Source organism: Melospiza georgiana, chromosome 4, assembly GCF_028018845.1.
Source record: "Melospiza georgiana isolate bMelGeo1 chromosome 4, bMelGeo1.pri, whole genome shotgun sequence".
Classification (NCBI taxonomy): domain Eukaryota; kingdom Metazoa; phylum Chordata; class Aves; order Passeriformes; family Passerellidae; genus Melospiza; species Melospiza georgiana.
Window position 1 is genome coordinate 4,148,090 of NC_080433.1, and position 72,089 is coordinate 4,220,178.

The following is a 72,089-nucleotide window of genomic DNA, read 5'->3' on the forward strand; positions in this document are numbered from 1 at the left end:
ATTTCAGAGAGTGCCTCCACAGCAACCACTCTTTATTATTTCTTTATACCAAGAAAAAAATGCACATTTTCTCCTGCTGTGGCCCTCTGCAGCCCCAGCCTTGAATTTTCCTTGTCACCTTCTCAGCTATGTCTAGACATAACATTTTGGAAGACTTTGGAAGTGTGAGATCTTAATCTGCCATCTGCTCCTGTGCTGATAAAGAACCACATCACAGCTCCCCAGAGCTCCACTGGAGACCCTCCATTTGGAACATGGGAAGTGCTGCAAGGTAAATCTGCTGCTAAAAGCAGAGGTTTGAGCTGTTACAGCTGCCTCTCTTCAGTGGTGATTCCACATAAGTCTGTGAAAGTGTTGCTGATTCTCAACAAGGAATTTAATTGGAATATTAAGGCACTTAGTCCTCATTGCAGAAGGTTCAAGCCAAAGCTGCTGTGGTCTTTTGTGGAGGCTTTCTATTTATTCCTTTCTTTTCAGTATACCCAAAGAGAAAGAAGCAAGTTTGAGATTTGGTGCAGAGACAGCCCAGCACAAAGGAAAACCAGCATTCCTCTTTCCACCTGAATTCCAGTGTCGGTGGATCTCCTGAAGACCCAAACCACACTGTTGTGCTTTAACATCTTTATGAGAAAGGTGGCTCAGAGGCACTGCTGACCTCTCCCTCACTACTCAAAAACTGTGCCCAGGCATTTATTATCCCTATGATGATTGTGTGCTCCATTTCCCACATTTTCTCAGTTTTTTTTCACTCTTTTCATCCTGCCCAGAATGACCAGAACTGAGTTGATTTGCTGGGTGGATTATTGTTCCTTTTCAATGAGCATTGCTATTTTGTTCCTTTTTCTCCACTGCTTTGGCCTCATGACATTTTTTGGGCAGGAAGAGGGGCGGCAATGGGAGGTTATATCTTGAACAATTTCACCCTGGTGGAAAATACCAATAACTTAAAATAAATATGCTCACTGAGATATCACATTATCCTGCTGAGCTCATGTACAGCAGAGATAAAACGGCTTTTTTAGAACTGATTTTTCTTTCTCCACCAGCTGAATGGAATATCAAAATACACAATTTAAAGTAACTGTTAGAAAAAAGGTTACACACGATGCTATCAACAGAAGGGAGCTGAAAATTAAATGGAAATGATTACCAAAGAACTCATTTCCTTTGCTACTGGGAGGCTAACAGCAATAATAAAATAGAATTTAGAAGTGAAAGCTGAGAGTCTTCCTTTGATGTCTGAATATTTTCAGTTTATGTTCCTTTAAAATAAAAGGCCACATCATAAATTAAATGTAATACTTAATTTTTATTTTGTCTCCACTCAAGCAGCATGTTTTCCTCTAGGTGATTATTAAAATAATGATTCACCTCCCCAGCTGCTGTGCACTGGCAGGTTTTTGTTTAGGCAGAGGAGCAGCATGAGTTGGGAAATTGCTGGGTCCCAGACAGGCAGAATCCAGTTGACTCTTGGAAGAGAGATTAAGGGTTGTTTTTTTTTTTTTTTGTTTTTTTTTTTTTTTTAATTCAACATGTGAAAATGCAGAATGAGAAAGAACTGATGCCCTTGAGCTTAATTGTAACTGAGCACCCCCTGTGATGTATCTCCTGTGATTGAATCACAGAATGGTTTGGGTTGGAAAGGACCTTAAAGCCCATTTCATTCCACCCCCTGCCATGGGCAGGGACACCCTCCACTGTCCCAGGCTGCTCCAAGCCCCATCCAGCCTGGCCTTGGGCACTTCCAGGGATCCAGGGGCAGCCACAGCTTCTCTGGGTAACCTGTGCCAGGGCCTCACCACCATCTTAAAAAAAAATAAAAAAAAATTCTTACCATCTGATCTAAACCTACCCTCTTTCAGCTTAAAAGTGTTCCCCTTCAAGAGCAAAGAGTTCTCAAAAAACCATAACTACTGAGCTTGGTGTCTCTCTCATTATCACTGCTTTAGTGTGGGAGCAGGGAACATGCTTGGCAGTGAAAATGGGAATGCAGTGCCCTCTGGTCCTCTTAATGAGGATGTACCAGGAGGATGGAGGATTTCCTTCATGAAGTTTCTTTAGCAACTGCAGAAAACAAGTTGATAACTAATTTTTGATGTTTCTTCTGACAAGACTTGCCTGGATGAGCGCAGGTGCCTGCTGGAGGGTGAACTCCAGGCCTGACTCTGCTCACAGAGAGGTGTCCATGGCTGTGGGGATATTTGGGGGAAATAGGGCTGTGGGGTAAGTCACAGGTTGTAGGGCAGACCCATATTTAGGAAAAGTCCTCCAGGATAACCCAGGGTGTCTCAGACTAAAAGCAAACAGTCAAACTGCATTCCTCTGCTATAGACAGCCTAATTAAAATACTTGAATTGGGACCTGAATCCAGATTCAAAGCAGAAATATCTGGATTTCTAGGGGAGATGTCAGAGCAGGAGTGGCAGCTCTGTGCTGCCTGGGAGGCCAGAGCAGAGCCATTCTGGTCTCAGGCTGTCCCATCCTCTGAAATCTCCAAAAGTTCTGTGCTTTGGCAACAAAAGCAACTCTAGGATGGTGCTGATGGCTTTGAAGGAAAACAGCAGAGTTCTAATTGAGACCAATGGATGAGGGAAGTGTTACATAACATTACACCAACCTGTATCCCTCTTTTCTTCCTTACTTGCCTTTTCTGTGCTTGCTTCACCTTCCATAGCTCGATGCTGTTTTCTCCTTTGTTTCACATCTCATCTATTTTCCAATTCTATCTTTGTCTACATAAATATTGAGATGATGTGGAAGATAAAGGACTCCAAATTTCCTGTTACCAACAGTGGAATGGACCCCACTACAGCAGGTACAGTCACTGGGCTGCACTCAGTGCCAGTTACAGAAGAGCTAAAATTACATTTACTTCCTGTATTTCACCAGCTCTGCTTGTGCTGTGATGGAGCAGAGATAAAATTTCTGTGTAAGCAAGGAAGGTAGAAAAGCTTCCTGAGCTCTGCACTGAGACCTCTGCTGGCCTCACACCACAAGACACACTTTGAGCCACACACTGATGATGATGTGGTGGCTGCAGGTGATGTGGCATCCCTGGAGTGCGGGAGCAGGTAAGGTCCCAGCTGGGATCTCTAATGTGGGTTTTATATGTCCAAGGTACAAATATAACTACAAAAGGAAGAGCATTTCAACTGCCAGGACCCCCTCTTTGGAGTTGTGTTGTCTGACAGGGAATTCTGGTGACGCCTTTGTACTGCAAGAGTGTCTTGTAGTAACTGGGCAAAGTTGTCTTTCCTTTCAGCACAGGCTGCAAAGAGCGTGGTGGGGTGCAGAACAGAGCTTGGTTTTCTCTTCTGAGTGCTGAGGAGCTGTGAGACCAACCCAGCTCCTCTTGGAGGTCTTTGCAGGAGTGCAGGAATCAGGGCTGTCATTGACAGGTGACTCCCACTCATCCTGATCTGGTGGATGCCAACAAGTAGGAATCCATACATCCACCAGGTGAGGCAGCAAGACTGAGAAAGGAGCACTTGGGACTCCCAAAACCTGAGCTGAAGCAGGTGGTGCTGGAGGTCAGGCCCAGATGTTTGCTGGTGCCATGGTCCTGCAGCAGTGCTGTGATCCCACAGGGCTCCAGAACAGAATGGAGCCTTCAGCAAACAAATAACCAAACCTGTCAGGCCCCATCTACTGTGATGGTGTTCACAGGGGTCCGAGGATGAGGAAAGAGAGGAGGATCTGACTCCATGTTTCAGAAGGCTGATTTATTATTTTATGATATATATTATATTAAAACTATACTAAAAGAATAGAAGAAAGGATTTCATCAGAAGGCTAGCTATGCTAAGAATAGGAAAAGAAGGAATGATAACAAAAGCTTGTGGGTCGGACAGAGAGTCTGAGCCAGCTGACTGTGATTGGCCATTAATTAGAAACAACCACATGAGACCAATCCCAGATGCACCTGTTGCATTCCACAGCAGCAGATAACTATTGTTTACATTTTGTTCCTGAGGTCTCAGCTTCTCGGGAGAAAAAATCCTAAAGAAAGGATTTTTCATAAAACATGTCTGTGACAATCTACTATGCCATAAAATGAATATTTCATGGAGGAGGGGAGAGAAAGAAAGAGAAATAAGGTGGAAATGGAGGTGCCAGGTTCAGCTAAGGCAGAGGAGCATCTCTGTGGGTACCTGGGCTCATTTCTGTGTGGGTGCTTTCAGCCCTCCCAGGCTGATATCTCTCAATCACTGTCACCACAGGAAAGCGTTTGCTGCTTCCCACGTCACCCTTCACACCCCCAGGCACAGCTGGGACACACAGTGAGCACGTTTGTGGTGCCTTGTACCCACCTCCCCCTCTCCCTGCCCCCCTCCCCAGTGGGTTTGTGGGGTTTTCAAGCTGGAGGTGCCTCACAGAGAGAAGCAGGTGCTGCTTCTTGTGGTTTGCATCAAAAGCTTCACACTAATCCTCACGCTGTGCCTGCTCTAGCAGCTACTCAGGCAGCTCCTTCACAAGTCATGCTTGTGGTTCTATGGGACCACAGCTGGAGTGCAGAGAGCCCTCCTTCTGATCACAGAGGTGTTAAAACCTATTTCTCTTCAGTGACTTAACCACAAGAGGTGAGCCAGCACCCTCCTCCCTTGGTCTGTGCTCTTGGGTTGTCCCTGAATTGGAGTCAGGACCAAAATGCTCTTCCACTGCAAAGGGAACATCCCTAAAAGTCCTCCAAGGATACTGCCAGTCTTCAAATGCTTAGAAATGCAGTTTCTAGTCTGGATGAGGCTGGCCAGACTCCATCAGAGTCATGGACACACTCAGGCCCTCATGTGACTTGGCTCACCCTCATCTGGGTGTCAAAGGACCATGTCCTAAGTCACCCTCTTTTAATAAATACCTCTGCACATCTCCTTTGCAACCCCTCAGAGATACCAGACCCCACTGAGCGCTGTGTCACCTTCTGGTAGTGAAAAGGAACATTTCACTCTCTTCCTGGGTACCTTTGCACAGCACCAAATCCTTGGTCTAGATGTTGCCCTGTGGAGTAGTAGTTGTTCAAGTGCTTGCTGCTGCTGTGTATTTATGGGTCAAAATTCCCCTGGAGAATGTTCCCCAGACAGCACAGAGCCATTTTAATAGCTTTTCTAAACACCTCTGTTCTTTGTCCCTATTGAATCACTTCAATGCCCATTTCCCAATTATACACAACATTTTATTAAACTGTACAAACAGCACTGGCATTTAAAAAATTCATGTCAACTGTTCTAATTAAACATGATGACCAGCTCCACAAACTGTGAGAACAGCTGCCCCCTCCTGCATTTCACACATCACAAACAAGGATTTCATCAGAATCACTGAACTGAAACCTCTCTCAGGGTGTTCTGCTCTTCTTGTTGACTTCAAGCCTTGCTCCTGCTGGATTCTGTGCCTGCAGCCACTGCCAGTGATATCCCAGCACTGCCTGCAAGGCTGCACTCATCCTGTTGGGAGCTCCAAATTGACAGCCTGGACCAGCAGAACCAGGAAGGCACTGAAAGGGAACCAGATTTTGGGATAACTCACCTGCCAGAGCTTTTCTTCTCCATGGACTGGAGGCTGATGCAACAAAGCTCCAAATGTATGTTCTTCAAATAAATCCCAACACCAGCCTGAGAGACTGGCTAAGCCCAAGTTGTTACAAAACCTTCTTTTTAGACTCTGACTTGATTTTGACGCAGCTTTTCATGGGTATCTCAGTGACAAGTGGTTTCACGCATCTCCAACCTCAGAAAACAGTGCACCTTTATTTAAAAGGATCCCATGATGAAAGGATCATGGAAAAGACATTTTTTTAAACCCACCCACATTCCCACAGACTGGATAGAACACACTGCAAAATGTCACAAGGTGGGGGTGAGGGCCACCCTCACCTGAGGCGCCTCCTGCCCTGTGACCATTGTGTGCAGCTCATTGACCTGTGAGCTGGGACATCATTTACAGAAATAAGTAAATCAGCCTTTGCAGGACCAGTTAGCACCTTTAAACTTAAATACCCCAATTCTGTGAGTGCAAGGCCACTTTTGCAATGCTTAAACAATGGTTTGAGGAAATGTTGCCTTTTTCTCATGTGGTTTTAGGGTAAAATGTCAGAAAGCCCCATTAAGATCTTGCCCTGAGTCTGGTGTTTCAGAAGACACTTAAAGCTTTAGAACAGGGTTCTTGAAACATTCTGCAACTTCCCATCCTTCCTGCTCAGGCACTAAGTGTAAACCTCTGGTTTTCTGTACCAATCTTGGCACTCTCTTTGGTAATGATCCATTGAGATGTGGAATGGACACATGAAAAAAGTCTCTTTGTCCCGTGGAGAAAAACTGAATCCTAACGTGTGAACAACATTTCTAAAGGATGTAGGGAGCAAATTTCTTTCTTCAAAGCTGTGCACACTTTGGCAATTCTGCACATGTACATGTGGAGGTTACCAAAGCATCCAACCTGAGTCTTCCCTGATACCCTCAGGCCTTGAGCAAACCACTTTTCCTTCAGAAGAAGGTGGGTCTGAGTCAGAGTTGCAGAAATGGGCACTGACATCACCAGAATGCTCAAATATATTAATATTTTCTTACAGAGAAACCTGTTGGCTGAGTGTACAATAGTGGGGAACAGGTTTTGGCACCTGCTCATTTTCAGACGCTTTCTACTTCAAGAACATTGGGAAGAGAGAGAAGAGAGACCAAAAGATACCACAAAGAAACTTTATCATCAATGAAGAGTGGGCTGGCATCTGCCATGGACTGGAGAAAGTCAGAAGCCTCCAGGCATGGTACAAACTTTCTCTGAGGTGCTTTCTTTCTGGAGGGTTCTTGATAAAAACAACCATGCACAGTCTTCAGCTGACAAAGTGCTACTCAAATCATTACAGAGAATTCCTTCAGTAAGGCAGATCTCAGGAAAATATTTTCTCCATTTTAGGGTTCACAAAAGAGAAGTTGCTGAACATATTTTGGTCCATGCTGTTAATCAGTGCTCTGTCAGCACAGGACAGTCTGGGTTTTTCATTTAGGAATTCCTTGTCGAAGTTGCTACAGTCACTTGGAGATTTCTTCAAGAAAAGAAAAAAAAAAAAAAGTTAAGCCATTAATAGTCAGATCTTTATTACCATGGTACTGGCTCTGTCAGGCTCCTTCCTATGGGCTCAGCTCAACCTTCAGCTGGGAGCCAGTAAATATAAATATTGTAAAGGAGGCACTGAGCCTGTGATCCAGGAATTCTGCCAGGCAGGGATGTTACAGCTTTGTAACATGGCAGACTGAACTCACCAATTGCATAACAGTTGTGGAAGACTGTAAAATGAAAATATGATGTGCTTGTCAAATTAAATTCTATTATTGTTATTAACAGGACTTTAATAATTTAACAAGACTGTTATTAATAGTCAGGATTATTCTGATGTAGCCAAACACTTGGTTTCTGAGTTGTTTTACCTTCAGCAGTGCAATGAAAGGCAATCCCTTCAGAATGGGCTGCAGTTCTGAGGTGAAGGGAAGGTGTTACCCTGCTGCAGTAACTGGGAAAGCAGTGAGTAATTTATGGTTTCCCAGGTGTGGGTGTGCCAGACCTGGGCTCGCAGCCACCACCAAGCAGTGCTGTGAGGAGCAGACAGTAGAAATGCATGGTTTAGAAGACCTGAGATGGGTGGAAGTGAAAGAAGATCCATCCTTACCACTCTTGGTTTGAAAGGAGGCTCCATCCTTCTCTCTTCCAAAGCCTCCCAGTTGATTTCCCTGAAGAAGGCGTGCTGGCGGATGTTCCCTCTCGCCCCCAGCCTCCTCTCGGGCTCTCTTACAAAAAGCTGGAATGTTGATCCCATAGGTTAAATTCTCTGATGATAACACAGGCATAAAGCAGGGTGGAATGTGTAATTATCCAGAGAGGAGGCCATAATCGAGAAAATGTTAGGATTTTCTTTTCCTAAACAAGGAAGTTTACTGATTGGTATTTAGATGACTCTTACCTCTAATCCTGACAGATTACACCAGTACAGGGTGTTTGGGCAGAAAGATGGAAGCATGTGCCCCCAAAAGAGATGTTCAACATCTCAGACTCATGTAACCCTTAGTTTGAAGTATTTTTCCCAGGAGTTAATGAGCTTTGCTCATTAAAACCTTAGGGATTGCTCTGCAAATAAACTGATCTCTGCTGGTGTCTGTGAGGAGATATCAGGAGAAGGAATACACCCAAATCTCCTTGTGGGAGAGGTGTGGTACAGGAAAGACAATGACTAAACTACATCTGTTCCTCTCTACAACAGCCGAGGATAAACAAATTGAAGACAAAGCAATAATTCTGGCAGAAAGGCTTTCATTTGATGGGTGTTGACTCTTACCTTCACCAAAATGTCCTTTGCATCCTTGTCCAGCCAGCGAGGGTAGAAGGGGTTGTCCATGCGGATGGACTGGAAAAGCTCCTCCTCATCTTGGCCATGGAAAGGGGATTGGCCAATGAGCATCTCATACAGGAGGACACCAAAGGACCACCAGTCCACAGAGGTGTTGTACTTCTGCCCCAGCAGTATCTGCCCAGAAAGGGGAGTCACAAAGGCAGAAATCAAATGTCTGACATGAGTTTTTCAACTTCAGGAGGGCGGGCAGACCATGGCCTTGCAACAGCTGCTCTGTCAGAGGTGCTTCCCCCTGCCTGCAGCAGGAGCCAGAATTCTGCCACTGGAAACTTGGAGCCACACCTGGGTGCCAAAACAGTCCCCGGCACTACAGACAACAAGCTGCATGTAATTCTTACATTACTTGAACAAATCCTTGGCTACCAATGAGATCTCAATTGTAAAAGATGAGACGAGTCATCTTTAGCCTGCTCTCCAAGGGTTCAAATCAGGCTTGTGAAGTCCAAGAGGACAAAATGGTCAGGAATCAGCATCTTGGGATTGATTCCAGTGACACAAGCTGAGTTTTAAATTACAAATGTGGCAGCTTAAAGGTACTTGGGGACTATCAGTCACTTAAAAGGGTGTGACTCTACCCCAGCAACATCCTCCCCAGGAAAAACATGAAAGGTGTTGGTGATCTGTCCTCTTGAGACGTCTTTAAATGGAGGAATGGGAATTTGTCCTCAGTCAGTCCCTTGGTTTGTGCATTTCAGTGTCACCTATAAAGTGACATCCAGCTGGAATGATGACCTCCCCAGGGTCTAAAGGACCATCACCAAGTTCTCAAACTTCCTCCCTGGAGAAGCAAAATTAATCTCACCTGCTTTTAGGTATCTGTTGTGGAGATATCTAGAGCTGGACCACTTATCACTAGCTCCTTTTATAGCAAAGGAAGGGAATTCATCCAGTTTTAAGCATCTAATTAAATAGCTACCTGCTGTAAAATACAACCCCTGTGTGTCTCCTTTGGTTCTCAAAGAGCCTCAAAAACCTGCTCATATATAGATTTTACATTGCAGATATCTAAAGGTTCACGTGATGATTGTGGTGCATAGGATTCTTATCAGAATTTTAGAGCTGTAGAGGGGAAAATTTAATTTTGGGCCACAATTTTTACTCTTGAGCCCACATCTTGGTTGCAGTGGGATGCTCTACGCTCCATCTGTCTCCAGAAGAGGAGAGGCCAAAGGTACAAAAAATAGATTTGAATATATGCTGTAATATATACAATGAGCTGTACTATATACAATATGCTGTAATATATACAATTCTACTCAGAGCAAAAAAAAATAAAAATCACCACGACCCCTTAATATATTTTTTTCTGGATCACTTACAAACAAAATCATCCCAACCTTTCCTTCTGAAAAGAGAAATTATTTTTATAAGGCTTTATCTTTAAAAGTCTTAAGTATCTGGAAATTGAAATTGAAGTGTTTTATGGCACTCAGAAATAAAAGGGTTTATTTTGTTTGAAATTCTCTGGGACAAAAATAAACTCATTAATTTAATTTCAGGCTGTCTTTTTTTCTGGTCAGATTTTTTTGAAAAGAAAAAAAATTGCTTGTCTACTGACCCATACCCCCCTTATTTGCATGGCTGTGGCCAAGGTGCTGGGTCTGTAAAAATTTACAGTGGCAGCAGCTGCAGTGAAATACTGACAGAGTCCAGTGCTCCTGCCTGTGGCAGGAGAGATGATCCATAAACTCCAGAAGTGCTTTCAATTTGGAGATAAAATGTTTTATAGGCACTCATTGAATCCCTAAAATAAACATAGCGTAGAAATAAAACCCTGAGCTATTTCAGTTTTTCTCTTTTCTATAAAATAAAATCACATATAATGGATCAACTCTTGGCTTTTTTTTTTTTTAGGAGCAAAAAATAGCATTTTTTTTCTTAAATAAAGGCATACTGAAGTGGAATAAAAGACAATTGCAGCTTGATTGCAGAGCACACTTACACCCATTCTTAGGCAATAGAAATCCAATTGATTTGAAGAGACCCTTGAGCCAGCAGTGGTGTAACCTCAGCCAGACTTGAGCCCTTAGTGCACAGTGAAGGACCAATGAATTACAGCAGAGGGGAAAAAAACCCTAAAGGTTTTGACAACTCTTTGGAAAATACCAATATCCATCATGAAAACACGAAAATTACAAAATGGGATCTTGAAAGGTAAATAAATGGATTTCAGACCAACGTCAGACATGATGCATGGATGACTTGTAGGTTTTTCTCTGAGCTAAAAAAATATTTTCTGTGGCCACCTAATTAGTCAAAGCCTCTCTATAGTAGGATCAATCATTGTGTGAAGCCATCAAGTTAAGGAAACTTTCTCTTTTCTGGGGAGATCTAGTCTAAAACACCTAAATTTTCTAGCTTAAATAAAGAACAAGTTTATGTCTGGGTAAAAATTGAAATAAGGGAAAGGGCACAGTCAGCATTCCTCAGGCTGTGTCTGTCCCTCAATTTCAGGACCTCTTGGAGTTTCTTCTGCCATGGTCCAAAAAGAATTTCCATTGAGCATTCTCTTCCTTGGTTTAAGCCTAGTTCCACTTGCATCAAAAAATGAATTAGCCACAAAAAAATAAGCAATGCCAAACAGTAACACAGATTGAGCCATGCTGAAATCCAGTTTCTGGCCTGGAACTGCTCCTAACCAGGTTATTGCTTGTTGTAACCTCCACCACTGCACAGCAGTCATGTCTGGAGATGTTCCCTGTCCCACAGCACTCCCTGTGCCCCACACCTACCTCAGGGGCAATATAGTCGGGAGTGCCACAGAAAGTGCTTGTCTTTGCATCTCCAAACATGTTCTCCTTGCACATCCCAAAGTCGGCAATTTTGATGTGCCCCTCGTTGTCCAGGAGGACATTGTCCAGCTTCAAGTCTCTGTGGAGGAAGAGAAGAAAACAATTTCTTCAAAGTGTGAAGCACACAAGTTATTTCAGCAGGTTACACTTATTACACTCATTCTCTGCCTCTGTGTATTGCCTCCATGCTGGAAATACAAAGGAAGGCTGAGGGACAAACGAGGAACTGCTCTCTTGGGCTTCAGCATTCCCCTCCTGCATTTCTCTTGTTGCAGCACTGATTTATCTGATTTATCTGCTGGAGAGGACACAGAATCATGGAATCACAGAGTGGTTTGACTTGGAAGGGACCTTAAAGATTCCCCAGTTCCAATTGCTTCCACTATCCCATATTGCTCCAAACCTCATCCAACCTGGCCTTGGATACTTCCAAGGATCACATCACCCAAGACATCTTCTAAAAGCTGTTTCCTTCAAGGATGCACAATAATGAAGCTAAGAAGGGTTTTGTGCCAGCTGGTGCTTCTTCCCTAACACAGTTTGGAGAATGAGAGCAGGTAATTCTCACTCTCTCCTCCCCTGGGAATCTCAATATTTTCTCTGAAGCTGCTGCCAGATCTCCCTTGTAGTGCAGACTCTAAAAATGCCACAAGAGGTAAGGACTCATAAATCCTGCAGAGGGTCAGAATAACCCCAGAATAATCCCAGAATAACCTCAGAATAATCCCAGAATAATCTTAGAGTTCCCACCACTGCTGGGCTGCACCGTCTGAACCCCAGGATTTAGAAAGCCTTTCACGCTCAGCTGCCAGGCTGCTGTCTCAGTTTTCAGGCTCTCAGCTACTCTGGGAAACAAAGAGCCCAGAGAGAGGAAGAAAACAGAAATGGACAGAGAAGGAAATAAAAGCAAACGAGCTGATGAATCATGACCATTGGTGGAGAACAAAGAGGTCCTCAAGTGGGAACTAACTGTGAAAGGAGAGAAAAACTTGTAAAGTAGAAAAAGCAGAAAGAAAGGAAGAGTGGCATGGATTCCATGTTAATTTTCTTAGATCTTTCCTAAAGGTTTTGTTTTGATTTGAGATAGTGACCCAGGTAAAATGTTTGTATCAGTGATGCTGCACTCAGCTGGGGATGTGGGTAGAATTTGGTTCACTTGGTCTTTGAGCACAGACATTCCTGCACTGCCTGGTTTGTGCTGGCAATCACTGCTCCTTCTCCCAAAGCACCCAGACACATTTGTGTGTCTTAATATATATATTTAAAAAATTATTATATATTAATATAATATATAAAAATAATAAATAAAAATAACAATTACACCCACAGCTGAGGGTGCAATTGTTATTATTCACACTAATTCAGGGCCTACACATATTTTGGCCAACAGGCCAAGTTGGATGGGAGCTGATACTGTGGATGTCATCCCTGCCCATGGTGAGGGGGCTGGTGATCTTCAGGGCTCCTTCCAACCCAAACCACTCTGTGAATCTGTGATTCTGTGATTTTCCACATTTCAGGCAAGAGGCCCAACAACGAGGCTACTGCAGGGACGCCCTCCCTCTGACAACTGCTTTACAATGTGGGGTTTTTTTCAGAAATGTTCCTCAAGGAAGGTATTTCTAGTGCTTGATGCTCTTGGGATAATGGCCTGCAATTGCAGGGAAGGTGATTCTTCAGAATCTCTCTGTGCAAAGCTCCTTGTCCTGCTTGGGCCAGGTCCCCATCAGGGTGGGGGACACTGCAGTGTTTACACACTAAATTGTTGTGTGCTGCAAGAATATGGCCCCAGACAAAATGGGAGTCATCAATCAAAGAGAAATACAGAGAAAACTGAGAAACATTTGCCTTCCAAGTGGCAGACACTCGTGTTGTCACAATTTCCAACTGGAATGACTTATTTTAGTTACAACGTTGAGATCAATCTCGGGCTGCCAGCACTGCTTTTATTCATCTGGTAGATCGAAGCAAAACAAAAAAACCCATCGCCTACAGTTCCCTTTCATTATTTTGATGAGTCTCAAACTCATTGGCTCCAGGGACTGGAGTTTCTGCCAAAAAACACCTCGGCTCATTCGTTAAAATTTAAGGCAATGTTTCCAAATGTGGGTGCATGAGACAGAACAGCTGGATTCATTATTCTTACAACATCACAAGAGATGCAGCTTCAAAAATTATTTCTATTCACTTTCCTAAGTGCTTAGTTTGCTCTGACAGAGATACTGATGACTCTGTGTTCTCAGCTGACCTTGTTGTCATTGTTTTCAGTGAAAAAGGGAAAAGAGAGTAGGACTGGTTAAATCTTTTCTCTCAATGCTTGATACCCAAAGCAACATCACCAACTTCTGGGAATGAGATATTTCTTCCTATCCACATGGTACCCAGTGCCCAGATGTGCCAATTTTTCCTCAATTCCCAAGGTTCCAGACTCTAAGCACCCCTCTCCTTTCAGGAGGAAATGGGTCCCAAACCCCAGCACAGCACTGGCACAGCGATTCCAAGTAAAAATGTGAATTATAAATAAAATGTCAGCGTTAGGAGCTCTGCCATAAAGTCACCATGTCCTGCAGATATTTTTAATCAGATTTTCTGAGAAGACTGACTAAAAATAACAGACATGGCCAAGTGATTTGTGCACTTCAGAAAATTTTTCCCTTCACTCATGGAGAATAAGAATTAGAGACAGAAAAGTTGCTGAGGCCCCAGAGATCATCTTAGCTTAATGCCACTGATATTGATCTCATGTTTATGCAATCACCATCACTGGTCAATAAAGACTATAAATGGCTCCCACATGAGTACTAATAAGAATCAAAACTCGTGTTTCAAAGGGAGAATGGATTGTGAGCAAGTCATCCACTTTCAGCATTTGCTCTAATGTTCATGCTACATGACAAACACTAAAATAAGCTCATTTTGGGCTCTGCAAACATCATTGCTGTAGGGAGCTTGCTCATTTATTTGTGACAAGTTATTTGTTTTCTGCTTTTAAAGAGGGCTGCAATGTAATAACTGAATTTTGCCATGAGGTTGAGCTTAACCAGAGCTCCCCAGAAATTTAGATCCTCCTTTTGGCCCTGGGAAATCAGACTGTGGCCTAATTTCTGGTAGAACTGGACATTTCCCATGCACATTTTAACACAGGCTTGATGAACCTAAAAATGCCCTCTACTCTCTGCTTATTACAAGAAGAACTTAACAGACAACTCAGAATCATGATGATGAGATGAATCCCATCTCCCCACTGTGCACAAAATTAATCCAAAATTAAGATATATCACTGTCTCACTGTTTTTGTTACTAGGGTTGAGCTTGTCACCACTGTCCCAAGGTAACCAGCACAGCAGATGTACCAAATTTCTTGTTTCTGACTCGACCCTAATATACCTTGATATGTTGAAAGCTTAAACCAGGTGCCTGCACTGGGTGCTGTGTGAATGGCTCTGTGTAAATGCAAAATGTAAAAACCACATCCCAATAAATCCATTTGTTTTACTGTTAACTGAAATAGAAGTGGGTTCTGAAAGAAGGATCAAAACTGCCTTTTCTACAGTCTCTCTTCAAAATAAAGCACCCAAACTATGTAAAAGGGAAATGTGCAGGGAATTGCAATGCCAGTAAGTACAGCCAAGGAACAACCTCTCTGCTGCCATTGCAGGAAAAAGCAAAAAAGGTTTAGCATTTAGCATATTAATTACACTAAAGAGTAAAATTACCTGTATATGATGCCCTTGGAGTGGAGGAACTGGAGCCCACAAATGATTTCAGCAGCATAAAACCTGAATGACAGAAGGCACAGGTCAGAACAGGAGCTTCTTCCCAAAGGTTTTTTCAACTAGACCCAAAAAGAGAAAAAACCTTGTCCCCACAAGAGCCAAAATTTCTTTAGGTTCCAGAAGGTTTGGAGTGTCTCCAGAAGGCTTGGGGTGACTGTGTTTTCCTGATGGGTGATGTGAGATTCCCAAAAGCAGGGGGAATCTGAGATGAGGAGCACAGACAGACTCCCTGCCCAGATTTACAACCTGCTTTTCAAAGAATCCTGGAATTCTGGAATTATTTAGGCTGGAAAACCCCTCTAGCATCGAGTCCAGCCATTAACCCAGCACTGCCAAAACCACCACTAAAAATCCACATCCCCAAGTGCCACATCCACATTTTTTGAACACTTCCAGGGACAGTGATCCCACCACTTCCCTGGACAGCCTGTTCCAATGACTGAGTACACTTTCAGTAAAGAAATTGTTTTCTGGTTTTGAAAGCTTATCCATAATATGGGCTATCCAGCAGGCTGGTGGCCTTTCTCTGGAGTTTTTTTTTGAGCTTGAAGTCATTGTTCTCAGCACATTTTGACCCAAAGGTCAAAGAGGCCATCATTGTGAAGAATGAAAGTGCTGTCCCAGAAGTGAATGAAACCACAGGATCATATCCCACTCCAGTGTGGCACAGCTCTGCTCCCTCAGTCTTCAATGCATTGGCCCTTAACTCTGGATGTTCAAATTCATTTGAAAAATATCACCAAACACTGATTTAAAAGATGGTGTGGGTTTTTTATTATTAAATTATTAAATAAACGTAATTCCTATAGTGGTTTCAATGTTGACTTTCAAAATACCTTTTGCTTGCAGAAGGATCAAAAGCACCTTTCATTTATTCTAATTCTTCTATTTGCTTTAATCAAAGCTAAATACATATTTAATTCTCTGCTGGTATATTAATTTTTTGTTTAAATTTACCTTTTGTGCTTTTGATAGGTTTTCACCCCACCCCCTTGAACTTTAAGTGGGGAAAAAAGGGAAAATCCCATTACTTCTGACAAACAACAGCTTCACCTCTGACCACTGGGCTGGGAACCTCAGCTTAAGCAGGTCCTGCAGCTTGGCTACAGGGTGTTGAAAAGAAGCAAGGTCATGTCTGAGTGAAACCAAGACTAAAAGTCTTGTGTGGGAGGGGGAAGAGGATGGGAAGTGACTCACTCCAGTCCCTCCCTGAGCTGGGAGAATGTCCTGCATGGTTCTGTTGAGTTTGGGGACAGCTGGGACAGAGAGGCTTCCAGCACAAGCATCATCCCCACTTTTCAGCTGGGCAAGGTGGAGAGAGGTGAAATAATCTGCCCAAGATCTCCTCTGCAGGGCAGGGGCAGAGCAGGGAATAAAATCAGGCCCAAAGGCAATGGTAAATGTCTTACGTTGCTCTGGGGAGGTCGAACTTGTGGCAGCTCTGGATGTGGAACATGAGGTCTCCTCCATTGAGGTATTCCATCACAAAAAAGAGGTTTTCCTAGAGAATGAGACAAGGAGATAATAAATAATAAATAATAAAATCAAACTGCTCAGAAAGCACTCAAAAAGAGGAAGGAAAGTGTTACTGTGAGGGTTTTGGAAAGAAAACAGCTTTTTTTTTTTAGATTCCTCATTTCTCCTCTTGGTTCCCTAAGCCCAAACTCACATTCCCTGCTCTGATTTCTATAAACACCACTAGCAAACACTGCAAAGCCCCTTCATAACCAGCTGGGGCCGTGGATTTTTACCAGCAGAGCTCCAGGCTCACAGAAAGGGGTCAGTGACTTTACAGTGCCCGTACAGCAGAAGGACAGATGGACAAGCTTCTAGTGGAAAAGGCAAAAATCACTCCCAGCTCTCCTCTGGTCCCCATCCCAGTTCAGTACCCATCCAGTGGAGTCACTTCAAGCTGGTGTCACCTGCATTGCTGCACAGCTTCCGTGGAGGCACCTGGGGTTGACTCTCTCAAGTCATCAGAGACACCAGCCAGACACAGCCATTTGTTCCAAGCACATGCTTGATTTTAAGCCTGAAAGCCGCTCTATGTAACTTGCTGGTGGGGGAAAGTAATGAATTAATCATGTTTCTAGATACCCATTGAGCACCTGCATGGTCGAGCTGTTGTCCCCAGTTACAAGGAACCATCAGTTGTTCAACCAGGGCAGTGAAAAACTCTCCTCCTGGCACACAGAAATGATGGAATCTCTCTATATATAATGAGCAGAGCTGATCACTGAGGTTTCTTTTCCAATCCTTGATACAGAATCATGGAATCACTGCATGGTTTGGGTGGGAAGGGACCTTAAAGACCCCTAAGGTTCCAACACCTCCCACTAGACCAGGTTGCTCATGTCCATGACACTGATCCACTCACAGCTGCAAGAGCCAAAACTCACCACCAGAACCCTGCAGAAGCTGGTTTGGATTGATGCCTTCCACTCTGAATTGTCTCTACAAAGCAGAAAGGGCACCTTTTTCTGAAGGAACGGATCTGCACACTGAGCTATGGTCCCAGTTTAAACTTCTGTTTTGGGAATCTCACCTTTTGTGCATAAGTGCAGGAATAAAACAAAATGGATGTGGTATTTTTCCCCCTCAAAGCCTCTCTCTGTTCTGTACACACCTGAAGTCAGTCATCTCTAGGCTATGCTATAAAGTTTATGAATATCTTCCTTGTGTTGCCTATTGCCCATTGCATTTTTTCTGGGGGGGAAATAGAGTTATTTTCACTTATATTTTTAACAGTTGAAGGTTTTTATCCATAAAATCTAATGTAAGTATCTCTGGCAGCAAGCCAAGAGCTGGCTATGTTCAAAAACCACAAAAGTGCTTGTTCCTTTCAAACAACAGCTGTCTGCTCTAATTTGTGCAATTTCTTTAGCCAGATCCTCTTAATTACAGCACTCTAATTTAAATGGACTCACTGGAAACCCCACCTGTTATCCAACAAGCTCAAAGCCAGATCTGGCCTCCTGGGGAAAGAATACAAATTCCATCACTCAACCAAATGGGTGCAGGTTTTCAGTGTTTCTTGCACCTGCAGGGGGCTGTGCACATAAATGAGTTTCAGCAAGCAAAAAAGGCCAGAGGAAGGTGGGAAATTTAGTGAAGAAATGTATAAATGCTGGAAGCAATGTGAGCTCAGGAAAATACGTGAACAGATGCTCTTTGGGAAGGTGCACAGGGAGGTGATGGGGTTTAGCCAACAACACACCAGCAACCATGTGTGTCCTGCTGGAACTGAAGAAACCTCATGGGGCTTGAAATGGGCCAGACTCAGCTTTAGGGGGCTGGGAAGGAAAAAACCCCCTCAGTTCCCCTGTAAAGCCCACTGATTTTGGCTACACCTCATCACACATCTCTAATTGTAGCCTGAAATCCTTGTTTATCCAGTAGAATGAGCAGTCATGCTCTGCTTGTTCATGGATTGAGCAACATCTGATGTACTTGTATAAATGAACCCAGGGACTCTGACTTGAAACTGGGGACTCTGGCAGCATCCTTGAGGGAAGAAAAGGTGGAGCGACCCCTCAGAATAATTTACATCCACATATACAAACCCTGTTGCTCCTTAAGTCATGGAGCTGGAGAATACAAACTTTACTCAGGAATGTTTAGTACTGAAGTTTATGATATATCAGGTGCTATAGAAAACTCTATTGAAAAGACAGACAGGGTCACTCTGACTTTCCTGCTCTTGGAAGGGGTTTGGAAGTTCCCCTTGCTTCTTAAGAAGTGCAGATTCCTGGAACAGCTCGTGGAAGAGAACTGGTTGAGATCAGCCCTACGTCATTGTGAGTGGTGAGGTGTAACCAAGAAAGGCCAAGTGCAACAACTTGCTGCAGTCAGCTTCCTAGGTCTGAGATCTGCAGAGCCACAGAGCACATTAAATATGGGAAGTGGCAAAACCCGTTCTAGAAACCACCAAAAATTCAAGAGAGAGCTGAGGTCAAAGGGTCGGAGTGGCGGGGGGGACGTTCTTGCACACAGGCTCCACTTCACTTCCCCTTGTCCTGGGAAAGTTGGCTGATGGCTCCTGCCTGTCCTGGGAGGCTCTGGAGCCTGTCAGCACTTGGAGCAGCCAGGGGGGTTTTATCTGGTTGAAAATGTCCCTGCTCACTGCAGGGCAGCTGGACTAGATGACCTTTAAAGGTCCTTTCTAGCCCAAACCACTCCCTGATTCTCAAGGTTCTGCCATGCCCTTATCCCCTGCAGCGGTCCTGTGTCACAGACATGTTTTATGAAAAATCCTTTTGTTAGGATCCTTTCTCCTGAGAAGCTGAGAAGCCTCAGAAACGAAATGTAAACAATGGTTATCTGCTGCTGTGGAATGCAACAGGTGCATCTGTGATTGGTCTCATGTGGTTGTTTCTAATTAATGGCCACAGTCCAGCTGTCTCAGACTCTGGTCAGTCACAAGATCTTATTATCATTCCATTCCATTCCATTCCATTCCATTCCATTCCATTCCATTCCATTCCATTCCTTTCTAGCTTTCTGATTAAATCCTTTCTTCTATTCTTTTAGTATAGTTTTAATGTCTCATTTGCTTTTAACATTAATATATATCATAAAATAATAAATCAGCCTTCTGAAACATGAAAGATTCTCATCTCTTCCCATGTTGGAGTTGCCTGCAAATTCAGCAGTCCTGCCTGTGGATGTTGAGCAAACAACAGGAATGTTGTTGCTCAATGTGAGACCCACACAGCTCTGCAGAAGGCTTGGAAAGAGTGTCCTGTCCCTCTGTCCTGCAGGCAGGTGACAGACAGAGTGCTGACCACCTGTGGGAGCATCCCTGGGTAGCAAATGCTCAAGCTAAACTTCTGGTCATGGTTCTGGACTCACACAACAGAAAAAGTTTGGTGCCATGACAGACCTCATGACCATCTTTTGTGACCACAGAGCTCAAGGAGGATTGTAAAGGCCCTTCCTGCACTCAGAGATGGACACTGCACCAGGGTAGTTATAAAATCATAGAAATTCTGAGCTGGAAGGGACCAACAAGGATCATCACAGTCCAACTCCTGGCCACAGGACACCCCTGAGAATCACACCAGGTGCCTGGGAGCATTGTCCAAACACTTCCTGATGTATTTAACACCAATTGACTTAAGAATATCTGTAGGGGGATAGAATATAAGAAAATAAAGATAGTGTAGAAAGTAATCTCACCCCTAAGGAGCTGCAGCTGGGCCAATTATCAAAGATCAGGAACAGGCCTGACTTTAACAGGCCACAGCTGTAAGCAATGAGCAGAAGATGCTATAAAAGAGTGGGGTGGCTGGGTAAGAAGGGAACTGGAGTCAGTTGGGGGCTTTGTGAAGGAGAAAGAGTCAGTGCTAGGAGGAGGTGCCCATGAGAAACACCAAGAAGGTGTGACACTTTTGTGATAGGAGATGACAGTACGGAACCCCTGCAGTAAGATGACAACAAATATCCATATATCAGTGTTCCAGATTGCAATGCAAGATGTATTCTATTGCCATCTGTATGACAGATTACCTTTGTCAAGTGGCCATTTTGCCTTATCTCTCTCTCTCTCTGAGTGCTCACAATCACTCCTCCCTTGGGAAGGGACATCTGCTGATAACAGCTATTGAATGTCACTGCATGGCTGATAAGAACTACAGCATCCCATTGGCAGATGTGAGCCCACAGGGAGGAGCCAAGCTTTCCTACCCGGATATAATCTGGAGATTCTGGAACACCAGCGCAGCTTCTCCACTGGATTCCCCAGAGGAACAGCAGCTGCCTCTTCTTCCCCTGGATCTTCAGAGGAAGAATAAATCCTTCTCTACAGGATCCCCTTGCTCCAACAGAACCACCCCTGACACTGCAGGAGGGCTGAGCCACAATTCCAATGGCACTGCCACCAACACCCTGACCCACAGGGTGTCAGGTTGGGTTCTGACTCTGTCAGTGTTGTTCTAGTGTACTGCATTGTTTATTTTATCCTTTATTTTTCCTTTCCTATTAAAGAACTGTTATTTCCTGCTTCCATATTTTTGCCTGAGAGCCCTTTAAATTAAAATTTATAGCAATTCAGAGGGGTGGGGAGGGTTTACGTTCTCAACTTCAATCAGGGGAGGCTTCTGCCTTCCTTAGCAGACTCCTGTCTTTCCAAACCAAGACAATCAGCCATTCTCTACTTCTAGACCATCTCCCAAGGGCTTTCTCCATTGCAGCACTGGGAACAGGACAAACCCTTCTGTGGGAGGGTGAAGTGCTGCTCCTGCAGCAGACAGAGCCCTACAACATGAGGTTGTACAACACACAGACATGGCAGCAGTGTCCTGCACAGCATAACACAGCTCCTGCACACAAAATAACACTGCTCCCCAGTCCTGCCAGTGCTGAAAGCCTGGATTGCTGCAGGAACTCACTTCCCTGCCCTTTCAATCCCTCAGTGCCTGTGCTGAGCTCCTCCACACAGAGCCACCTGCTCCCTCTCCAGGACATGGCAGGGATGGGGTTAAACCAACCTGCTCTGCTGCACTGCTGGGAGAATGAATAGGCACTATCAGAGATGCTTTCAACTTTATAAACAATGAGTATAAAGCAGGCAGCATTTAAATGGATCTTTTGAAGGTACATCCTTTAATAGGCTCTTAAAGTCCTTTAACCAGCTGGAAGCCCTCCAGAGCACTTTTCTGCAGAGATTTTCAGATTTTTGTTTTCTTTGCATTTTGAAAGCACTTGCATACATACAAATACACAATTTAACACCATTTACTGAGGAGCAAAAATTCTTCTTCCCAGGGATTCCAGGAGGATGGATGTCAGAATAATTAATGCTGCAGGACAGTGTGGATTTACCTGTGTTTAGATCAGTTACCCTAACAAATGTCTCCATGTGGAGAGGGCTCTAGATCAATCCTGCTGCATTCCCATTGAACTAGGCTGTCCCTAGATAAGGGAAAGGCTGGACATGATGCAATTCCTGCAGCTGGCTCTGCTCTCACCTTTTCATGCAGCTCAGCACAGCCTGGATGCTGATGCTGATCCACACCTTGGATCTGTTTTATTTCATGGGATAACTGGCAGCCAAAAACTTCTCCAGCCTTTTCCACCACATCACTGAGTGCTGCAATCCCATCAGAGCATCCCAGTGGGAAAGAGGGCAATGCAGTCCTCTCTGTGTCCACTGTCACAAGGAACAGTTAACACACGCTTACTCCTTCACCTCCACTGGAATTTGCACCAGAGCAATCCAAGCTTTAATTCTGTTTTTTGGTTTAAATACTTTTCCCCACCCTCTTGTGTAATATCAGCCAGTCTTCTGGAGATGGCAGCATTTCTTACAGCTGCCCAATAATCCAGCCCAGCCTTTTCTCTCAGTGTTTATTCCTTGTTCTAATCCTTGCACTCTCAGCATTCCTGGCTCTTTGAGCTGCTCATTTGGGATGCTCAGCATGATGTGCCCATCTGCTTGGTACAAAGCACAGGAATATATTTATACATATAAATATATATTTATACACATAAATAAAATGCATTTGCAGAGAGGAAGGTGCAGACTTGGCTTCCACTCGAGCTCTGAGATCCCAAGACCTTTCCTCACACTCAGAGCAGACAGAGCCCATCACTCACTGATAAACTGAGGCACCATCAGCCCAGGTCTTGCAAGAGAAGTGGTTCTCCCTATCAGTGTCCAGCAGAATCTTGGAGAGAGACTGATTTCCTCAAGGCTAGAGAAAGATTTGTCTGAAGTTTTGTGGATTTAAAAAAAAAAAATAAAATCACTACACCAAAAACGAAACAAAAACTAGCCAAATCCATGAAACGTAAATATTTTAGCCGTTGAAAAACAGAAAAAAAATTAAATGTTTTTATTTTAGGAAGTAATTTTTTTTTCAGTATAAAGTGCAGCTAGACTACAGATTTTTAGAAATCTCAGGCAAAGCTGACTGCATTTTGGGCTGATTTTCCTCAGGCTGGACAATGGGGAGGCAATGACAATATGTGTATTGAATATGGCAATCATCTTTTACTTTAAAAATCCCCACTTCTGAGCTATCCTCCTCTTTTCCTGGCCAATTCCTTCCCCCAGTTCACATCACATGGGCTGACATCACCTAGAAGTGTCTTACAAAAACTTCACATATTTGATATTTTAATTACAGCTGCTCACACCTCCTCTGGCACAACCCTGTAGAAATCCCAAAGCTCTGCTGAGGCGTTGCTATTTCTGCTAAACCACGTTGAAATTTTGGCCAGGATCCAACAAGACCTTGCCAGCCTTCCTGCCTGTTGCTTGCAAGAGACAAAATCCTCAGAGCTTTCCTAAAATTTCCCATCAGCCGCTTCAAATTTGGCCTTGAATCAGATTTTTTTTCCAAGCACAAAGTACTCAGAATACTACAGGGATGGACAGATATTTCCAAGAAAAAGTAGGAGGATGGAGCTAGGGATGTTCAGGAGGTCCCTGGCACCACCAGGCAGAGGAGCTGAACATGCCAAGGGTGTGAAATGCCCCCATGCCAACCCCATGCTCTGATTCAGGGCAAAGAAATCAGCCCTGCCCCTCAAGAGGCAGTCAGAGAGAGAAGAAAACTGAAATCATGCTTGGAAAAAAAAAAAATAATTTCAGGAATTTAAGTAACCTCTGAGGAGATATTCTAATGAAAAATCTGAAAATACCCATGGAAAACAAAGAATTTTCAAATTACGACCACACTTCTTTTACAATTCTTTTCTCCTTCTTGCCGGTGTAAGAGATTTTCCAGTCAGTATTAAGCACACAAGGGCAACAGAGGATGAGAAAAAGGCCCACCACCAGAAAAAAACACGTAGTTCAACACTAAGCAGAAAATAAACATTTCTGTAATATTTTCTTTTAAATTGCAGTAACCATTACTTCTCTTTTGGGTTGAGATAATCTTCTCTGATGCTGTTTTGTGCTGCAAGTCAAAATGCCTCAAGATTTAATTTGCATTTAGGTAAAGGGTGTTAATAAAACTTGGTCAATGAGGTAAAGAAACAGAAATAAAAGTGACTTTCAAAAAGGGGAAGCCTATTTTTATGGCAGAAGATCAGTGTAATGCAAAAAAGAATAAAACATAAGCTCTGGGCTGCCTAGTCACTCTTTTGGCATTACTGATTTTGGGATTCCACAGAATTATAAGCATATTTTTCCTCCTCTTTAACATAACAGCATCCCTTTAAATCTAATACAGCAGAATAGCAGAATAGCTCTTTGAGCTTATTGTTAAAATTCAGAGTATGTAATTATGCCAGCTGAATATCTGGATACAAAGATGACTGCAGTAAAATAAAACAGAAAAATTCAAAAAAAGATTGGACAAAAAAAAAAAAACCCACACAAACACTGTGGGCTTGTATTTATTCTCATGCAATAAAACAAGAAAAGTATTCAGAGTTTTGAAAGCATCGATCATTCAGACTCCAAAAACCTGTCTGAAGGGCCATCCAGATTTATGTAATTGAGCAGTCACTCATTACCTGGGTGGAGGTGAGGAAGAAACTCATCCCAGAGCTCAGAGAGCTGCCAACAGATTAAAGGACTTTTTCCCCCTCTGGAAACATGTGGACTATTGAGGTCCTTGCTTTGGTGCAGGAATATTGCTGTTTTTATTGTCCTTTGCAGAGACACAGCACCTGGAGCAGCTCAGGAAGCCAAAGCATGAGGCATTCAGAAAGGCATTGGCGCATGTGTTTCTGTTTACTTATCTATCCAGTGAAACTCCAAGAAACAAAAAAAATGTCATATTTTCAATATTAAAATCCATAGAGGGACTCTACACAGCAGTGCTGTGGCTTCTGCCCATGGCAGGGGGATGGGAATAGGTGATTTTTAAGGTCCCTTCCAACCCAAACCGTTCCATGATCCTAAAACTATTGCCATAAAAGACATTCTGACAGCCACAGTGCTTTGAGCCCTGGAGGACCATCCAAGGTTGTCACAGCTCCCAGCTCCGGGTGACTTTCCTGCCCTGAGTGATCTCTGCTGGCTTGCAAAGGTCAGGGGAGAAAATACAGGGGAGAAAATCAACCAGAGCCCAGAGCAGCTTTGGCCTGGGCAGCCCCATCTCAGCTCCTCTCTGTGGAGCCAAGATGGGGAGATCACACAGATTTAAAGAGGCAGGGATGGCTTGGGATGAGATGGATGGGAATTCTTTCTCCATGACAGGAGGGCAATTCTGTGCTGCTGCCCTGAAGTGCTGAAAAAAAAAAATCATCTGGCTTTTTGAGCCTGGCACCCATGAATTTTTCAGGCACGCATTGCTTTTCCATCCTTCAGTTTTTCCCCTTAAACAGTCAGTAAATCCCACCTGGATCCTGACACCACCCCATTTGGCCTCTCCTCTTTTTGCTGTGGTCTCATGAGGGAAGGGGACACTTGCATGCCTGCACTGCCTGAACCCAGACTCCAGAATGTCCCTGCTGCACCATCCTGACCCTGACCTACTGTCACAGACACGTTTTATGAAAAATCCTTTCCTTAGGGTTTTTTCTTCTGAGAAGCTGGGAGGCCTCAGGAACAAAATGTAAACAATGGTTATCTGCTGCTGTGGAATGCAACAGGTGCATCTGGGATTGGTCTCATGTGGTTGTTTCTAATTAATGGCCAATCACAGCCCAGCGGTCCGGACTTTCTTGGACAGTCACACGCCTTTGTCATCGTTCTTTTTCTATTCTTAGCTAGCCTTCTGATGAAATCTTTTCTTCTATTCTTTTAGTATAGTTTTAATATAATATATATCATAAAATATTAAATCAGCCTTCTGAAACATGGAGTTTTTTAGTATAGTTTTAATATAATATATTCTTTTATATAGTTTTAGTATACTACTATTCTTTTAGTATAGTTTTATACTATATAGTATATATATATAGTATATATATATAGTATATATATATACTATTATAAAAGTATATAGTATAGTATATATATAATATATATAATATTTTAATATATATAGTACTAGTATATATATAGTATATAGTATATAGTACATAGTATATAGTATATAGTATATAGTATATAGTATATAGTATATAGTACTAGTATATATATATATACTCTTATATATATACTATATATATAGTATATAACTATTCTTTTAGTATAGTTTTAATATAATATATATAATAAAATAACAAATCAGCCTTCTGAAACATTATCATATCTTCCCCCATCCTAAGACTTTTATGAACATCATCACAACCTACAGCTCCCAGACCAGGCTGGAGCACAGACAGCATGGCTCTGCTGCTGGCTTCAGTCAGCATCCCTCTGGAGATACAGGCAGCAATCCCTGGAGTAAAATCTCCCTCATAGAGCTGTGACTGCTGTCAATTTTTTATCTCTTCAATTAAATCTTGATCTTCTTTGCTTTTGGAGTTGTGGCATTTATATTTTCCTCTGAAAACCAGCCCTCCTCAAGTAGGGAGTTAAAAGGATTCATTCCCAGCACACATTATCCCCACTGTCAGTCCCAAAGGGGTTAAACATGAATGCCTGGGCTCAATGCCACATCACCTACAGCAGTTCCCAGATGTTCCCTGTTATAAATTTAACCTGTCTTTAAACAGGTGCCACATCCACAGATGACTGGGATGTAGCACAGAGGTTGTATTTGTTTCTCCTGAGCCTGCAGAAGAACCTCCCACTGGTCAGATCCTAACCTTACACTGAGCAAGGCCTTGTGCCACCAAACCCTGGGGCTGAGCAGGGACTGGGAGCATCCAAACAAACCCCTGAACAAGCAGCCATGAGACAGTGCTGCTCTGAAATTGAGCTAAGAGATATCAACCATCCCTCAGGAATGGTTTGAGTAGGTTGGACAAAGACAAACCCTCAAACTTCCGTGGTTTCTTTCTGTGCCTTGTGTGTGCTTTGGTGTTAAGGCTGTAGGTGGTGGCTCTGGGAAGCTGAGCAGTTGTTGGCATGTAGGACCATGGAAATATGTGGATTACTTAAATGTCACTTCAGTTTTGGTTTGGAGTCACAAGCAAGGTTTCAGGAGCTCTGAGCTGCAGAACCACCAGTGTCTGATGCCATTTAACAATAACTGGAGGCAAAGAAGTGAATGACAGCATGTTTATCCTCCAAAACCAGGGTTTCTTGAGTTGGCTTTGATCCAGGCTAGCTGCAGCACAATGCTCCATGGTCCAAGAGGTTCAGATAACTCCATGAGGAGTCAGTGTCATCCTTACCCTGGCTGTGGCCTTGGCACATCCTTGGCCCAGGGTACCAGATGCAGATTTTAACAGCAGATTTTACCTCAATGACTCTTGGATGCCATAATCCTCAAATACACCACCCCATCCCCAGATTGATGTGGGGAAAGTAGATTAAATTTCTGGAGCTTAATTTTAATTTTCTGAGTGCTTAATCTGAAGAACCCTTTCACGTCCCAAGAAGACCCCAGCAGGCTGAAGCCCTTCACCAAGCATCTGTATTTCAGTAAAGCCTTCTCAGCCTGTGGAAGAAGGTGGCAGATGCTTGTCTCACCTTGGTCTGGAACGTGCAGAAGACATGAGTGAGGAACGGGTGCTCCCAAGCCAAGGAGAGGACTCTCTTCTCCACCATCGTGCACTCAACGTCATCGTCCATCAGCACCACGTCCTTCTTCAGGGCTTTCACAGCAAAATACTGGTCTGTGCTCTTCAGCTCGGCCAGGAACACCTGGAATGGAAACAGCTGCTCAGAGAGAGGGATTATCTTCTCTCAGAACAGCCATGTGAGGGTGGGAGCTGAGCTCCTGGGAATTCATTGGGGTACACCTTAAAAACCTCGATGCTTAAGGCCCCATTCTGCCATTAAGGACTTTGAGTTTGCTCCCCACACCCGGAATAGTTTTATGAAGTTGAGCCCTGGAGAAGGATGTGAAAATCTTGGCAATTACAGGAGAAGGGTACATGCCTGGATGGAAAGGACATGCCAGAGAGCCAAACACCTCTGATAACAGAAACCATCCCCATGCAAATGCTCCTCAGATACATTTCCTGTTTTCTGACTTCAAATAATAAAACACAGAATAATGCTTTGTCAGCATTTGAAATGCAAATATCCTGCACCAGCTCTTCAGCAGGTGGAAAATGATGTCCACCAGTAGCTGGACTGGTTTTATATCAGATGTCTTTCCCTCCTTCCTCTCAGTTTTCAGGTCTGAGCACACAGGCTGGGTCCCTGGCTCTTCTCTGAGAATGGGAAAACACCTCCCAGAGGAGTTACAACCTCTGTCTATTTTTATAGGCAGGGAAAATGAAACCCAGAGCAGCAGAGAAGGGTTTCTAGAGACCACAGAGCAAAGAGGTCTCTCCTGGAAGGCAGTGACAGTCCTGATCTTCACCCTAACAGCCTGCTGACCCTGTTTCTATAGACTGAATAAATGTGTACAATTTATTTTAAGACCTCTTCAAAGAGGTCTTTGAAGTTCTCTGCCAGACACTATTTACTGAGTAAGCTCAGACACATTTTAGCCCTGACAAAAGTTTTATTTATCCTTTTGACTACTGCTGCATTTCACTTTGTAGCACCAGACAGAGAGTAGAGCCTCCCTCTGTCTCTGCACTGAATGACCAGAAATGCTCACAGTGCTGATGCTGCAGGCTCCCTTTTTACCCTCATGTTTGTGCTGGGCCCTGCTCTCCTGGGGAAGCTGGGGAATGAATGTGCTGCATTTGTGACCTGTGCTGTGGCTCCCAAGGAGCAGGGGAGGCAATGCCAGAGCACATCCAGAGGGGGTGGTGGGAGATATCCCCAAGGATCTGCCCCTCAGCCCCCCAGGATCACACAGGCACTGAGATGTGACACCTTGTCCCCTCTATGGGGAAGTGAATCTCTCTCCAAGCAAATGAGGGCACCAGGAGTGACACCAGCACAGGAAACTTGTGGGTGAGTTTTTGTTGCAGAAAGGCACAAAATGGCCCATCCTCTCCACACCCACAGAGAGATGTGCACTTCAGAGAGATGCAGAAACCTGCAGAGTCCGTGTCAGCATGAGGGCTAAAACAAGGTACAGAATGTGCTTCAATGGAGGCATTCAGGACTTGAAGAGATGAACACCTCTCACCTCTCATGAGATCTCTTTTGAGGAATGGTTTAGATAAGAAGACCTCCAGAGATCCTTTACTTCCAATAAAAATGTTTATATATTATATCCACACTCTTGATTGCAGGTTAGTCTGGAATATTGGTTTGGGGTACTCTGGTTTAGCTGTGAGATGCTTCAGCTCTGGCTCCCATGCAAACTGAGGACATGACAAGTGGACACAACACTTTCTAGTGGAAAATTTCCCTGTGCATTGAGCTGGAAATAGATGGTCTTTAAGGTCCCTTTCAGCCCAAACCATTCTATGATTCTGTTACTTTCTAGTATGAAAGGCCAACACAGGAAATATTTTACCAGTGGAGGAACTGGCTGCAGCAATTGCTCCAGATCATTTAGCAGACAAAAGGCAGCCCTTTGTCAAGGCACAGTTTCCCCCTTGGAAAGAAGTGGGATGCGGGCAATGTGATCCATATTCCTTCTCCTTATTGGCTGTGAAAACACAATGGGGAGTCCCTCTGAAATTGCTTCTCTCAGCTCTGTGCTGGCACTGAGTAACACGAGTCCCCTGCAGTGGGGAAGAACAATCCACAATTCACCAGGATTAAAGAATCCACTGAAAACAGGTGGTTCTTGTTTCAAAAGCACAAATCCTTGGCTGCTGCAGAATTTGCTTTGGGCTGCAGCACGGATCAGAGCTGGAAAGAGCAGTTTCTGCTCCCGGCTGGGACCTGCTGCTCTGAGAGCAGAGCTGATCCACACTCAGCTCCTCAGCTCATGCTTCCACCTCCCTGTGAAGAGGGAGAGCACAGAGACCTTTCCCACCAGCTCTCTGGGGATATCCTGGTGTGACAGCGTTCACAGGGGTTCTTGGATGAGGCAAGGGATGAGGATGTTGACTCTGTGTTCAGAAGGCTTGATTTATTATTTTATGATATATATATATATATTACATTATAACTATACTAAAAAGAAATAGAAGGAAAGGTTTCTTCAGAAGCTAGCTAAGCTAAGAATAGAAAAGAATGAATGATAACAAAAGGCAGCTCTCTCTGACTCTGTCTGAGATAGCTCGGTCCTTCATTGGCCATTAATTATAAACATCTAAGATGGGCCAATCACAGATGAACTTGTTGCATTCTACAGCAGCAGATAATCATTGTTTACATTTTGTTGCTGAAACTTCCCAGCTTCAGCAGGAAAAATCCTAAGAAAGGATTTTCACAAAAAGACGTCTACGACATCCTGGATCCATCAACCTGCACAGAAGGGGAAATTGAAACCCTGCCTGGGGCATCCCTGTCCTGTCATGAGAGAGCAGCTAATGGGACAGGGAGAAGGACAAGGTGTGGAGAAGATGGAGTTCAGGATTCAGCCATGCCAGAGAAGGATTCTTTGAAGATTTTGAGATTTATCAGCCATTGTGTGGCAGCAGGACCAGGGCAGTGACCTGTACTGGGCACTGGTGAGGCCACAACTCAAATCCTGTATTCAGTTCTGGGTCCATCACTACAAGGAAGGCACTGAGGGGCTGGAGCATGTCCAGAGAAGGGAATGGAGCTGGGGAAGGGGCTGGAACACCAGAAGGAGCTGGGAAAGGGCTCAGCCTGGAGCAAAGGAGGCTCAGGGGGGACCTTGTGCACAACTGCTGACAGGAGGGGACAGACAGGGGGAGTCAGGCTCTGCTCCAGGGAACAGGGACAGAACAAGAGGAAACGGCCTCAAGTTGTTCCAGGGGAGGTTGAGATGGGATATTCAAAAAAAATTTCTTCACTGGAAGAGTGGTCAGGCATTAAAGGGGCTGCCCAAGGAAGTGGTGGGGTCACCATCCCTGAAAGTGCTCAAAAAACACGTGGATGTGGCACTTGGGGACACAGTTAGTGCTGGACTTGGCAGTGCTGGGTTAGCAGTTGGATGGAAAAACCTTGGAGGTCTTTTCCCACCTAAATGATTCCATTCATTCCAACCTAAATGATTCCATTCTGTGTTTTTCCCTAAGTGTCCCTTCAAACCAGATCTATTTAATGCCACACAAAGCAACGTGCAAATGCCCACAGTGGTGTCCCAGTCCCAGTTCTTACCTTGCCAAAACTGCCCTTCCCCAGCATCTTGTGCAGGACAAAATCTTCAATGGTCAGTTTTAACTGCACTTGGTGCTCCTGCTGCTCCTGGGACTGCTCTCCCAAGTCTGACTCTATGAGGGATTCTCCCTTCACTGTGCCCTCCACTGGGGTCTCCCAGGAGATGCCTTGTGGCTCTGCAACACACATCAAAGCACCCAAATAAACCTCTGGACAGGAGCAGAAAATCCCCAGAACACTCACAGGTATTCTGCTTAGAGGTTTAAAAGGGTATTTTAGACAAATGGAAGTGTGGTGGCCATCTCTGAGTAGATTGGCTCTGCTCCCACACTGCTTTCTCTCCAGAGGAAACTTTACTCCAGTGGAAGCTGCATCTTCTTCAGTAGCTTTTTTTAAAATTCACAAACCACGTTACAAACTCCTTCATCTTTCTGTTTTATAGCACCAAATCCCTAATTTCTGGCCACTTGTCTTCTCCAGTCCTTCTTGCTGCTTGCCACTATGATGCAGTTTCATTTTTTCAAGGTCTTTTCAAAACCCTAGGCAAAGCTGGGTGAAAAGCTGGGATGGCATTTTCACACTGTGCTCCTGCTCTGGATGTGAAACATTCCAGATCAACCATTCCAGCCAGCCTGGAGTGGAATCACTCTGAGTTTTCCAATACTCCACTAACCTGGATTTATAAGAACTTGTAAGAGATTTTGTCCCTCACTGGATTTATCCCACTGCTGTAACTGCTCTAAAATGCTGAACACTACTCAGCAAACTCACCCACATGTGAAACAGATGTGAAAACACCTGAGGCTTCACTGTTTCACATCAGCACAGCCAGTTCTACTTGAACGGAACACAAATAAAAACAGATGGGGACACAATTTATTTTTCCTTGGGGTCCAAAGGGCACAGTCTCCCATTTACCCTCCTAAACATCTGTCCTTGTATGATAGAGGGCTGTGACACCTAGATCAGCTCCTGGGTGAGTGAAGTGGAGGCCTACCAGTGGTTTTCAAAGCTATTGGAATTCAACCTCCACCCAAAAAGATGAAATCAGAAAGAAAATTGGCCATGGTGATCAGAAGGATTCCAAATATCCTGTTTAGATCTTGGCAATAAATTCCCCACTCGTGTCACACCCAACTCACCAGTTACCAACCAAACAACAGCAAAGCTCTGTCCTGTATCACCAGGAGGAATTACCTTTTTTCCCTGATGCTGGCAGGGTCTGAAGTGGTGTCACATCCTTCACAGGAACAGGGAAGCCAATTTCCAGAGGTCCATCCCTGGAGATCTGCTCACTGTCACGTTGGCAGCGAGCCTGGGGCACAGAAACCAGCAAATTTTTGAGCCAAAATCACATGCCAAGCTTATGAACAACACCATGACTTCTTGAGTGTGACTCATAAAAGCCAAAATCTAGAACAGTATCTAAAAATACTTCAACTATTTACCTGCTGGGTGCTCTCTATCATTGCCAGAGCTTCAGCCATCAGTTTCTGGTTCACTCCACAAAGATTTGCTACTTTGGCCTGGCACTTGTGGTGGACGTTCATGCCACAGGCTGAAAGAGAGAACACGAGGACAATGAAGGGCTGGGCAGGAGCAGCTGTTGGCCAGGGACAGAGATCAGCCACCTAAAGAGCTCCTGAGATGGCACTCAGGGAGTTTTTTGGTTCCCTATGGAGACTGTTTTTGTATTTTCTCCTGGCTAGAAGTTGCATTTCCACATCCATCAGCCTCTGCAGGTACAGGCTACTAAAATTACAAGGCACCATCTCAGAGATAAACTGTAATCACAGAAGAGGATCCTGCCATTAGTTTGGAATGATGAAGACAGTGAAATGTCTTGGGTCTGACACTGGAAATAGAGCTTGCCAGTTCATACTGGGGGTGATTTGGGAGATGAACAGGGTCACTGTGGTGCTCTTTGTCCCTTTGGGAAGCAACTCATCATCCTGCTGGATCAAACATCTCTCAGCTCATGGACAGTTGTCCTCATTCTTGAAGAACAATCCTCCCTGAAGGACAGTCCTGTAGACCACTCCTTCACCCTCCTGGGTGCTGTCAGAACCCAGGACATTGCTCTGGCTGCCCTGGGTGATTCCAGACCCTGGCAGGGGGCTCAGAGACCTTGGCACGGAGTCACAAACACCTGTGCCTTTGATTTTAGCCCATGGAAACAATTACCAACTTTGTGTGAGGAGTTACAAGCCACAAGAGTTTGAGTAGAATGATGGTGAATTTGTCACAGGGTGAAAAAGAAAAAAGAAAAAAGAAAAAGAGCAATTTTGGGGTTTTAGAATGGGGGTTCAAGAGGCAAGAGAGAGGAATCTGGGTGTGTCCTGTCCTTCTCCTTCTTCTTGTCCTCCATCTTCTGCTGTGATGGTGACACTTCTGGACTGGTTTAGAGCACAGACAGACTGTCTAACATAGGTGATAGGTACTGGAAAATTATTGTAAATAAAGTGCAGGTAGTTGTTAGTATACAAAGCCAACACCACCCCAAGGGCGGGGACTGTGCCACAACCCAACCTGCTGGACAGATCTCAGCAGGTCAGAGAAAGAATGGAATAGATAAGAGCAAATAAACAAACAAACAAAAAAAATAGCAGAACCGAGGAATCTCGACTTTTTCTTTGGTCATGAGGCTGGGAAAAAAGACTTTTAATACCTCAGAGGTCATCTCAACCACAGAAACCCCCCTGGGTGCCACCTCATAGTGATTTTACAGAGAAAGGCGATAAATGCGGTTTGGATTTTCAGACTGCCACCCTCCAAAGACAACGACCCCTCCCACGCGTGGCCCAGCTGGTGCCACCCTGGCCAGGACTCACCGTCACACTTGAGCCCCTGCCGTGCCAGCCCCCAGAGCAGGGTGCCACAGTGCTCACAGAACGTGGGGCTCTTGTAGTTGTACACTTTGAAGCGGTGGGGCATGTCGATCTTGAACCTCTCCTTGTGGAACTGCAAGACAAAAGCCAGGCTGAAAATCCACTCCTCATTTCCACCTCGGCGCCGTGGGGAAAAAACAAACCCGTACCACAGAAGTTACTTTCTCTACTGCTCTTTTATTCTTGGGTATGACTGCCAAGCAGAAATTGCTTATCAGGCTCACAAACCCAAATTTTGATACATAGTGACTGCAGTTCAGAGGGAATTGGGTCATTTCATCCCTGGCCTTGACCAAAAAACAGCTTGTGCCTCATTAACGTACCCAGGCTCCGCTAATTCTCAGTGGGAAAACATTGGTACTTTTAAAAATCATTCACCTCATCCTGAAATAGATGCCTACATTTGTTGTCATGAATCACTCCTTGGAAGAGCCTGTTGTAATTCTTTTAGTGTGAAAGGTGATGACAAAGTTGGTTACATCTACCCTGGAGATGTCAGAAGAGAAGGGAGAGCAATCTCATCGATAAAAACTGTAGAAGGAGAACACTAGTCAGGGTGGGACTGAGAGTGAACAGAAGTTGTAGGACACAAGGTAAAGGGAATAGTGCTATCAGGAGTTTAAGATCTGGGTTTGCCTACCAAAAAGAAAATTTTAGAATAAACTGACATGAGAAAAATAAAGCAAATAACAGCAGAGATATCAGATCTCCCACTGACTGTTTCAAACAACATGCAAGCACAGATTTGTTCAAGCACAAAACTGAAAATTCAGCCTGATGTCCAGCTTAACATTGGATAGTGAAGAGTTTTCTCCAGTAAATCTTCACCTCATGTCCATTACTTCCCTCTGAGTTATACTTTATGCATTAGAAAAATGTCAGTTCTGACTCAGCAACTGCTTATTCTACAGCTGCATTTGTGTAAATCTTAAGTAGGAGGTAATGAAATCACTGGGAACATAAAAAGCAAAGGGCACAGATGAGGTCACAGAGTCCTTAGCTCAGTAGGTCCTTTTGCTTCATCACAAGTTGCTTTGCAGTGGTGTAGGAGAGATCTGAGTGACACTCAAGATTTTTAAAGGGAATCGAAATAAAATAAAATAAAATAAAATAAAATAAAATAAAATAAAATAAAATAAAATAAAATAAAATAAAATAAAACAACAATAATAGTAATACAACCTACCATTGTTTCTCTGCTATTGATTGCTGATCCTGTACACTTGGCTATTACTTTATCAATGCACTTCTTATGAATGGCAGCGTTACATTCTGCAACAGCAAGGGTGTCATGGTGTTAATAAAGAAATTCCTTAAGAAAATATTAAGTAAATAATGCCAATAAGAAAACAAAAGAAAGTTTCTTACGTCTGCATTGATAGCCTTGTTTATTCAGACCCCTGAAATGAACAGAGCGGTGGTTAATGCTGAGTTGTATGAAAGGCTCAGTAGAAGAAAGAAGAGCAATAATTATCAAAGAAGGAGAACAAAACTGCTTTGCTTTTTATCACTCATTGTAGAGATTATTTAATTTCATTATCCTCATTTAATCTGATGGTGCAGTGATTCTCTATGGTTCTCACAGCCTTTTCAGCACACATTCACATCCTGAATTTCAGGAAATCCCAACAGCAAACTGGACCAATGAGAAATACCTGTGCATTTTGCCAAACCCAAAAATATTTGTAAAAAATAAATTTAAAAATGAGGGGAATTTTTCACAGTTGGAATTATGGAATTACAACTGCAAACCACATCCTTAAAGCGATGCAATAACTCTACACGTAAAATGCCTAGGGTCTTACAGGAGGAGCACAGATATTTAACAGGGAATCATGGAATATTTTAGGCTTGAAAAGACCTTTAAAATCATCCAGAGGAGACCTTTAAAATCCTCCAGCCCAACCATTAACCCAGATCTCGCCCACGTTGCCCCAATGCTGCCCATTTCCATGTCCAACACCAAGCCACGTTCCCAAGCGCCACAGTGACACCAGAAAGGGCTCCTGGGGTCCAAAGGAGCAGAAGCCCAGATCCTTTTGCATTTACCAGACAAACTCGTGGCACACAGAGCAGAAGGTGGGCTGTGGAAAGAAGGTGGCTGTGAACTCGTGGCACTTGACGTTGTGGATTTTGGCCTGTTTGATGGCCCCCCTGCGCTGGTGCAAGGAGAAGAAGCTTTCAGTCTCACAGTCAGCCAGGTCCTTCGCATCTGGGAGGAGAGGAAAGGTATTTGGGTGTACCCTGTCCTGATCAGGTACCTTCAGAAAATGCAAATTGCCCAAGTACTATGTGACTGAAGCTGATGATTCACTGATGGTAATGAATACTCAAAGAAATACCATTTTATTAAACCCATTTTATGAAAAGTCTCATTTGGATGGTTTTTATCCACCATTCCTACCCTGAAATGACTTTAGACTTGGGGCACTGAGCTCTCTTGACTATTCATAACATTGCTCTTGAAACCTAGAACAAAAATTTCCCAATGAGAGGTAATTTAATCATAAAACTCTATATGGCTGAAGAAACATGTCCTAAAAAGGATGAAATTCCATAAAAATTAATAATTACTGATATATGGACACAAACTTACATGTGTGTATATATATATATATATACACATACATGTATATATATATATATATACATGTGTATATATATTATATATATATACACATACATACATATATATATACATACATGTATATATATATATATATAAAATTGTTTTTATTGGTGGGTATTTAACAGAATCCTTTCTGTTTCTGTGTGCATATACATGTGTCATTAAGCAGATATTTATGTCCCAGGATATTTTTCTTATTTTTCCATGCCAACACTTGCCTTGCTGTTTGCTGTGCCCTTGTTGTAATTCATAGTTATTTAAACTTTTTGGGACAGCAAACAAACCAATTCTGACTTCACACACACTTCTACATGAGCTTGTGCCTACAAATCTAAAATTCACACAGAAAATCAATCTCTGCTTAGTTTCACTTCTGCACTGCACAGTGAGTCACTCAGGTAACCTGTAAGAACTGGCTCCCTGTGTGATCTGATGCTGATCTTGATATTTGCTATACAAGCACAGCTTGCATTTTCCATGCTTTGGCCTCCCTAACCCCTTTTAACACACAAACAGCAGTCCAATCTATATTAAAGGTAGGGATGGTTAAGAGAATATCAGCATGGCCATGGCTGCTTTCAGTGCTTCTCTGTTTCTACGAATGGAAGAGCCTTCCAGATATCTGCACCTCACAGCTACACCCTGCACCTGAGGGTATGAGAATTCTGTCAACAAAGATGGGAGAGTAAAAACAAGCATTTAAATTTAACCATTTCCTTCAACAGAGAAGAATGCAGCTCTTTCTACATGAAATTTTCCCTAATAGCCAGCCTGAGGCTGTTCCCTGAGGCTGTTCCCTCTGCTCCTGTCCCTGTTCCCCGGCTGTGCCCTCCTGGCAGGGACTTGTGCAGAGCCACAAGGTCCCCCCTGAGCCTCCTTTGCTCCAGGATGAGCCCCTGCCCAGCTCCCTCAGCCCCTCCTGGTTCCCCAGACCCTTCCCCAGCTCCATTCCCTTCTCTGGACATGCTCCAGCCCCTCCATGAATTTCCTGCAGTCCATAAAGCAGAATTATTTCAGAGGGAGCTGCCTCCTTATGTATCTGTTCTGTCTTGTTTAGCATAATGGGAATATCTGCCATTTAGTGGTAAACCAGCCAAAAAAAATCTGCCTTGCAAATCACAGAAGAATGGTAACCACACAATAAAAATCACTTTTCTGGAGTTTTTCTTTCAAGCAGTTATGTTTGTTGTTATGGATCAGTCAGTAATAACATAGGCATTGCTTTTAGTGAAGACACCATGTCTGCCCCACAGCCCAGAAATCACAGCCATAAATTAACAAACAGAATCACTTGCCACTGATTTCCAGGAAGTATCTTGCATTCATCAGCATTCGCCCTTGAGGCTTCAGTTCTAGCTGGTTGAGATAAGTGAAAAGCAAGAAAAAAAGTCCATTAAACAGTCACTCAGAGAAGGGAAAATCTTTTCAGATGACTTGCAAGCAATCTCCTTTTCCCAGTGGGAACTGATGAATAGCAATGAATGCTAATTTTCAGGTTTCTCATACCCATGTGAGGCAACAAGCAGGGTAGGAGCAGCTACAGAGAGAGGAGGGTTGATCTCATCATATCAAACACTCAGAGCAGCATGATAGGAGAGATGAATGTGATTAAAGCACAGAAGATGTGGGCAGCTTTTTAGACACCAAATTAGGAGCACCACTTTCTATAGAAAAAACTTTTTCCCAATGGATCCTGCAAGGGGAAAGTGGGAGCAGTTCAAAAAACCCAGCCAGCTTCAGACTGGTGGTGCTGAAATCTTTTAGGCACTCAGTTCTGCAAGTCTAACATCTTTAGAGTCAACCTGAGGGATGCTGCAAGCTCATTATTGGGGTGCCATGGTCCATTTGAGGTGTTGGGGCTGGGTTGGACTCGATGATCCTGAAGGTCTCTTCCAACCCAGTCATTCTGTGTGATTCAGGCATTTTTTGGGGCCTCCCCCATGGACTTGGCAATTCCCACCTACCTGACTCATCATCCATAAGTGCCTTTGGAAATCTGAATCCACTGGATTCATATTAGCTGGATTCTGCATTTAAATATTTCTGCCAGGATCTTTCTTGCTTGGACTAACACGGAACAGAACCTCACATTCAGCATTCCAGTGAAGACTGCTCAAATTTACACCACCATAACTTCAGTGATTTTTAAGGAGTTGCTCTGACATAACTCTGAACTCAGGCAGCTGTGAATCAGCTACTTGATATCAGATAAAATTTTTTAAAGCCGTTTCCCCAGAGAACATAAAATAACTCATGTTCAGCCAGTCATACTAACATTATTTCCCACTGGGTTTCCTCAGCAAGGATTAATACGTGGGCACAGCTCACCTGAAGCAGGATCCTCACTAGCACAGGGCAGGTTTCAATTAAAATAAAAGTGCCAAGCTCTTCTCTTCTGACAAGTCTCTCCCTCAAGTCATGCCCAAGTAGTCTGCAAACATTATTCCAGCCAGTCCCCCTGTGCTGCTGGTGACACCACAGCCTGGCATGGACACAAGGACACCTCCCCTTACCCTACAGGAGCTCCCCAGCACATGTTGCAGGAGGAGAGAGTGATGCTCACCCATATCTCTGTCTTCCCATTGCTCTTCTTGCACCTCTCTGCCAGCACCTTCAGCTCCACTGTGGTCTCTGAGACCATTTCAGCACTTTTGTCCTTGACCACGATGTGCATGACCCGGCCATTGTTGATGTGGGCATCAAAAGTGCTGTTCCAGGGTGGGTACATGGTGGGCTTCTTCTGCACGTACACTTGGCCATTCTCTGTTGAGAGGAGAACACAAATTGATCCAGTGAGGGCTGCTCATGAGACCAAATACAGACATTTACCCTAAAAATGCAATTTCCACCCTTGACCCCATCAGTTCTGTTGAGGAGATCTCTAATGCTGACTCCAGCACCATAAACACCCACTTCTAATCAGGTGAATCCCATCCCACCTTGTTTATCACCTGTCCCAAAGCACTGCAAAATGAGACAGGTTTGCTTCAAGCCCCCCAAAAGCTGGGTGCACTTTGGGATTAATGTCCAGCCCAGTAGCCAGCTAAGGGATGTTAAAACATGAACTGTCTTGCAGATCTGTAACTATCCCAAAGGGATGTAGAGTTTTCAATGAAACAAACTTTCCCTAATTCTTTAATTCCTGTTCTTTCACAGCATCTTAATATGGTGATGGGTAAAAAAATGAATATCTCTGAGGTTTGCAGAGGTTTCTCTCTAACTGGGTCTCTCTGAAAAGAATCTCAGCCAGATTTATTTATGTCACAGAGCCAGTTTTACTTCATACAGCCCTGTAAAAGTCTTGGATGCTTACTCAAGGTAAGTTCTATATCACACCCTCTGCAAATATTCAACCCATCAAATGCTGAAGCTGAAGGAATAAGAGAAAAAGAGCAGCAGACCTGTGACCTCTCTCTAAAGGCCCTGCTGCTATTTCAAATAATCCCAGATGGAAAAGAACATGCAGCTGGAAGGAAACACATGCTGAAAAAAAATTTTCCCTAAATGAGAGGACTAATTCACAAAAAATCCGAGACAAAAATGAGGCATAAACTTTCCAGCATCCCGGAAAGCAGAAATCTCAGTAAAGGACCATCGTTTCTCTGCTGCATCAGTGAAAAAGCCACAGATGTGAAACACAGCACTTGCAAAACAAGTGATTTCATTTGTGTTGCACTCCAGGACACCAGGCTTAAATAAACAAGCCCTGGAATTGAATGAACTGCCCAACACACGGGATCAGACAGCCACCCCTGGTGCGTCCCGCTGACGGCTGTGGAATTCTGCCAGCGATTAATCCAACCCCAGGCTCCTGAAAAATGAAATTGCAACTGTCTTTCCCGGGGAGTAGCTTCCACTGTGGCTGGGAGAGCTTTTCCTGGAGGCTTTGCTGAGTTCAAACATGAAGCAGGAGCCTTCATGAAGCAAATGTCACCAAGGCAGGTGGCAAAATGGCACCCGGCCAGGTGGCTTGTGAAGGCAGAAGCCACTTTTAAAGGGCAGACTCTTTTTATATCTCAGAGGCACACATAATTTCTGAAATATTTTGTCATCAGTTATAAATTGCTGTAACACCTCCAACTGTATGGAGGTGTGTTTTTTTTTTTCAGATTGCATTATAATGTGACAGGGTTTCTTTTATGAAATAAGCAAGTGGGAAAATGGAAAAGGCTGCCCGAGATCTATCCACAACTTCTGAAATTGTTCACTGTGGTCTTGCTGTGACATCCCTGTGTCCACAGAGGATGTTCAACACTCCCAGATCCCTGGGACCAATGACCTTTTCCTTATGGCTGGTTGACAAGGGACAGCCTTTGGCATGAACCCAAAGTCAAACTCCCTGGTTTTGGAAACACATTTATCATCTACCACTGTTGTGTTTGTAAAAACCCGGCCAACCAACCAACCAAACAAAAACAAAACCAAAAACCCCCACAATTTGCCAGTGCTAACATAGAACCACAGAATGGTTCAGGTTGGAAGGGACCTTAAAAAACCATCCAGTTCCATCCCCCTGCCATGGGCAGGGACAACTTCCACTAGACCAGGTTGTTCCTTGGCCTTGAACATGTAGGCATGTCCTGCCCTGCTCAGCAATCATTTCTGCCCTAAAAAACTCCTTCATGGCCAAGTGTCAGTGCACAAGGCCAGGGTGATTTGCATCTCTCACCAGCTGTGCAGCTGATCCACTCCTACTCCTTGGTCAAGCCAAAATTTTAGCCAAAATTTGTATATCAGTGATATATATATATATATATATATTTAAAATTTTTAATTTTTTTTTCATCCAATTACAACTGAGTAGTAATTCTTTGTCAAATTAGGGAGCTGGAGAGCAAATTATGACCAAAAGAAAAATGATCATGAAGCAGGGATAAGGCACAGTTTAGTGGTGGAACTAGAAGCGTTGGATTCACAGCTGGACTTGACGTTATTGGAGGTCTTTCCCAATCTTAATGATTCCATGATTCTACCTCAAATATATTTAGTTAATGTTTGTCTGGAGACCTTTTGCCTTCTCGAAGCCTGCCAGAGCATGACAGCTCCTTGGGATGGTGACGGAGAGCATTCCTGGGATTTGGAGTCAGGCTCAGCTCCCTGCACGTCAGACAGAGACCTCTGAGTGCTCTGTGTGGTCAGGGGGAGCTTTCCCAGGGTGTGATTCACCACACTCCTCGTGGATGTGTCCCTCAGGCTGGGATTGCTCACACAGCACTACCTGGGAATTGCAGGGTGGATGGATTCCGCGGTGGCCTCGCTTTCCTCAGTGCCTTTAAGGTGAAGTTGTCCATCCACACATTTAAACACCCTCCAGCAGGTTAACACCTCCCACAGGTGCTTCAGCCCACCCTAGGAGGGGAGGGTGAGGTGGATCAGCCCCAGGAGATCCTGTCCCACCATGCTCTGAGCCATCACCAGATGAAATTTCACCCCAGCAAACAGAAATCTCCCAATATCAAAAAGTCACTTTCCTACACTCAGCCCTTACTAATGGAGAAAAGTTCCCTCAAACACAATTTTTTTTGTTGGTGGAGGATTTATAATAATAATAATTAAAATAATTATAATTATTACACTAATAATTAAAATAAATATAATTACTATAATGATTATTGACTCTGAGGAGCACAAAAATGATATCCCTTAGAAAACACTTTTGTGTTTGTTGGATACCAGAAAACACTTTCAGCTCTGTGTCAGACAAATAAATATAGGTCTGTTCTGACCAAATTGATTTTATTCACTTTTAAACTGACACAGATTTCAATTTGAGTTATGGCTTTCAAAAGTCTCATTAAAGCAAACAGCCAGGCTCTGCACAGAGCTAAAATAGAATGCATTTTCTGATAAAAGTAAGATTTTAGGGATATCTTGTCATGCAGTATTTTCTTTCCTTTTGAATTTACTTCACCATATCTTCCATTATTATTTGAAGTATCATTTAAGGCAAGACAAAGTTCAATGTGATAAATGCTGACTCGAATAAAAAAGGAACCCCAGTGAAATACTGAATTATATAAAAATTCTCATTTTTTTAAAACCACTTTAACATCCTCTGGGGATTACAGTCACGGGGATTCTCAATAAATAGGGATTTCTGAGTGGATTTTATTTTTCAAAGAATCACAGCAGTCAAATTAGAAATTTATCAAAGATTTAAGCCAAATATCAGCCAATATGAGTAACTTCCTAACACTGACGGTCTTGCTCTTCATGATCCTTTGAAAGCACAACTGGAAAACTTTTTATCCTTTCACTGGAATTATTTTCATGCATAAGACATAGAATAAATGTTTTCTGAAGGAGGACTCATCAGTGTTGCTCAACCAGAATAAATGTGCAACAATCCATAGATCCAGACACAGCAAACAGCTTCTCAAGAGGTTTCATTTTTGAACCTTTTACACAGCACAGCAATTACACAGATAAATTAACTATTTCTGCAGAGACTGGGCTCTTTGAGTACCTTTTTTTTTTTTTAAATTATGGAAGTGGCTGGGTCTGTCAGTCTCCCCCCAAAAAGTGATTAAAAATGATGGCCCTGCCAGAATATTTTAGGGCACTCAGATTTCACCTGTCTGGAGTCCCACTGACAAACCAACAACTGGTCATAGAAGGGTGAAACCAAATCCAGCTTGGCTCATCTGCTCTGTCACATGTTGGGGCTTGTAATGCAGCTGATAATTTCATCAAACTGGAGATACAGATTTGTCTGGCACCATCTTAAAATCAGATTGCCTTGCAGACCACGCCAAACCAAATTTATTTGTGCTGTGCTGGGACACATAAAGGGCTTCACAAATCTTTACAAAGTGGGGTTGGAAATGGATGATTTTGAGGTCTCTTCCAAGCCAACCTATTTTATGGCTCATTCTAGTTACCCACACACAGGAAACGGCCCAGAAAAGCACAGACATGAATTACAGAAGCCCCCAAGCCCTCCCCACTCACCTGACTCCACGGCTTCTTTGACCATCACGGCGCAGTAGGGGTTAATCACCTCCCCCTGGGATGGCAGGTAAGGGCCACTGTCATAGTTGGACAAACCAATCCTCAGGAAGGGAGACATGACAAGTCCTGTGCCAAACAAGAGACAGGCAACGCTTGGGACAGAGTCTGAAACTTCCCCTGGGTTTGAGCAGCCCCTTATCTCCGTCGGGCAGCGGCCGCTAGTTATCCATCCAGCTGGAGCCTCTCTGACTTCCTTGCATGGACTGAGCCAGCACTGCTGGACGTGCCCAAGGTACTGGAACTCAGCTCTTGGCTTAACCATGGAGCTGAACTCATCACAGGGCTGGGAAAACCCACAGGAGCAGCCCTGAGCGCTGCTGACTCCACGCCGACCGCCGGGAATGAGGATGACAATGCACAGGAGTCACAAATCAGAGCTTGCTTGGCCTGGGGTGAACCTCTGCTGTAATGGATGTTGAGTCACATCAAGAACCTGAATGCTATGGGTGTAGAGAGGGGTTTGGGAATACTGTTGGAAGCCTGCAAGCTGAATGTGAAACTGTGAAATAACTGTGCACTATTTATATATGGCATGGGAAGGAGCTCAGGCATTCCTGGGTGCTGAACCATATTCACAAGTGAAGCTATAAAGAGAAAGTTCAGCTCATATGAACCACACTGTATAGACAGTGAAACAAAATACCCCACCAGAAAAAGCAGCACCTCAGGGTTTATTTTAAGCAGCTGAAAACAGAAACAAATACAATCAAGGTGCCAGGAAACACTACAAAACCTCTGGGTTGAAACATTACAAAACCTTTGGGTTGAAAATCTACAAAAATTCCTCTGCAAGGTCTTCCAAAGCCTTCAGAGAGAAGATTTAGTAAAACCAGAAATTACTAACTGCTGTAGCTAGTGCCCATCATTTTACCATCTGGGCCCAAAACTGGGATTTACCACCCAAACTTTTGTCTCATCATCTGAGCCTGTCATTCCTGGCTTCTCCTCCAGTGAATGTGGAGCAAGAGGCACTCTGAACTCAGCTGCAGATGTCTGTCTTGGACCACCAGAGTTAAAAGCCATCAGTGCTATCACCAGCTGCTATCTGTCAAATATATTGACAAGGACACATTGTTCAAGCACAACAGCAAAAGGATGAATGACTTGTGATATGGGATGCAGCCAAGTCACTTCTGCATTTTACACATAAAAAATGATCTTTGTGAAGGGAAGCTTCTCTAGCCTCACTTGGAAGAAGTTCCATGTGTTTTGATGGGAATAGCATTTTCTTACCTGCAAATGGTATTTTCCTGACAGATGAGTTCAGTCTCTGAGAGGTGCTTCTCTTTTCATCACTATTGTGGACAACATGGAAAGGTTTATTTCAGCAGAATGAATACCTGCTCCTCTGGCCAGGCTGATTTCAAAACCTGCCTCTCTGTTCAAAGACACAGGAGGCAAGACCATCAAGGAGAGAGGAGAACTTGAGGAACCAAGATGTAGCCCTTTGCTTGAGGGTCCTCTCTCTTCCCCAGCAGTGTGGAGCGATGAGTTTCCATCAGCCCCTCGTACAAAAGTCTGGGGCTGCTACAAAACCCAGAACAACTTTTCATCAGCACATGGCCAGCTTGCAGGCTGTTATTCCACTTTTATCCTGGATCTGATGGGATCTTCTCCTTCCTCCTGTTTTATAAAACAAAGACAAAGTGCTGCAGTTATTGCTGGGACTGGAACACCAAATCTTCTGGCTGAGCACTCACAAGCACTGAGCACCCACATTCCAACATTTTCTGACACAGATGGCTCATGAAGCCAACTGTCCGTGTTCTCTGACAAAGAATTTGCCTTCCCAGAAAGTTTCCCTAAATTTACTACTCTACATCAGGCCAATTTATACAATAAACAGCATCTGAAGACTCTCGTTCCCATTTGAGCTCCTGGCTGCGTTAGCCAACAACCAGGCTGAGTTTTCAGGAAAACAGCAAAAAAGTCACAAACTCTCTTGGATAGTGCACTTAAAAGAGAAGAAAACCATCAGGTGTCTGGGGCAGAGAAAGGGAAAAATGTCCTGTGACTCATGTCTGTTGTGTATCTCCAGAAATGCAGAGACCATGGATCTCTGCACATGGCATTGCCCTCAACCAGGAAAACATCAGAGCTTCTGCAAAGTCCCAAAAGCTGGGAAAGGCAAAGCACCAGGTCAGGCTGGATGCAGGCAATCAAGACAATCCTGTTCTCCTCTGGATGAGGGCAGCATCTCTGAAGGAGGTTTCACATTAGCCAAGTGCCTGATGAAGCTGCTTTGGAGAGCCACTTGCATTTAGACAGATCCTCAAGCACAGCTAGACCTGTGGCACTGCAGAGAAGTGCAGTGAGTGGTTTGTGAGTGCTCCACGGCAAGAAAAGGCTAAAAGTTCTGCCTCAACTGTCAGAAGCAGAGAAACCTGATCAAACTAAGAAAGGAAAAAAAAAATCTGTTCAGTGGAAATACATATACACATATATAATATATATAATATATATAATATATATAATATATATATTATATATAATATATATAATATATATAATATATATAATATATATAATATATATAATATATTATATATATTATATATAATATATATAATATATTCTATATATAATATATAGAATATATAATATATTCTATATTATATATAGAATATATACATTTTATATATTATATATTATATATTATATAGAAATATATCTTATATATTATATATTTTAAATATTATATATGATTAAATATATATTATATATATAATATATATTTAATGTATATTAAATATAAATATATTATTAAATAAGAAAGATATTTTTTCCCCCTCTGTGTGCGATGCAGACATGTATTATTACTTAGACATTTCCTTTGTTTCAAAAAGCAAGACGCCTATGAAGTCTAAAGACAACAGGAAAAACAAATCAAAGGGTGTCTGGCAGCAGAGGTGAAATCCAAGGAGCTGCATGTTCTGTAGCATCAGTGTGGAAAGCTAAAGATGGGCAAAGACTAAAATCAACAGCGAAAACATCCTCATTGAATCTCTGTGTGTGAACAGAAATGTGGTTTCTTACCATATTCCACCAATTCTGCTCACTGCTGGGCAAGAGAAAATTATGATCCTCTTCCAAATCCCTAATTCCTACATCTCTGGCTTTAGGAACCTCTTGTTCCACAAGCAGGAGCAGGAGGAAGTGCTAGGGGTTAAACATTCCCTTACCAGGACTTTCCAAATTCCCCTTTAAAAGCTCAGAGTGGCAGTCAGAATTATTAGTCAGTGTGTTGGGCATCTAAGAACATGCTGCTAAAAGAATCCAAAGATCTTTTGATGGCTCCTCAGCAATAAAATGTGGTGACTACGGACTCAGGTATAAAAGAAATAAAATTAGGACTAAACGTTTGAGCTGCAATTCGTCACACTTCAATTAAATCAATGTATTCACAACACAGGTAAAACTGTGAAAGCATCTTGTCCTGCTAAATACTCCTGTCACTGCTCCAAAAATCACAGCTTGGATGTGCTACTGCTCAGATCTGTGGATCAGTTCCCTGAGCAGTGGCATTTAAAACTTTCCTTCATCTTAAATGCTGGATGTTCCCTCCCTCCCCTCCAGTGCAACTCTTCATTTTGGCTCTCTGCAATCAAGCACCTCCTGATCAGGTATCCCAGAGATGTTGTGGAATCTTCACTCTTGAAATATTCAAAATCCATCTGGGCATGATCCAGGGCAGCTCCTGGTTTCCCTGCTTGGGCAGGAGAGGGGGACAAGAAGAGGTCACTTCAAAGCTCAAGCAGGGGGACAAGAGGAGGACAAGAAGGGGACAAGAAGAGGTCACTTAAAAGCCCAAGAGGTTCTGTGGAGACACAGGGGGATAGATCTCACCAAGACCCAGATGTCTGCAACATCTGCATCCCCATGCCAGGTAGTCCTCTGGGCTCCTGAGAGAAGAACAGAGGGAAATTGGCACCCTCAGCTCCTGAACTGGAACCACCAATGTGAGATTTCCCTCCTGTGAGAGCCAATGTGAATACCTGGGAATGATCTATTTACATGAAGCACCTTCACTGCAAGATTTAGTTTTGATCAGATTCGCCAAACCATTAACATTTCAATGGATCCCTTCAATGTATCAAATTTGAGAGACTTGTGCTGGGACTTCACTGTCGCAGACATCTTTTATGAAAAATCCTTTCCTTAGGATTTTTCCTCCTGAGAAGCTGGGAGGCCTCAGGAACAAAATGTAAACATTGATTATCTGCTGCTGTGGAATGCAACAGGTGCATCTGGGATTGGTCTCATAGAGTTGTTTCTAATTAATGGCCAATCACAGTCAGCTGGCTCAGACTCCCTGTCCGAGACACAAATCTTTTATCATTCTTTGCTATTCTATTCTTAGCTAGCCTTCTGATGAGAACCTTTTCTTCTATTCTTTTAGTATAGTTTTAATGTAATATATATTATAAAACAATAAATCAGCCTTCTGAAACATGGAGTCAGATCCTTGTCTCTTCCCTCATCCAAGAATCCCTGTGAATACCGTCACACTTCACAAAACCCAATTTATTGCAGGAGATGCTCTGCAGCCTCCAGCAAACAGGTGAGAACTTTCCACCAGCTGCAGAGCAAACAGTTTGGCACAGCAAGAATCAGCACAGATAAACCAACAGCTGCCCTCCTAAGCCTTGCAAAGGCTGGCTCTAGCTTGCTAAAACCAGAGTTTACTGCTGTCCCAGCCTCGTGTGAGCACTCTGCTCTGGGCTGGATTTCTTTACCCTGCCCAATAAATCAGACAGATAACTGGTTTCCTGCTTTTCTCTCATTCCTCCCACTGTCTTTCCTGAAACCACCTTGGCTTTGGCCCAAACATCTGTTTTTCAGGTCAGATTTGCAGTGTTTGCCACTCCAGGACTGCTGCTTGGCTGGCATCCATGGCCATAAACAATTAAGCAACAGCTCAGCTCCAGAATGGCTCTCTGCAATCGCAGCGCTTTAATTTAACACCACAAACAGCTGCACTGGATGTGGAGAGTGTCTGCTTAATTTCCCCGTGGAAAGGATCCTGTGAGGTGTCTGGGAACCAAGGATGAGATGCAGCTTTCTGTGAGAGGCCACCTGCAACCTCTCCTTAAACACAACCTAACTGGGGTTCAGCAATGCTGCACCCCACTTTGCTGAGGAGCTCTGCCCACTCTGGAGAATAGTACAACATATGGAAACCATTCCCAGATGATATTAGGAAGCAATAAACTCTTTTAACATCCTTAATTAATTGTGGCTAAGTAGAGAGGAAGAAATGAGTTCCTGCTCCCAGTCAGCAGCAGATCTGGATGGAGGACAGCTGCCTGGGATGGGATCTGTGCTTCTGCCTTTCCCTGACTGAAAATGGATGCATGTATGACACAGTAAAGATGGCAATTTACTGAACAAGGCCCAGCTGAAAAGGGAAATATTTCTGGATTTGAGATGCTTCTTTTTAATGTCATCAAACTCTCATTTTCTCAGGGTCAGAGGGAACATTCCCAGCTCTCTCTCTTTTTTTTTTTTTTTTTTTTTTTTAAGGCAAAACTGCTTGCAAAACGAGTTCATAATCTCCAGATCAGCATCACTAAGAGGGAAAGGATCCAGGAGTTATAGCTAGAGGGTACGAACTTTCTTTCACCCCCTTTCCAAGGAATCTCCCAGCAAAAGGCAGGTCCTGACCCTGCAGGGATCTGTTTGTAAGACTGGTGGAGACCTGCACATGAGCATTACCCACCTCAAGGCCTTCCTGCAGATTTCAAGAGCAGCCCTGAACACTAGCAGGGATGGCTGAAATCCCTTTCTCCATCCCCTGACTCCTCACATCCCGCAGAGCAAACAGGAGGGAATGGGGATCTAAATAACTCCCCTGAGAGACTCATTTTGGGTGCCCCTATCAGCTGCTATTCCAAAGGACCTCACACCAGCCTGCCCATGAAGGAGGAAGTTCAGAAGCCCTCTGGGTGCCAGCCAACATTTCTCACACTTTCCTTTGGCAAGGATGTGGATCAGAGGAAGGAAAGGAGGGAAGATGCAGAGCCCTTTGATTTTCCCTCTCTCTGTTCTCAGCCACCCCATCTTCAACAAAGGCAGAGGAGGGAGAGAGTGAGGCAAGGCAGGAACTGAAAGTCTCTGATGAGATTGGTACAATATCAGACTCCCAAACTTCCCAAAACTTCCTGGGACCACTTGATTTCAAAACAGAGGTGATGCTCCCCACACAAACCCTTTCCATCACTTGCAGACACAGAGGACCTGGGCAAAGCATTTCTTTCCCCTCTGGAAATGAGGCTTGCAGGCTTTTCTAGGCCAGTGTCAGGCACAGGGATGGACATTTCTGTTTAAAACCCCCTGGGATGTCTTGTGGAGCTGTGTTTGGAGGGAGTGGTGTGAATTGGTGACAGGATCTATCTCCTATATACACCCTGCAAACTCTGTCTGGGCTCTGCTGAGCTCAGGGGTTTTCTTTTGTTGCTTTTGTGGTGCACAAGGCAAGAGTGGAACCTCAGGTCTATCTTCAGATCTTAAACATGATTAAACCACAGTGGAGTTAACACATGTGAACAGATTTACAACTGCAGAAGGGTTGGTGTCCATCCCACTGGGGAATGGCAGGAATAGCTGCTGGCAATGCCAGTGGTCACTACACTCATCCATGGACTCAAGGATGGAATCCTCAACCTTTCTAGGGACACATGGGCCTTAAAACCAGGGAATTTGTGCTTTGCTATCCCCTTGGGTCTCCACACAACAATTCCTTCAGCCTGACCTATACACAGGCTGTGCCCAAGGATTTTGTTCAGCTTTTCAACCCCTGCCACTCTGCAGCTTCCCAATCTCCTCCAGCACAGCCTGAGGTCCCTTCAGAGCAGATTTCTCTAAAGGAACCTCTCTTTTCTCAGCTTGACCAGCCAGTTTGCAGCTGCATCATCCACCCCCTGTTCTGACTGCCCCTGCAGGATGTGAGGCCTGTCCTGAGCAGGAGTGGTGATGATGATGAGGATGAGGATGATGATGATGGGGGGATGGTGTGCAGCAACTGCCTTTTGTTTAGGATAAAGAGGCTGGGAAATCATGGCCTGGCTGCCTGTGGAGAGATTAAAGGTGGATTCACAGGAATGTACAGAGACAACTGCCCTGCACACATGGGCTGCCAGCCCAGCTCCCAGAACAGCCAGGACAGGGATATAAACAGAGATATAAACCTCTCTAGGGGTGCATCTTCCCATCCTAAAGAAGGTATTTCAAACAAACCCAAACCCACCCTGGAACTGCTGTTTCTGCCCCATGGTTACACAAAGATGGACAAGGTCAATCCCAGCACTGGTGTTCAGCTGCCCAGGGTAAAAGGATCCAGATTTTTCTGGGTGCATTCCTGTCTAACAGTGATGACAGCTTGGAGAGACAGTGAAAAACATCTGGGGGAGGACCCCACACCAAAACCATCCACTCTGGAATGTGCTTAGAAATGGAAAAAGGGTCCAAGGCACAGGAACAGCCCTGAGTACTTTTTGATTTGCTCAGAGGACACAAATTCTCACACCAGAAGGAGAATCTCTCTCAGACATGCCTTTTGTTTTCCAGCAGACAATGTGAATTTGTCTACCTTGGCAGGGTGTTTAAAGCTGAAACCCTTGTTATTTGTGCAAACTGGAAAGAGAAGCAGAGCAGACACACCAAATCTTTATTTGCATTAAACCCTTCCAGGTCCTGTCCCTCAAGCCAGGTCAGATCTCTTTTCTTTCCTCACATTTAATGAATTTTTGTCATGTGTGGTCCTGAAACAAAGCAATCCTTGTCACTTGTACTCTTGGAAAAATTCCCAGCTATTTAGTTTATTCTCCTTTGTAAAACTTTTATCTTTTGTTTTTGTGCATTTTTGGGGTCCAGTGTATTAAGAGCAACTTGTCAATTTTGCTTCCTTATTTTCCTGGAAAACTTATGGTTAATTTATTTTCCTGTATCACTTGATGTCTGTAACACCTGGACCACACAAGCTCAAAAGAAATGTTTTCAAAGTTATTATCCCTATTATACTTATCTATAATTTTTATTACTACATTTTCAGGTTTTAATTGTCTGCTAACACAGAACAAACCAGAAGTGGCAGAGCACTGTTTAAAAAACACTGAACACAAAATCCTTTCAAGAGGTTTTCAAAGTAATCAGGGAAATAAAAACATCCCAAACTGAGATGTAGCTACAATGTCCTTTCCTTTTGTTCCTCTTGTTCATTAGCACAGCATTTCTGCATGATTTTGGCACTGGTTCACAGATTTCTTGTCTGGCCTTTTGGGTGTTTTTTGGTGCTTTTTTTAAATGCTTTTTTAACAGGTGGAGTGTTCCTTAAATACCTCACCATCTTGTACCAGGATGTTTTTTAATGCACTGACTTCCTGCCAGTGCCAGCATCTGCACCTATTTTTTATTTTCTTTCTCTTAAAAACAAAGAAAAAAAATCCCAAAGAGGGGCACAGACTTATGAACATCCTTCCTTGTGCAGGCACAGTTTCATGCTGTGATGAACCTAATTCAGCAGTTGAGGTATTTAAGGTCTTTCTTTAATCCAGAAATCTGCTCAGGGTGTTTGGACCCTGGATTACAGAAATGTTGGGCTGGAAAAGAGCATTTCATTCACTCCTCTGCCACCCAGCAGACTGAGTCCACCTCATCCCTGAGGTATCTGTCAGCAGTGAAGCTTCCCCTGTGCTTGGTGTTACCACACACTCCTCAAAAAATGGGCAAATTTGTCACAGGAGACTCAGATCCTAACTGGAGTTCACACTGGACATGCATACCTGATTTCTGTGTGACAAAATGCAATTTGGAGATGTAGGCCAGGCTGGATGGGGCTTGGAGCACCCTGGGATAGTATGTGAAAAATGCATATTTTATGATTTGCTTTTTGCAAATATTAAAATGAATACTATATGTGTTGTGTTAGAAAGTGATGCTGTATTAATTTTCTCAAGTAGTGTGTTAAATATAGTTCTAGGTTATAACAAAATGATATAATAGAAACTAAGCTATGTAAGATACTTTTTTTAAAGAAAGGACTCAGTGAGACAGCAGCCACAGGACACCTGAATCTTTCAGAGAAAGAGAATTTATTGCTCCATTATCAGAAGAAATGAACTTCTTCCTGCCTCAAAGATGCTGTTAGGATTCAGAAGAAGAAGCTGACACTGCCTAGACAGAATCCTGTATTTGAATGAAATTTAAGCATCATGTATGAGGCGTATGAATATGCAACAGGTTATTGCTTTTAAGGGTTAATCCTCTCTTAACGTGGGTCCTTTTTTGGGCTTATTTTGCCCAGAAAAGGTACTCAGACTGTCCATAACTCTTCCTCTTTATTGTCTCATATTCTCCTAATCCAAATTGTCCAAATTATTATTACTCTAATTGCATTACCATTTTTATCACCATTTTATTACTATTAAACTTTTAAAATTTTAAAAACAAGTGATTGGCATTTTTCACCATGGAAGGTGTCCCTGCCCATGGCAGGGGTTTGGAATGAGATGATCTTTAAGGCCCTTCCCAAGCCAAACCATTCTCTAATTGTATGTCTTTTAGGAAACTAATTTTGATCTAGGATTGTCCCATGTTTCTCCAGAGTTCTCACTATTATTTAAAGAAAATCACTGTTTCCTCCTCACTCCTCTGCAGCAGTGGATTTTTTTTATCAAGCTCAGCAGATAGGAACTGCAAAAAGATTATCTAGAAATTATATATAAATAAATATATATCAGAATTGGAAATCTTTCTTTTGCATAGCAGACGTTTGTAGAGCTACAGTGTCTGCCTTTATTCTCTGCTCCATCAATTTTTGCAGCCATGGCTTCACCACAATCACCCCCAATTTGTTGTTGGTGTTGCTCCCATCAATTTCAGGTGCCACATCTGTGCCATCTCTTGTCAGCACCATCCCAACTCCACCTCCTGTGTTCTTCCCACTCCCTCCAATGCCTCTGGACTCCAGCCTCCACCTCCTTTAATAAACTCTGATATATCATTTCCTCTTCTTCAGTCACATTCAATTTAAATTTAAATTTAAAACAGCACTTCTACTTAAATAAAGAAGCTCTGGCTCCAGTTATGCTGAAAGTCCTCTCCCCATTTACATTTTGGTGTCCTATTCTCGGTGTCAGAGCTCCAGATCAGTTCCTGGGAGACTTTCCAGCTCTCCATATCTTCCCACTCCACTCACCATTTAACTCACATCAACTTTATCATTTACCCACCAGTTTCTTTCTGTGCTTCTGCCCTTAGCTATCTCCCTGACTGGGAGGGATGCAGCACACACAGTGGGATGAAGAAGGAAATATAAAACACAGAGAAAATTAATTTTAGACCAAAGTGGCGAGAGTAAGGTTTTGGGGCTGTTTTGTTGCTGTTGTTTTAGTTTCTAATTTAGTTTCTGGGGTTTTTGTTTTGTTTTGTTTTGTTTTTTTTTTTTTATATATCACCATATGGCTGCTTAAGCAAACCTTTGTGAGTTCACCTTCACGCTGTGAGAAAAGGGAAATCGTGGACATGCAGACAATATCTGCTTCACCTCAGCAGTGCAGAGCACAGGAATGTGCTGCTCCTCCTCAAAAGCTCAGTCACACACCCAGACATCCAGCTGCACTCACAAAATCCCAAACTGGGACACACTGGAGGTCCCTTCCCTCTGCTCCTCACCCAAACAAACCAATTCCTGACCCCCAGCTTTGGACATTCACCCTCCCACCTCCTCCACGCACGTTTGCATGAGTTCTGTTCACCCCAGGCCCCTCCACAAACAGCAGAAAGAAAGAGATCTGCTGGGTTTTCAGTTTCCATTGTCTCCATCTCGCTGACTGAAATGGGTCAGATGCCTGGTGACCTCAGATGCCTCCTTCCCCAGGGCTGGGGGAGGCCTGGCTCAGGTGGAGGTGTGGATCTGATACCCCAGCTTCTGACACCAGAGGGGATGGCTCTCACCTGCCACAAGCTCAGTTAATTCAGGGATCAGTTCATGGGTGTTTTTTTCTGCATTGAAACTCCCAGGTATTGCAAACTGAGAGAAAAAAAAAAAAAAAAAAAAAAAAAAAAAAGCTGAGGACAGGATGGTTTACAGTTCTCCCTAAGTACAACCAAAATGCTCTGAAACCTTTATTTACTTTCCACGGGGTTTGAATCTGGTCTATAAATAAGGCAGGAGGACAATGCTAATGACCAGGAACTACGAAAACTGACAGAAGCTGTATAATTGAATTTTCTAATGAAGAAATGGGTCAAATACCTGGTGACTTCAAATGCCTCCTTCCCCCAGGGCTGGGGGAAGCCTGGTTCAGGCGGAGGTGTGTGTCCTCACACAGAATCCCACTCCTGACACCAGAGGGGATGGCTCTCACCTGCCATAAGCTCAGTTAATTCAGGGATCAGCTCGTGGCTGTTTTTTCTGCATTGAAACCCCCAGGAGCTAAAAAAAAAAACAACAGGATGGTTTACAGTTCTCCCTAAGTACAACCAAAATGCTCTGAAACCTTTATTTGCTTTCCATGGGGTTTGAATCTGGTCTATAAATAAAGCAGAAGGACAATGCTAATGACCAGGAACTGGGAAAACTGACAGAAGCTGTATAATTGAATTTTCTAATGAAGATATTTGGTAAAAGCACCATCCTTTCCAATTTCACTGCAAAATACATTGCAGAGATTCACCTCATTTTGATGGAGGGGGACAGGGAGGAAAAGGGCTGTTCTCTGGAGTTTTATTGGCTCAACCAATGTTTTAATTGTTTTAATAACAATGTCTGTAGCTGACACCCTCCCCTGGCATGAGGGGGAGGAGGGACAGGGCAGCTGAAAACGGAAGCTGGAGGATGCACATTTTTACTATTTCACCCATGCTGTAAATCAAAACATAAATAGCAAGTGTTACTGTAAGGGTGGGAGGGGAAAACCTGGGTAAATTCAGCCCTCAGCACATGCAAAATCCTTCAAGACAAGCAGCAGGGACTCCCACAGCTGCACTTGCCTCTGTTTTCCATGGATAACCTTGTTCAAATCCCATTCACAAGTCAGAGCAGATCTCCACAAGCCTCAGCTGCTCTTTCTGTTCTGGACATAGCCCCAAAATGTCTCCCCTCTCACCCAGGCTCTCCTCCCACCTCAGCTGCCCCTGATTTTGCTCCTGATTTAGTGAGGAAGAGGAGCAGCCTCACCAGCACACAGAAACTGCACAGCAAAGTGAAACCACCACATCAAAACCCTCCTCAGAAGAAAATGCTCAGATCCAAGTGTAAAACTAATCATGTATAAGTTTAGATTTGAAACAAAATAGAAGTTAAACTTCTGCTCCCAGAACAATCTAGAGTCAGGTTCCTATATATATATATTTATATATTTATATATTTATATTTATATATATTTATATATATATAGTTTATATATATATGTGTGTGTGTGTGTATATAGTTATATATATATAGTTATATATATAGTCATATTATATATATATGTGTATGTGTGTGTGTATAGTTATATATATATAGTTATATATATAGTCATATTATACATATATATATATATATATATATATATATATATATATATATATATATATATATGCTATTTACAAAATCATTAAAAAGGTCATTAAAACACTCAGCTGAATCAGGTCTTCACTTGTACCAAGACAAAGCCTTGACACACCTGCATGGCTCAGGAAATTATGTGAGAGTGTGTGATCTCCTTCCCCATCCCTGGAAGGGTTCCAGGCCAGGATCTGAGCAACCTGGTCTACTGGAGGGTGTCCTTGACCATGGCAGGGGGGTTGGAACAGTCCTGAAGAAGCCTTCCAACCCAAACCATTCTGTGATTCAATGATTCTATGACAGTTATGCTGCCACGCTCTAGCAATTCTCTCTGTTTTACTTTTTTGGGGGGTTTTTGGGGTTAAAAAATAAAATTAAGGCCACATATCTGGGCAGTTTGTATAGATTAGGGCCTCTCCAACAGTCATTTAGCCCAAATGAGGCAACTGCTGTTGTGTGTTTGATCCCAAAGGACTGAGTACAAAGTGATGAGTTACTGCACCAATGAGGACAGACAGAGATAAAATATCCCCCTACTAAACCCAAGAAAAACCTTGCTGTCAGCCCAGAGCTGGGAGAACATTTGTCAGAAGGGTTCCTCACTCACAGAAAACCCCAGAACAACTTCACAAAACAACTCAGCCAAAGCCCTATGATTAGTCTGCTTTGAGAATCCCCTTCCACGCTCCATCCCTGCATCCCTGAGATGAGCTACACCAAATCCATACACATATCCATAAACGGGGGCATTGGCAGTGGAGGGACAGCCCTTCTGCTTGTTGGGATGGACTGGGTTTATTTGCTTGTCCAGAAATACGTGGTGCAATGACATTTGAGGCAGGAATTGCACTTCCTGGCCTGGGTGGGTGGCTGCTCTGCAGTAAAACACCCCAGTGTGATGACAGAGGAGGAATCTGTGCTTGGTTTAGCGATGATCTTCAGGGTTTAAGCTGTCTGCTGTGCTCTTCCTGGATCTTCCAAATGCCTCACACATCACAGAATCATAGAATGGTTTGGATTGGAAAGGATCTTAAAGATCACTTGCCATGGGCAGGGACACTTTGGAGTAGAGCAGGTTGCTCCTGTACATTGCTCTGATCCTCCACTGCTTCACCAGCCATATCTTTACCACCAAAGCCCTTCAGTAACATGTGCCAGACCTAAACATCTTGGGGCTTCTGCTGCTCAGAGTGACCCCAAGATGTGTTAGAAAGTCTCTTTTCCCAGCCCAATGGTCGAAGAAGGAGTCAGAGCTCTTCATTTCTCAGTCTCGAGGTTGTATATTGTTTCTTATCTATAAAATTCTTGCTCCTGTCCAGATAAGGTCCACTCAGCAAGACAGTCAGAGGCATTCTGCCTGCCTTGGGGTGGTGTTATCTTTTTATACTAAAAACTATGTGTACATTATTTACAATAATTTACCAATACCTATCACCTCTGTTAGACAGTGAGCTTCTACCTTAAACCAATCCAAAAGTGCCAACATCACCCAGAAGATGGAGGCCAAGAAGAAGAAGGGGAAAGGCTGGACACGCTGAGATTCCTCCATCTTGCCTCCCAAACCCTCATTCTAAAAATGCCAAAAAATCTATTTTTCACCCCATGATAAATTCACTATCATTCTACTTAAACTGTCGTGGCCTGCAGATCTTCATCTAAGGTTGGTAATTTGCTCCGTGGGTCATAATAAAAACCACAGGCATGCTGGGCTCTGTGCCAGGGTCTCTGAGCCCCCTGGCAGGGTCTTGGCAGTCCAGGACAGCCAGAGGGATGTCCTGAATTCCAACATAAACACAGCTGAATCTATACCTTAAACCTTCATGTTTCTGCAGGAGGGAGGCCTGTACAAGCTGTTCCAGCCCCACACACTCCTCTCACCACAGACTTATCTTATACCCACCTCCTTACACCTTTTTCTCAGTTTGTTTTTTTTTTTTCCACTCAGGTGTTTTCCTGCCTCTGATTGCATTCCTGATGAGTGTGAGGTCTAGATCACCTCCTCAGCTCAGGGTTCACTTCTGCAGGCACACCCACACCTTCTCCCAAGTTACTACCAATGTCTGGGATCACCTTTCCAAACATCATTTTCCTGCCTTTCTAAATGGTGAAACCCGTGGGCAGCAGGTGGTGAGAAGTGCTTTTTGTTGCCATAGAAAATTCTGGCAAGCATAAGGACTTTCCTTTTTCCAACTAAAAATATGGGCATTTTCTGAAGGAAAATGATGGGTTTTGCTGTAGGGTCTGAATATTTTGACAAAGCAAATTAATCATAATGACTCATCCCTAAGGTTCCCACATATCCTCATTCTTTCTGCCAACCAGATTTATCCACAGATTCACATCTTCCCTGATCACTATTGCCATGGACACTGGAGACAGAGCCAACACCTTTCTGCACCACATGAAGATGTCACCTTGCACTTTGCAGGAAACAACTGAATGGAAATGCACCCATCATCTTTTAGTAAATTCCTACAAGACACAATAACAGCTCAGAATCAAAACATCTTTGTTGTGAAACAAAATATTTTCCATTAAAAAACCTAAAAAAAAACCCCCAAAACTGACCATCTTCAGTGTTTTGGAAAGGAAAACTCCTCAATTTCTCTTGTCCTCCAAAGCCATCTGAGTCTGTAAACCCTGATGCTTCCAGCTTAGATCCTGCTGTTGTAACACTTCACCAGGGAGCAGCTTAGTGTGCCCAAGAAGAGCTGGAATTTGGCTACACACAAGGCTGCAACACCTCCTCCTTTTTCCCAACTCCTCCTTTCACCTTTTCTACTTCTACATGTACCATTATCTGTGCTAAGTTTGCTTTCACTCATACACATTGTAGGTAAGAATGTGGATGTATATAGAATTATTTTTATGGATTCATGTGTGATCTCATCCCTCTCTCCTCTCAGGGCAGTTTTAGTTCTAGGAACAGTCCTCCCACTGACAAATGTATTGATAATTATCACGTGAAAAGTACAAAAACTTTTTAAATGCCATTTTTTGATTTCTTTAAGTATCATGGAAGATGTTCTAACTTCCTCCTCTAGATGTCACATCAAATACTTTTCTTTAACTCTCCATGGTCTGGTAACCTTGGATGAAAACTGATCTTTTCCACGTCTGTGGGTTCCCTGCCTATGTCAGGAGGTGATATTTTGGTAAATGGATGCAGATTTCTCATGAAGAACCCCTGGAAGTGTCCAAGGCCAGGTTGAGCAGGGTTTGGAAAACCTGGGATAGTGGGAGGTGTCCCTGCCCGTGGCAGGGGGAAAACTGGATGAACTTAAGGACCCTTCTGACCCAAACCTTTCTGTGATCTATGATTCTAACAGAACCAGGCTGAATATCATCCATGATCATGATGGCCCAAGATCCATCACCTCCCTCTCCTCACTTGTTTATCAACCAGAAACATTTTTGTCTTTTAGCACTGGTATTTCCTACACAAATGCTCTGGCTATTTTTATTTCCTGCAGATAAGTGGGATGATCAGGAAAGGAGGATACGCTGTTCCACAATGAATGCCAAGCAAATGAAATGCTGTAACAATTGATGCAGCTGATTACTGAGAAATAATCCAGCCCAAAATGGGTCAAATGTGAGGTGGAAATGACCATTAAAAAAAGACACAAACCAGAAATATGTCACATTGAGCTCATCCCCTGGACATCTCATGGGTCTTTACAGTTCATATAAATACCAGGAAATTCACTGGAGAGATAATTGAGCCCTACATCCTCACTACACATGTGGTGACAGAGACGGGGCACAGTTTAGTGAAAGCTGCACCAGCTTCTTTTCATCTCACCCTGGGTACATCCTTTAAAACTGCACATTTACTCCACTCAGCATTTCTGCCCCAAACACAGCACATGTTCTTACACATAGGTAGAAATAAAAACACCCCCAAAAGGGATTTCACCACTCTGCCCAGAAAACCACTCCTAAGCAATGGTGTTGCTAAAAGATATGATAGCAACCAGAGGAATTGTCCATTGCTAACACAGCTGGGTGTGATTTGCAAAGTAATTTGGGTCCCTTCCACCCTCACCATCACAGTTAATAAATGTTATCTCTGTTGGGTGTGATCTGGCTGGTGGGGAGAGATGAAAAACCTCCAACAGGCTCAATAAATAACAATATTAACACAAGGAAGCAACGATGCAGATAAATCACAAAATTGACACAAACAAGCCATGATACAATAAAAACACTGTGCAGTTGGCTACAGAGAAGGGTTTGCTGCTTGGGCTGCCTTTGCCAATGTTTTCCTCCCAAGCAGGAGCTGGATGCAAGGCAAGGAGGCAAAGAGAGAACAACAGCACGGGATGGAAACACACTGTCAGTGAGTGTTTGCTGGCTGCTTCCAATGTCAATCACCAGAGTGACCTGGGGAACGTTTCTGTGTGAGAACAGGCCCGTGAGCAGCCCTGGGAGGGAGCTGTGCAGAGCTCCTGGTACCTGTGACCACAGGCACAAGGCTCTGATTAATCCTTTCCATGGTTTCACACACACAGGTTTAGGATGTTCATATTCCTGTATTGACTTTCTCTTCCAGTTTAGGAGTCACTTTCTCAAAGCTTGAGCAAAGAACAACACTCTGTTTACACAAATCCTGGCTTCAGCAAAATGGGAAGCAACAGCAGAACTTGCAGCCAAGTGTTATAACTTGGATCCACAAACACATGCATTAAAAAAAGCCAAGAGCAGAACAGCTCTACTGGCCAAACCCTGGAAAATGCTTCATCCTTCACCTCCCTCCTAAGCCGCTGCAGAGCTCTCTGCTACTAAACTCAGGTAATAAGAGAAGAAACCAAAAAAAGTTGCCATCAGAAGTCATATCCACCACATCACTTCCTTCAGAGCACGTGGAAACAGAGACTAAGCTGCAAAATATCCCAGTGAAGAAGAATAAAAATTTGGCATGTTGGGAAAGCTAAGCTGCTTCTCTTGTTCCCTCCATCCCTCCTTCCCTGCCTCTCCCTCTTTCCTTTGAGCTCTCCATCTCTGACGGGATATTGAGGCACATGTTGCTCCTGTGAGAAGCTCTGAGAGTCAAGCAAGTAACCTTCTTTGAGAGGAAACACACTCGAGGCAGGGACAAAAGAGCTTAGTTAGCTCCACCCTGGCAGTGTAATAACCTCGAGGTGGAAAAAGAAAATGAAAAGGTTTCCCCAGTGTAGCAACATGAGCACAAAACCAGCCTGGGCACAGGGGGCTGCTGAACTGCAGGGTGGAGGTTCAGGAGGGAGATCTGAATCTTCAATAGGGCCTTAAAAAACAAATAATAAAATACATGTAAAAGTGAGGGGAAAGCCCAAGTAAACTCTGTGTTGCCTGTGCCAGTGCAACTGTGGCATCATTTTAAGGCAGGGATTCTCCTTCCAGGCCAAAACCTCTGCACAGGCTGAGCATCACTTGCTTAATTCACCTCATGTCCACACAGGGCTTGGGTAAAGAGGCATGTGAGGGAAATGAGGGGTCCAGCAGGGCTCAGGGGGCCTTGGAAAGTAAAGAGACACCAAAGTGGTCTCTGGCAGACACCAAAGTCTCGTATCCAGCCGAGACAGCAATAAAGAGGCAGAGGCAACAATGCCGGGATTCAATTCTGATGTCAGGAGTTCAGGAAGGGCAGCTCCCTGGTGAACTCCAGGAAAGCAGCATCCTAGGAGCATCCTGGTACCTCCAGCTGGATGCAGTCCTGCTCCACCATATCCAGGTGGGACAAGAACCTCCTTGGAGCAGGAGCTCCTTGCTACTCCCTCAACTCTGCTCCTAAAGCTCATTGCCCAGAAACTCACAGTGCCTGGTGGCCTCAACAGGGATGTGAAGTCCTTTCTTCAATTGGAAAGAAGGATAAAAAGAGAAATAGAGAAATACAAAAGAACCCCACATATGCAGGGCCTCAAGGACTTGGCTGTTCAAGAACACAAAAGTTTGAACATTGCCCTTTTCACTGCAAATAGTTCCGCTGCTCCCCCCCGCCTTTGTTGGTTTTTTTTTTTTTTTAATAACAAGTTCAGTGAAACTTTATCTCTTCCTGTCCTAGTAACCCTACTAAATAATCTGCTGTTAGCATGACTCAATTGAGTGGCTTTCAGCTGCTGAAGTCGGTTTGGTTTTGTTTTTTTTTTTTTTTTTTTTTTTGCTACTGTTCTTTCATCGGCACAAATGGAAAAAAAAAAAAAAAGAAAAAAAAGAAAAGCTTTCTTCTCTGAAAAGTATCACACTCCTGGAGATTAAAGTGTAGCTGAGAAGTTGATTACTTTCCTGGTAGAAAGGCTCTGATTACACCCAAGAGTTTAGCTGTGCTCGAGTTCAGTGTGTAGCAGAGAATTCAGTCGGGCTGGGTTTCAGTCCCTCCTCCGAAAGGAAACGCAGCCCGAGCGGTGCAGGAGGGATGGAGGCTTCATTCCTCTTAAACTGCCCAAATCTGCCCTCAAACTTATCGCAAGAACATTACAAACTCGACCCCAAAGTGATACATACCCAGCCGCTGAACTGCAGCAAAGCCTCTAAAACTACTTTTCTGTCTGTCTGTCCTATCACACACTGCTGTAACCGTGAAACACCTACAAACCATCGCTGAGCCCAGCAGGAGAAAGGGTTTTCCCTCTATATCTTCCCCAGTTGGTTCACTCTGTTGACTAAAGCTGTTTGTACTCGTTGTTTCATTGTAGTTGTTTCATTATGTTTCTCACTTTCCCCTTCTCTCTGTTACACGGGAGAAAACAACGCTCTCTTTTAAAGGCAGGAAAATGCGATGGCGAAACCACAAACACTCGCAAGAGGCACCAGGTGGAGAAGCCGAAAGCAATTTAAACTCTTATTTAAAGGTAAAATGATAAATAAAACACAGCTCTCCGGACAAACGCCAAGTTATCACCTTTAAAACCCCGAAACAGCAGCGCCCATGGCTGCAGCGGAGCAAGGGACGCTGAAATGCACCAAGCAGCGCCCTCAACTTTCCCGGTGCTGCTGCTGCACAGGTTCTCCTGTTCTCGGAGATGTGTTCTCGGGCCTGGCACATCGCCCTGCAGCGGGACACCCTGCCCTGCCCAGCCCTGCCCTGCATCCCCCGCGCATCCCCCGCGCATCCCGCTCCGCCCGCGGTACCTGCTGCCCGCGCAGCGCGGCTCGGCTCGGCTCGGCTCAGCCCCTTTCGGCTCGGATCAGTCCTGTTCGGCTCAGTTCTGCTTGGCTTGGCTTGGCTTGAACCCAGTCCTGCCCGCACAGCTCGACTCGGCTCAGCCCGGCACAGACAAACTTAGCTCGGCACAGCCCAGCCCAGCCTGGCTCTGCAGAGCTCCGCCCGGCACAGCCCAGCCCAGCCCAGCCCGGCTCGGCCCAGCCCAGCCCGGCTCAGCACAGCATAGCCCAGCCCAGCCCAGCCCAGCCCAGCCCAGCCCAGCCCAGCCCGGCTCAGCACAGCACAGCCCAGCACAGCCCAGCCCAGCCCGGCTCAGCTCAGCCCAGCCCGGCTCAGCACAGCACAGCCCAGCACAGCCCAGCCCAGCCCAGCCCGGCTCAGCTCAGCCCAGCCCGGCTCAGCCCAGCCCGGCTCTACAGAGCTCAGCCCGGCTCAGCCCAGCCCAGCCCAGCCCGGCTCGGCTCGGTTCAGCCCAGCCCGGCTCAGCGCTCCCGCCGCCCCCGCAAGGAAGCAGCGCTCTCCGGGCCGCCCGCAGCCACCACGGGGGCTGCCCTGGCCGCCCTTCCTCCTCCTCCTCCTCGGCACCACCCCCTCCACGCCCCGGTGTCCTCTCTGTTTGGGCGCGATGTCCCTTAGGGCTGGGGTCCCTGTTGCCTGCAGTGATCTCTCCCAAAATAATCAAACAGGACAATCTGATTTTTTCTTTTTTTTTTTTCCTTTTTTTTTTTTTTTTTTTTTTTTTTTTTGTCCAGACTGCAAAGCGTTGTTGTCGTGGCTGGCAGGGGGGGTTGTGTGAAAAATGCGCGTATTTTATGACTGGCTTTTCGCAAATATTAAAATGAATGTTATATGAGTTGTGTTAGGAAGTTATGCTGTATTAATTCTCTTAAGTAGTGTGGTAAATGTAGTTTTAGGTTATAACAAAATGTTATAATAGAAGCTATGCTATGTAGGATAATTTTTTTCCTAAAGAAAGGACTTACAGCGAGATAGCAGCCACAGGACACCTGAATCTTTCAGAGAAAGAGAATTTGTTGCCCCCTTATCAGGAGAAATGAACTTCTTCCTGCCTGGCTCAGCCAGGACAACACCATTAGGATTCAGAGGAAGAAGCTGACACTGCCCAGACAGAATCCTGTGTTTGAATGGAATTTATGCATCATGTATGAGGTGTAGGAACATGCAACAGGTTATTGGTTTTAAGGGTTAATCCTTTGTTAATTTGGTCCTTTTTGGGCTTATGCTGCCCAGAAAAAGGTACTCAGACTCTCCATAACTCTTTGTCTCTATTGTCTCATATTGTCCTAATTCGAATTGTCCAAATTATTATTACTCTAATTATATTACTATTTTTATAACCATTTTATTACTATTAAACTTTTAAAATTTTAAAAACAAGTGATTGGCGTTTTCCACAGGGGTGCAGAGGGAGTGTCTGCAGAGAAGTCCTTTCCTCATTCATCTCTCCCACTGTGTTGTGACCTTGGCTCTGTTAGGAACCTCAGACCAGGCTGTTGTGTGGAAGAAGGACGGGTGGTACCTGTTTGGTGCATCCCTTTCAGGGGCTGAGGGTGTCAAAAGTGAGTTTTGCTCAAGATGCTCCCTAGGAGACCTTCTGAGCTCCCCAGGAATCCTGGTGTCCTCCTGTGCTGTCAGAAAAGGTGGGATGCTGGAGGTCATGGATGGGCGGATCTGGAGCAGGAAACTGGCCCAGGAGCATGGGAGAGGAGCCACAGGAAGGAAAGGAAACCCCAGAAATGTGGTGGCAAGGGATTCTGGAGAAGAGAGTGGGAAATTTCCCTATCCTACAGGCCACACCAGCTCTGTGAGACCCGTGGGCTTTGCTGAGAGACAGATCAACTTGATCACAGCTATAGCAAGGAGACCTAAAAATGTCCTTCAGCTCCCTGGTGTACCCACAGAAAACATGAGGCCATGTTCAGCCACCTTCTGTGGCTCCAAAGGCTTCAGTGAAGAATCTCAAATAGTGTTTCTCTACAAGGCTGATGTACAGAACACCACACATGCCGGTTCTGTGAAAGATGTTTTGTCTGAGATGACCCAAATGAGGTACTTAGAAACTTTAGGGTCTGTAAGTGTTCACTTTGAGCAGGCTGGGATGGCCCTTTGAGTATAATTGTGATTATTTTGCCCTTGATGCTGGTCTCTAAAATGTAAATTATGCGTTAAAATAAAGGAAAGGGAGGTGAGGCAAAGGGAAAGGCTGTTGGGATTTTGGAAATCAGGGGAAATGAATTGCTTTCAAAGAGTGGTTCTTTCCTATTTTCTGAGACAATTAGTCTGTAACACCTATTCCTGTCACTGGCAGGAGAGAAAAAGACATTTAGTGAGGCAGATGATTTTGCATTTTAATTGCTCACACCCCATTAACTTACACATCATCCTTCCTGTCTGCATCAGAGTCCATTATATTGGGCTGTTGATACCAAAAGTATACAAAAAGAATAGATTCTTTCACCCCAGCTGAAGGCAAGTTGTAGATAATCAAAACTCCATGTATACCCATCCCAAGCTTCAGTTTTCAGCTCTGTTGGTTGCTGATGCAGTTGCTGAAATTTGCACAGGAATCTGATGTTTAGAGGAGCATATCTCCTGCCCTTGGGCTGGGTGCAAGCTTTGGGTGCTGTACTGGCACATCCCCAGCTGGGATGCAGCCCCACGGTCTGTCCCCCATTCCCTGACCCCATTGCTTCTCTCACTTGGCTCACATCCCATCCCTGGAAATGCTGAGGACCAGGCTGGATGGGGCTCTGAGTAACCTGGTCTAGTGGAAAGTGTCCCTGGCCATGGCAGGGGGCTGGAATGAGATGGTTTTTAAGGTCCTTTCCAACACAAACCATTCTGGGATTCTGTGATTCCATGATCTGGGGGTCAGAGCACGACACAGCAGGTGGCTCCATGAGGATCCCTTTGCCTTTAGCAACTTGGCAGGTGTGCAAATATTTAGGCTCAGAGTTACTGTCCATGCATCACACACAAGACAGTGCACCAGGCCACTTATCTCTGTGAAAAATGCCAATCACTTGTTTATAAAATTTTTAAAGTTTAATAGTAATAAAATGGTTATAACAATAGTAATATAATTAGAGTAATAATAATTTGGACAATTCAACTTAGGACAATATGAGACAATAGAAACAAAGAGTTATGGACATCCGGGTACCTTTTCTGGGCAGCATAAGCCCAAAAAGGACCCACGTTAACAGAGGATTAACCTTTAAAAACAATAACCTGTTGTATATTCATACACCTCATACATGATGCATAAATTCCATTCAAACACAGGATTCTGTCTGGGCAGTGTCAGCTTCTTCCTCTTAATCCTAACAGCATCTTCAGAGCTGAGCAAGGCTGGAAGAAGTTAATTTCTCCTGATAATGGGGCAACAAATTCTCTTCCTCTGAAAGATTCAGGTATCCTGTGGCTGCTGTCTCACTGTGAGTCCTTTCTTTAGAAAAAAAGTATCCTACATAGCATAGTTTCTATTTTAACATTTTGTTATTACCTAAAACTATATTTAACAGACTACTTAAGAGAATTAATACAGCATCACTTTCTAACACAACACATATAACATTCATTTTAATATTTGTGAAAAGCCAATCATAAAATACGCATTTTTCACACCTCCAATCTGGCAGAAGGTTTGATCCTGCATCCTCCCCCAGCAAAACATCTGACTGTGCAAGAACAAGATCTCGGATCAGGGAAAATTGTTGGCAAGACAAGCCAAGGATTCCAACACCTGCTGCAAGGGAAAATAAATCAGCAGGAGCGCTTTCTGAAGGGACATTCACCCATCTTGTCACTCCAGACCTCTGGTGAGGTCCACACCTGTCTGTCCCAAAGTTGTCCCTCACTGCCCTTCGTGTGTAGCCTAAACTTTCCCTAGTGGGATTTAAACCCATTTCTCCTTATGGCATCACAGAACCAGAGCATGGGTTGGATTTGGAAAGGATCTTTTAAGGCTGTAAAGTCCACACCCCCTGCAATGAGCAGGGACATCTTCAACTCCATCCAGTCCACCAGGGACACAGAGAACAGATTCTCCACTTCTTTCCACTCCTTTTTTTTTTTTTCCTTTTTTTCCCACAGCATATCATTTTATCATATTTAAAAGCTCTGTGGTCTGGGAGGCAGCTGCCATATTAATTACCCAGACTCAGGATAATTACCCAGCTGACACAGAGCTTCCACTGAACCACACCAGGACTGCTGAGCATTGTTATTGTCATTTAACTCGACTCTACAACTAATCAGGTTCTACAGTAGGTGAGGCCACTCCTGTGGGTGGAGGTATCTGGAAACCAAAAGCCCTTAAAGCTGCATCTTTCTGGTGGAAAATATCACCACAAGCCATCGTGTTTTCTTTCCTGTATTTGAAAACCACCCACATTTGCAGTAAGAAAAAAAAAAAAAATCCAAAACTGATTGAGCATTTCGCCTGGGCAGTGGGCCTTTCTGAAGAGTTTCATTCTCAAAATATTTGGGCTCTGTTTTTTGTTTTTTAAGGGTAGTTGTTTGTAATTTATTCTTAATTTAGAGGAGGTGGTGGGGGAAATAATAAGGGAACATAATTAATAACTGCTGTGAAAGCAGATATAATATTCTTCTTGGTCTCTGCTTTGAATTCATTGAAATGAATTAATTGAAATGAATTAATTAATGTGTTTGAAGAATAAAGAAAAAATATAGCAGGTCAAGTTATTTTCAGAGATTTTTGTATTTTGGGGTTTTTTTTTTGGTTCTATCGTCAAAGGTTTCTACTTCTTCCACAAGAGTGCACTGCATGTTACCATGAGGTTTAATTTACATTTCAGTCTCTTCTAGCAGTGATAAAAAACAAAACTGCTTAGAAAGGAGCGGAGAGCACTTCATCCCTTTTACCATAGAGCAGGTCCAGCACTCCCAAATCTCTGTTCCCATGAGATGTCTGCCCAGCTGGAGGTTACACAATGCCCAGAAGAGGACAGGAAATGCAGTGAGCAAATCAAACCGCTTGCAAAATGCCGTGTGACGATGCCCATCTGCCAGGCTTCACCAGAAAACGTTGAGTAAATCTTTCCACAGTGTCCAGCCTGACTTGACTTCCTGGGAACTCCTTGACTGGAGATTTGTGTTGTCCCTTTCAAGCCATAAAGAGAAATAAATAAGCTGTGGCGCTGGTGTTAAAAAATCCTTCAGGCTGTTCGTCTCATGTTGAGGATCAGCTGAATATATGATGTCAAATGTGTTCCCAGCCCATAAAGTTTGCTCATCTCTGATTTTATAAAGTTTCAACGTTTTTTATGTGTCATTTTGGGCTCAATACTCTGGTTTGTCAGCAGCACTCAAGATAATTAATTTAAGCATGTGTATAAAATGCATTTTAGGGCACAGGTTGAGGGAGGCAAAGCCTCTGCCTGCCTTCACCTGCTGGTTTCCCCCCTCTGCCTGTCTCCTGTCTCTGAGATAGCAGTCACAGGACACCTGACTCTTTCAGAGAAAGGGAATTTATTGCTCCATTATCAGAAATTGACTTCTTCCCACCTTGCTCAGCTCTGAAGACACTGTCAGGATTAGGAGGAAGAAGCTGACACTGACCAGACAGAATCCTGTGTGTGAATGGAATTTATGCATCATGTATGAGGTGTATGAATATGCAACAGGTTATTGGTTTTTAAGGGTTAATCCTCTGTTAATGTGGGTCCTTTTTCGGGCTTATTTTGCCCAGAAAAGGTACCCTCTGCCTGTCACTCCAGGCTATGGTTTCCTCACTTTGCTGACTCAACCCATCACCTCAGTGCTCTCAGCCAGAGCAGCACAACAGCCTGCATGTAAGAAACACAAGCAAAGCAAAACTGAAAAGGAAAAAAAAAAAACAAACCAACAAATGAAAAGACAACAAAAAAAATAGGGCTGCCCTTTGCCTGTAAGAGGAATCATTTTCATAGGAAATGGCCCTGTGAAGGGCTGAGTGATCAGAGTGATGGGGGCAAAGAGGCTGAGGGGTGGGAATGGGTGAAGACATCCACAAAAGGTTCGTGGTGTGTGAGCATGCCTCCAGGTGACACTGCATGAGAGGTGAGCTGCTTTGGAACTGCTGGGAAAATGCAAAGTCCCTTGTGATTGGAAGCTCCTCTGCTGTCCTGGAGAACAGTCTCCCATTGTTTGTGTGAAATCAATATCCCCCCTCTGACTCCTGCAGAGACACCACCCCTGATAATTCCCCCTGAAATGGGGACCATGGAAAGCCACTCCAAAGCCACTCCAATTATTCTTAACCATGACTGGAGACAAAGTGCCTGCTCCTGGAGGGCTGCAGGACCACTTCTGTCCCTTTTGGTGACATTAATTAATAACACAGGGAAAACCTGAAGCAAAATCAACAGACAAAAATCAGCTTAGAAATCACAGAGACACAGAACCTCTGAGCTGGGAAGGCACCTCTGGAAGTCACCTTGTCCAAACTCTTTGCACAAGCAGGGCCACAGAGACCTGAGTGCCCAGCACCATGTCCAGGCAGCTTCTGAATGGTTCCAAGGATGGAGAATCCATCTCAATGACATTGGGATCTTTTTGTTGTGTATTTATACATCCTCTGTCTTGCCAATTGAAAGACTTTTTGGTTGGTTTCATTTGGAATCAGTAGAAGGCACTGCCCAGGGAGGTCACAGAAGTTAAGAGATCACCAGGATTTCCAGTATGCTTGCATTTATCTTTGTTATCCTTTTCACTCCTCTAGAGGGTACTCTAAAGGCAAGATGACTGTGAGGCTGACTTTTTTTTAATTTTCAGTTTTAGATTTGGATGTCTGAATATTGTTCCTTTCTGCCAACAGCCCTCACCATTGTGTCCTCCCATGTCTGAGGTCTGTATTAAGATTGAATCTGCAGCATAAGTGGAATCTGAAATGGACGTTATGGCTGGAAGATGCTGCTGATGCTTGCAGAGGTGGGACAGAGGTTCTTGGAGTCACCTCCTTCAAAAGAAAAGCTGTTAAAGGCTCTTGCATTTGATGTAGTGAGTGTGCACTCACAGCAGGTTTGAAAACTCCTCCTGGGAATCAAATTTTTTTTTGTTTAATCTGTACAATTTCAGTAGGCACACAGTTGAAAGAGTTGGCCAGAAAGAGCAGTAAGACACCAAATTTGGATCTTAGATGCCTGCCCATCTCATGTAATGGTGAGGAGGTTATCAGGCTTTGCCTGATAACTTTGATTCTGGGCTATACACTGTAGTAAATCAAAGCAGTTTATCACTCATTAATTGGGAAATGCTGTGTCCAATACAGAAACCTCTCGTACTGGGTCCTAAAAGGGACACTTGTTATTGCTGTTTGCTTCTGACAGCAAATAATCTGGATGGGGAAAGCCAGACAGAACAAGATGTTTAAGGCAGGACCAAAGGTTTTCACATCCACTATATTACTATCTCCTAGTTTTTAATGCATTTATCCTTACTTCTCCTGAAAAGGATGACCTTCCCTTCCTTTATAGATAAGAGATCAAAGCCTTGGGAAACAGAAGGGCAATCTCTGGCTCTCGGGCAATCAGGCACATTACATAAAAATCCCAGGAAATTTTATTCCCAGGTGTCTTTTGCACTTGGACATATCTGTAAAACATGTGGTGAGAACTGACAGCACAATTTGGTGAAGAGGTCAGTTTGGTGCTTACATCTTCATCAGTGCTGTGTGCACAGCTACCATTTCCTAAACTGCTGATGACTTGTCTCAAAGCCTTTCTTGGAAAAAGCACTACTGAGTGTGAAGGCCTCTAAAGCGCCTGATGCCATTTTGGTGAAGGGTTTGGTGCTTACATCTTCATCAGTGCTGTGGGCACATCTACTACCTCCTGATACATTTCCTCAAGCTTTTCCCGTGCTAAATCAGCTCTTCCTTTGCCTAAACCTTCACCATCTGCAGCAGTTTCCCTCATTCTTTAAGCAGTGAGGCCCTGGCACAAGTTCCCAGAGAAGCTGTCCCATCCCTGAAAGTGTCCAAGGCCAGGTGGGACAGGGCTTGGAGCAACCTGGAATAGTGGAAGATGTCCCTGTCCATGGCAGAGGGGTTGGAAAGATCTTTAAGGTCCTTTCCAACCCAAACCATTCTGGGATTCTGTCATTAACTTACGCCACACCTCAGGAAAGACTCTCCCGTGGGACAAGTTCCACCTTTCTCCTGTCAGGCCTGGCCTGTCAGTTGTCACCACGTGCCTTGCAGGCATGTCCCAGTGCAAAAGACACCTGGGAATAAAATTTAGCAATATACAGCGAAAAATTTAGTGAAGTGTGGACAGAAGCACTGAAATCTCCACACTCCTGTTAGGAGACCAGGAGGAGGAAAAAAGGGAAAGAAATTAAGGACAGATTAGTGCTGTATTTTTGCTACATTATTTGCTGTATATTGCTAAATTTTATTCCCAGGTGTCTTTTGCACTTGGGCACATCCGTAAGGCACATGGTGAGAACTGACAGTCAGGCCTGACAGGAGAAAGGGAGACTTGTCCCACTGGAGAGTCTTTCCTGAGGTGTGGCGTAAGTTAATGACAGAATCCCAGAATGGTTTGGGTTGGAAAGGACCTTAAAGATCTTTCCAACCCCTCTGCCATGGACAGGGACACCTTCCACTGTCCCAGGTTACTCCAAGCCCTGTCCCACCTGGCCTTGAACACTTTCAGGGATGGGACAGCTTCTCTGGGAACTTGTGCCAGGGCCTCACTGCTTAAAGAATGAGGGAAACTGCTGCAGATGGTGAAGGTTTAGGCAAAGGAAGAGCTGATTTCGCAAGGG

General features: G+C 43.8%; 1 protein-coding gene across 1 annotated transcript; it reads right to left on the bottom strand.

Moving 5' to 3' along the window:
* Window positions 1-6,583: 6,583 nt before the first annotated feature.
* On the bottom strand, window positions 6,584-45,090 carry PRKCQ (protein kinase C theta). Its single transcript, XM_058022391.1, has 18 exons — window positions 44,833-45,090; window positions 43,540-43,665; window positions 39,152-39,351; window positions 37,884-37,944; window positions 36,009-36,171; window positions 35,328-35,359; window positions 35,146-35,231; window positions 33,903-34,032; window positions 32,520-32,629; window positions 32,269-32,386; window positions 31,072-31,247; window positions 27,451-27,624; window positions 16,376-16,467; window positions 14,907-14,969; window positions 11,131-11,269; window positions 8,324-8,512; window positions 7,661-7,789; window positions 6,584-7,039 (listed from the first exon to the last, which is right to left on the bottom strand). The coding sequence occupies exons 2-18, from the start codon at window positions 43,655-43,657 to the stop codon at window positions 6,884-6,886; spliced, it is 2,136 nt and encodes a 711-aa protein (XP_057878374.1). The 5' UTR covers window positions 43,658-43,665; window positions 44,833-45,090; the 3' UTR covers window positions 6,584-6,883.
* Window positions 45,091-72,089: the final 26,999 nt, after the last annotated feature.

Excerpts from the sequence above, each read along its gene's own strand:
- PRKCQ (XM_058022391.1), bottom strand. The coding sequence starts at position 43,657 with ATGTCTCCCTTCCTGAGGATTGGTTTGTCCAACTATGACAGTGGCCCT. Across the intron at positions 32,387-32,519 it reads TGATAGAGAGCACCCAGCAG|GCTCGCTGCCAACGTGACAG; the intron begins GTAAATAGTTGA and ends TCTGTGCCCCAG. Across the intron at positions 11,270-14,906 it reads TCCAAGGGCATCATATACAG|AGACTTGAAGCTGGACAATG; the intron begins GTAATTTTACTC and ends CTTCCTCCACAG.